We start from the raw sequence: 72,089 nt of genomic DNA, 5'->3' as shown, positions 1-72,089 counted from the left end.
CATTCGGCATTTAAAAAAAAATGGAGACCTTTAGGAACAATCCCCGCCTTCACACAGTGCTCAAAGTATTTGTTTTTAATGTTCAAAGAGTGGTACCTTTTTAACCCCCGTTCCAGCTTTTCAAGCATAACCATGACATTGTTTCTAGTTGTAATGTGGTTAACTTGAACAGTTCTTCACAAAGGGGGTCTACAGTCAGACTCAAGAGTTTGTTAACTTCGCCAACAGCACCGCGAACACCAGGGACAGACTTTAAACCAGGAACAACAGTTTGATTCGTCCTAACACAAACCTCCAGTCCCAGTAGCAAGCCCTTTTTCTTCTGGATTCAAATATTTAATTCTTACAGCCAAAGCAGTCAAGGATTTTTGCATCTCACTAACTGTAGTCACTAGAACATCCAACACATTCTCCCTGTGAGTCGAGGTAGAATGCAGGGTGATATCCAAGTCTTCATCTCCTGATAAACAAGCCTTACCCAACTGCAAAACACCAACTAAGAAAACCAAAAGGCAGCAGGAACAGTATTTTAGCATAGATGAAACCATAACATTTCAAAATGTCAAATTTAGACACCTTTTTATATTCAAACTGGTTGGCCAACATAAGCTTCATTACATTATTGTAGACATTAGTACCCAGGACCACAATCTCACCCCCCTTGTCAGCCTTCATAAACCTTAAATCCTTGTTGCATACCAAGTCATTAAGTGCCTTTCTCTCATTTGCACTTAGGTTGTAAAAAGAACGGTAATTACTACTGCCAGTTTGAGCCCTGATGTCTCTCTCACAAAAATTTTCAAACATTTTCAAAGTATACATTAATGTAGGATTGTACACAGATGGCTTAACCAAAATACTACCCAAAATACCTGGTTTTCTCCTGATTTTTGGTGTTTTTGTTCTACATTTTTCTTTGGTATACACTGCTGTAATTCCTGCTGCCTTTTGTTTTGTTTTTTTTTAAATAAATATTAGAAACATTAAGCCCAAGCTATGTGGATCATAGATTCATGGAATGTGAGGGGTCTTCAGAATAAAAATAAGAGAAACCTGCTGATGCATCTTATATTCAAATCAGATGCCAATATATGCTTTATACAAGAGACACATATGTTTAGGGATGACTGGAAGTGAACTACGAACAAGAAATGGGTAAAGAACATAAAAGCAGCCAAAGATAGCTCCAACTCTAAGAGTGTAGCTTTGATAATTAAAAATGCATTTCAACAACCAATCCTAGAATACAACTATGATATAAAGGGCAGATGGCATTACTTTACAGCCCCCAACCCATCAAGAGGGAAGCCAACACTATTTCTTAATGTGTACCGACCATGTACTAGACAACATGACTTTATTTTGACTTTATTCTGGAAATATATACCATACTAGTCAAATACCCCAAGCATGAGTACGTACTAGGAGGGATTGGAACCCAGTCATTGACCCGGGTATTGATTGAACCAGTAACCACCCCTCACAGAATATACAAGTGTCATTAGCCCTTCAGGAACTTATGACTGATTTAAACCTGTTAGACCCAATCTCATTCAGTGTAGGACAGGAGAAAAACAATATTTACACATATTACTCAAAATGCCATAACACATGGTCAAGGTTAGACATTTTCCTCATTTCGGAATCTTTAATAGATGGGGATATCAAATACTCCTCCAAACCCAGATATTTATCAGACCATGTGAAAATCACATTGAAAATGCACTCTATAAGTAGTAATCAGACGAAAAGTAAAAGGGGCTGGAACTGGTCATTAAACAACTTATTAGCTAAACCAGAAGTGGTTCAGGAGACATTGGACATCCTACTAGAGCTGGAAAGTAAACTGGACAGTACAAGTATTCCATACGATGTACAATGGGCTGCATGTAAGGCAAAGCTGCGAGGGGTACTTATTCAAAAGGTGGTATATTTTAAAAAAATAGCAAAAGAAAAGGAACAAAAGCTTGTGGTGGAATTGAATGAGCTCAAAAACAAGCACCAACTCATGCCTAGCACTGACACTGAGAAGGGAATAAATAATTTACAAAGACAACCTTTTGAACTCCACCAACATAATTACTCCTTATATGAGCTAAAATGTCTGACTAAATACTCCGAATGGGCACAACTTCCCTATAAAGCCCTGGCTAGGATAATCGCAAATAAACAGGAAACAGCTAGAATCTCACTTCTTCAATATCAAAATAAGATCTACAAATCAGACAAGCAAATAATAGAATTATTTCAAAATATCTGTTCAGAGCTCTACAGTCTAAAATCCCCACAACCCTCAAATGAAGAGTTAGATCATTTCTTTAAGAATATTGAGTTCCCCAAATTGAAAGAAGAACACACAGAATTTCTCACAGCAACTCTCAAACAGCAATAAATTACTATGGCAATAGGAAGACTAAAGTCTGGCAAGTCACTGGGACCAGATGGGTATACACCAGAATTTTATAAAACATTTAATCATAAGCTATCTTCCATCCATCTAAAATTGTATAACTATATTAAATTAAATGGCCTAGCTGATTACTACCTAAATACTTCTAAAACAATACACATTCCGAAGAGCAACCTTGACAGACCTGACCCATATAACTATAGGCCAATATCTCTAATGAATCTAGATATAAATATGTTATCCATGATCTTAGCTGAAAGGCTAAAAGGTGTATTGCCACATATAATATGCCTGAGCAGGCTGGCTTCATGACAGAGATGGGTGACAACACCTTAACAATAGACTCCATGATATGCCTTGCAAAAGATGATAGGAATGTGAGATATGGCTTAATTCTGGATGCTAGTAAAGCTTTTGACAGAGTCTGTTGGAAATTTTTATTCATGACCATGTCACACTTTAACATCCTCACAGTTTTTATTAACCTAATTAAAACACTATACAACAATATTACACTTATCTATACATCAACAAAGCACTATTACAGCCTATCAAGCTATCAAAAGGTACCGGACAAGGATGCCCCCTTTCTCCTTAACTTTTCAACCTCTATTTAGAGCCCTTATTTTTATATCTTTCCCAAGCGACTTTCCACTCTATCCCAAAGTTTCTGAACACTAAGATAGCACTATCTGCATATGCTCATGATTTAAACATCTATTTTGAATGCCCTACATTAGACCTAAAGAAAATAATTAGTACAATCGAAAAATATGCACAACTATCTATCTATAAAATCAATATAAAGAAGTCATTTATATTTCTCATAAATCCTAGACATCACAAGGAATACCTTTTCTCAGAATCTCCTTTCAAAATAGAATACTCCTTTAGATACCTAGTAATCCAGTATGGAAATTGCTATTTATCAATGTATCAAAACAATCAAATGAAGATATGGACAAGCGCTCTACAAGATCTGTATAGGTGTCAGCAGCTGAATCTATCACTAATATGCAAAGCCGCTATAATTAGGATGAACATCCTCCCTAGACTCTTATATTAGTTTAATGCTTCAAACCTGTCCATCCCAAATAGTTATCAAAAGTTAAGCTATCCTAAAGAAAATGATGGAATAAGCCTGCTGGACTTTCAACTTTATTACTATATCATATGTGCAACCAGAATCCTCTCTATCTCCACACAGAAGAAGCTTTAGCTGAGAATTGAACAGAACAACGTCTTACTGTGAGGCAACAATGCTACCGCAGCACCACCACCGCAGATACAGAGTGAGATATACAAAAGCCTAAAGGAAAATCAATACAGGAACTGAGGAATGAGTTAAAGCTGGGCTATAAATATACCATTATCCTGCGCCAGATTCGGGAACTCTTACTCACAATAATCACAGATTCCCCAAATACCAAAAAGACTGGTATGCTCTCAAATTCCTACAAGTTAATTAGAGCCCTTAAGTGCCAAAATCTGTCAAGTATTGGGACCAGCAAGGAACAATTTTAAGGGTAGATCAGAAACATAATGCAATAAATTCTACTATCAAGCTAACTCCATTTCAAAAAACTAATCTATATGCAAATAACGATCAACAACTCTTATTTCACCCCCATTACACTAAACAAATTTAACCCGAACGTTTTTTCAACATGCACATGTTGCTCCTTCCCATGAGCTGATTTAATACATATTTTGTGGTTCTGTGAACTTACACACAAGCTATGGTGCTCTTTAAGAGTGCGTCTAGAGAAAATGGGGCACCATAAATCAACATTATCCTGGGAACTGGCAATCCTTCACATTACTGACCTCAAACTATCTATGTTGAAATTTCATGTGTATATTACCATTTGTTTACTAATTAAATTATACATAACCAAAAACTGGTTGGATCGGACTAAGTTAACCTGGAAAGAATTTAAAAATTTAGCCCTCAAATACATAATGTCACACAAATTGTATACAGGTAACATTAACAAGCAAAGATATTATCAGAATTACTGGAAACTCTTATTTGATCTCATTTTGGGAGATTAAGTAAAGAATGAAGATCACAGTAAATTTCGTTTATCATTGTAGAGTCAGTACTACAGGGTAGTCTTCTTGAAGCACCATAAGAGTTGGATCTGCTAATCTGTGTCTGTTTTTATAAGATGCTAGCAGAAAAGGCCTTATATTGACCGGAATAAAGTTCCTTTGGTAGGAAGCAGTAGCACTGTAGTTGTATATATGTATATAGGTATGGATAAACATTTTTTCTTATTTCTTTTTCTTTTCTTTTTATTTGTCAAAATAATAAGGAAGATACTGACTCATGATACTCTGTAAATATACGGACATGTTTGCTTTCAACTAAACAATGTAAATTTTATTTCTGAATTAAAAATAAAAAGATATTTGAGGGAAAAAAATGAATAATTGGACTAAAGCAGGCCTCCAGGATTATTTATTCAAGTGGGAAATTAAAACATAAGCTTTAAACATTCAGTCTCTTTATCTAAACAATCAGATATTCAAAACAATTTTGAAGATTTTTTTCATGTTGAATAATCTAGAACAAACAAGATTTAAAATATTTTCTGTGTCCAAAATAAGCAACTATTTCCAACTCCTTAAATCATTCTGCAACATCCATTCTAGCAGCTTTCAGCTCTTCTGGTTAGTGATATGCTCCAAACATCTTCTTACAGACCCAACTAGGCTTCACCTCTCAAGGCAGGAATAAGGAATCTGAACCTGATAGAGCACCAGAAACAATTAATTCTTATTAGCTTCCTACTGTTTCCTGTTTCTCATGTGCTTCTTATTATAGGACCTCACCACCTGTTTTACACAGCCAGAGTATTTTCCCAGACATAGCACAGTGTCACTATATACACAGACAAACAAGCAAACACACACAGTGACACACACACACACACACACACACACACACACACACATGCACACATTCAGAAACTCACCTTGCTGCTATATGTGTGCAGCTGTGAGCATGCAGAAGTAATTATAAAATAAACTCTCAATTCTATTTAAAAACATGCATGTGGATTGGGTAGCCCAGTCAGTGTGCCCATCATAAATTGAGCATATACCAACAAAAAGAAATATGTTTGCTGAGGCATTGCTCAGCAGACAGACTTTTTGTTAGAATATACACTCCATCTGCAGGATATTTTATGAAGTACAGAAATAATCAAGGATGATATGCACAAATGTGCACAAGTGAGAGTATGGTTTACCAAAAGTATGAGAGATCATACTGTCACTAACCTTTCCTCTCAGCTACCCAAAGACATACAGAATTTGCCCTTCACCTCATACAATGTTTCCCTTTGTGGTAAATCAACCTCATAACCTATTTCTTTTACAGTGGAGAAGTCACTCTTCATGTAGTCACTTCATTCCTCGAAGATTTGATTAAAAACCACACCTTTTATGAAGAACAGACAACGGTTATACCACAAACAACTGGGCATTGCAAAAATCTGCATTAGGGAAAACAAAAAGACAAGAGACAGCAATGTACTGTGCAGCTATTCACACACACACACACACACACACACACACACACACACACACACACAATGCCATTAACTTAATTAGGATAGCCCAGACTACTAGACTACCAGAAGCCGGTGGAAGGGCAGAAAAGCCCTGTAAACAATGACAATATTTACAAAAGGTAAAACATTGTTTTTATCTTAAGTATTGTCATTGTATAAATTGCAATAATCCATACCTCTATGTGGGTAATATTGGGTTTACACACAGTTGGCTTTTTTTAATAATTTGGGCTTCACTCTCATAGATTCATAAATTCAAATGTTGTTACTAGGCTAACAATGCGTATGTGTGTGTGTGTGTGTGTGTGTGTGTGTGTGTGTGTGTGTGTGTGTGTGTGTGTGTGTGTGTGTGTGTGTGTGTGTGTGTGTGTGTGTGTGTGTGTGTGCGGGTGCTTTCTAAACCTAGCAAAGTTTTCCAGAAAGAATAAGGACATCTTATATCCAAACAGGACATTGCAGACCAGGCATTGGTAAGCTACCTCTGTCCATAAGGGACATGGGTGGCAGGCCTGGTGGAAATTTTCTATTCCCCATCCACTGGTCTAGGTTGTGCTTACATTGGATAATAAATTAACTCAGTGTCACATGGATGAGAAGCCTGTTCCATGGGAGGGGCAGTCTCTGGGGCATATAGCTGTCTCTCCAATGTGTTCTGTTTAAGTCACCGACAAATTCAAGTCCCTAGACCTTGCATTTCTGGTGCTGTTTGACTTAAGATTATGCATGAGATTCATAGATCACCCCTCAGCAATATAATGGAGACTGAGTACAGGGAAAAGCCTCTAAGGCACTCTGTGTAAGGCAGGTTTGTTATGCCTTGTATTCTTTTTGTAAGGAACCTCTGAGGTCACTCTAGTTGCTGCAGTGCCTGGTCAGGTTCATACCAAATGAAGCATTGTATTCTATGACTGGTCTGATAAGTGCGAAGTACAGTGGGATAATGACCTCTATGGACTCAGATGCCATGGTCTTACTTATAAGTTATACAGCAGAAAAGGATTTCCTCACTATTGTGGCCACATGGTGGTTGAAGGTAGGGTTACTGTCTACGTGCACACCTAGATCCCTGACAACTGGGCCAATACTTAAGGGCATATTATCAACCTAGTAATTAGCTGGAATAGCTAATTTCCCAAAGGGTACAATTTTCCATTTCTTAGCACTGAGTTTAAGAAGATCGTTTTGGCACCATTTGTTATTCAGAGATAGGCCTTCATGAAAAATCCTAGTGTCTGCAGGAGAGTTGATGATAACCCCCCCACCCCCCCAGCTTGCAATCATTTGAAACTTAGTCATCCATAAACCTTCATTGTTTGCATGTACTTCAGAGAAATAGATGCCAAAATGAGCAGGCCCAGTATAGAGTTCTGTGGACTCCACTACTGACTGGCCTCTTGTTGAAGGTGGCCTCACCTATTTTGACTTCCTGGGTCCTATCAGTGAGCCATCTGGCTATCCAGTGGGGGATAAAAGGGTTTATACCGAATTTAATGAGCTTGTCTATAATGCTTAAGTTGGGTATTGTATCAAAAGGCTTGGCCAAATTAAGGTAAGCTGTGTGCACAGTCTTGCCCTAATCCATTGCTTTGGTGACCCTCCCAAAGAAGTCCACCAGATTTAATAGGCATGACTTTCTTTTAACAAAGCCAAACTGTGATGGGCCCAATATTTGCAGGTTACCTATGTCCTCATTTATAATGTTCATGATGATTCTTTCTATGGCCTTACATATGAGGCTGGTCAGACTTATGGGCCTGTAGTTACCTGGTTTGGAGGTTGGACCTCCTTCATGCACATGAGTGACTGAAGCCATCTTCCTTTGCTTGAGCTCACAACCTAACTGTAGGATCCAGCTGAAAAGTGATTCAAGTTGACCAGAGAGGTCATGTTTCATGCTATTTAGTAAGCATCCTGGAATATTATCAGGGCCTATCAATGCAGGGTCTTTGGCATTGGAAAGTGCATTGATGACCTGTTCCCTAGTAATGATTGGGGGTATTGTGGTATGCAGTATTGCCTTTGGACTATCAGGTAAAGTGGGGGAAGAAACATGAGCTGAACCTGTCAGCCACAAGGTTGACAATGACCTCCAATTCAATGTGGGTGATGTCATATACAGTACGGTCTGCCCATTGTTGCATATTTCCCTTGAGGTCACGGCTATCTTTAAATTGGTTAAATGACCAGTTGATATTGTGATTCTACCAGGGTGGCTTGTCTTTTCAGTTTGTATTATTCTTAATACGAGAGGGCACAGCTCACTCTACACAGCCATGGCTGTACAGGGATTTAGCTTAGCATTTGCTATGATGTTTACTGGGTTTGGGGGTGCTTAGAATTTAGCCAAGGTGTCACTTAGTAGAGAGAGGTCAGCCATGGAATAGTTTCTAAAGGTTTTTGGTTTTGCTGACTCCCCAAATTTAATTTTTATTTCAAGCAATACTGCTTTATGGTCAGATGTGATGAGTGAGAACATTACACTGGGTATGGAACATCACTCCCCCATGTTCATGAGTACAAGGTCAAGGATTTTTGTACCCCTTTTAGGAGAATGAACCAGCCATTCCAGGATGTTGTATTAATGAAGTTTAGGAATCACTGGGCTTGTGCATTAGAAGTGGTGTAGGATTCTTAGACTATACAGGGGTACTTGAGATCTCCCAATAAGATCATATTGGATTGAATGGTGTACACTGTGATAGGAAGTATGGGTTTCCTGGGACATGAAGGGCAACCTATAGGCTGCAAGAATATCATATGAGACCCTATTTATGGTGAGCTACACATAAATGCGTTTCAGTGGGTCAAAGACTTTAACTCGTCTGGATGTGAGGTTAGTTTTAATATAGACTGTGACTCCTCCACCTTTAGTTCCCTCCTGTGCAGCAGATGGTCTAAAGGTGTGAAAGGCATTATAACCTTTCACTGCTAGGATACTGTCCTCAACTTTAAAACATATCTCTGCTACTACACAGATACCTACACTCTCCAGGGAGAGAAAGGCTTGCAGGGAGTGAGTGGAGTTTCTTGTTAAGAATTCTAGTACTCAGCATTACCACTTTCAGATATTCATTCATGGGTTAAGTTAAGTCAGGAGGATTATTATTTTGACATTACTAAAAAAGGCACTATGGTGGTAGAAAAGTTCCTTTCCAATATCCGAAAGCCTAGAGGGGATAAGTGCAGCCCATCCCTGGAAAAGCAGTATGGTCTTTCAATTAAATCATTCCAGACCATCAACTATTGTAACCCCTGGACTGGCACCAGAAGCTAAGCCAATTGTTAAAATCGATCATTTTCTGTTGGCAATATGGTATCATCCTTGGAGAAGGTAGTATGCTGCTCAATGCTAGGCTCATACCTACCTAAGACACATAATCAGCAAGCTTGATCATGTCTCACTTCATATAGTCAAGGGAAGTACATCTCCGGTCATTAGCACCCACAAGAACTATAATAGACTTGTATGGGTACCTGTGGTTCAATAAACTGAATACCTGTGTGACTTGACAGGTCCTAGCCCCTGAAAGTCATCTAACCACGACTCTCTCCTTAATCATTCTGGTGAGGGGGACATCAGTGTGCCTCAATATAGAATCAACAATGACCAAGGAATTTGGCTGTGTGCTGATTTGCCTTAAGGGCTTAGCAGTAGAGGCATTGCATACATTCTTACTATGTGTGGTTGTGGGTGGTATTTTAATGGAGTGTTTATGTGATGGCTGACTATGCTGTGCAGGAGGTTTTAGTGTTTTAGGAAGGTTAGCTGTAAGTGCTTCAGCATAACTAGTTTTATATGTAGGGTCTGAAGCATGATCAAGCCATACCAGCCATAAGAAAACCATGTGTTGCCATACCCAGTCATGCATTATTGCTAAAGTATATGATATAGTGCATTTCCAAAATGCACACACATCACAACATATAGAAACAATCTCAAACTTAAAATGCAATTTAAAATCCAAATTCAGTAGTCTGTAAATAATTACAGGTGTGTTTTATTCTAAGTTGTGCTAGTTTAATTACATGTGAACCTTCTGGCAAAAGTCCTGCATTGCATTACAGTATAATTTATCCAACAGTTGTCTATAGAAAGACATCTGCCTCTGTTTAATAACATCACTAGAACCCTAGCACCGCCTCTCTAATTAATTTCACATTATTAAAGAATGTATGGCATCATTAAGTTGTGACATTTATTTATTTGTTTATTTGCTATTTTGTTTGGATGGTTTGCTCGCATTTTAATCAGGGTAGAGAACTCATCCTCATGTACCTTCTTCATATTTAGCCCAGGACCACCATCTTGTTTAATGATGTGTTTGGAGTCACATGATAGGCGAAGAGAATCAAAAGCCTACAGCAACAGCTTAACCATTTTAAATTCTTTGTACTAACTGCCATTTTAATGGATAAATAATAACAGTTACTTAAATAGCCAGTGTTTTCATTCTCAGCAACGTTTTGTATAAAATTTATAACATAATCTTAATCAAGTTATTTATTAATAATAATTATTTAATTATTTATTTAGTTGTTTGCTCTACATTCTCTTACAATTATTCACCAGTGCAGCATTTCCTTTTAGATACATCTGAGAAAGGATGTTCTGTTCTTACATCTCCTTCCTTATCATGCTGACTAACCATCTTAGTGACTTTACTCAATATCCTCTTGACGACTCAGAGACTGTATTCCTGATTTTAGTAATCTAAATAATGGATTCAGAAGATGAAGTCTACATCTTGCTGACTTAGGCTAGAGAAACAATGCAGCCTGTTTCCTGCTGGCTAAAACTACCAACTCAAAGGCTGTCCTATAGATCCTCCTCCTCCTTCAAATAACAAAATTAGACTTTTATTGTCTTAAAATGTCGGCCTGGAAACTCCACTCCACAGCTTAGTAACTTCTATATCAGTTCAGAAACTGCATTGTATGTCCTGCTATGAATTGGTCTTTATAACCTACTAACTTGAGACAATTCAAAATCTACTTATTTTAAAAGAAATGACAAGGTTTTGCTTACATTGGTGTTACAAGACAAGTTTGTGGAGAAACCAGTACTCATGGGAAGTTTTGATTTGCACATAGTAATGAAAGGTAACTTACAAATTACTGTACATACTCTTAATGAAGTGCCTACAACTTGCACCCATTTATTCTGTGTCCATGATACTCCCACCTCTCCTTCAAAGTAACTTCTGCAGTGATTTTCCTTCTTAGTCCTTACTTTGTAAATGTAATGTTTCCTACAAAATCACTGAAATTATGTTTCCAAAATAAAGTTTCTATAGTAAATAAAGTTGAAGCTGAATATAACAGTGGTTAGAACTCTTAATAAACAAATATGAAAAATGACATTACTAACATTATAATAGAAAGAAGGAAAAACAGAGTAATACAGTATAACCATATGATGTCATATGCATGCCCTTAAAAGTCATGTGTTTGATTTCTTTCATGTTAATAGCCATGCTTCCTTTAGGGCTTTTAACTAAATAATTAATTTCTGATCACAGCATGGCTGCTGCTGTTGCAAGTACTAGGTCACACATCTTCAAAACCTTTAAGGCATTTGGAATGGATTCAAATAGTACACAGAATACTTCATCTGCATTGTATAGAAACGTAAATGACTCATACAAGTTTATGAAGACTTCATTATGTGTATTTTTTTATAATTATACAATACATTTCCTGTCATTTTAATCTTATTCTGTTTCCTCAGGATGTTATTTAGGCACTCAGACCACAGCCTGCACCCGTGAAGGAAATGAATTTTCAGGAACTACTGTTTTAAAAAAATACATAGCTGTCCATGTTTGAACTTGCATCACTTTCAACTGAATGCCTGGAAAACTAAAATACATATTTTATGTGATATGTTTTATAAAAAAAAACTAAGTTGCATTAATACATTGGTGTAACTTATTTCCATAGTCATTGATGGAGTCGAGGAAAAGAATGGAAAATGCAAATAACTGCATATCTGAAAGGAAAAGAACACATTATTTTTCTAAATACTAAAGGAGACATAATTAATATCAAATAGAAATATAATGTTACCATACCATGCATGCAGTCTACAACAAAGTAGACACAGAAAACCAGCAAACATGGCTCTTATTGATATTATTACAATTATTGTCTGTGAATACATTTTTGTAGTATAATTTATGTTTATATAAAAAAAAAAACTGGGAATTGAACTAAACCAAATGCTGCTTAATAAAATAAGGTAAACTGGATCAGAACTCACAGCAAAAAGTTAAATTGATTTGGTCTGTCTGTTTATTTGTTAGATATTTGAAGCTACTTGTCCTTCATGGGCCCTTCTCTACACAAGCCCAGACCACAAAAATCAAACATTAAGTGTAATACTCTTCAAATTTTATGGAAGCTAATCAATCAGAATGCCAGAGTGCCCTAAGGAAACCCCTATAGACATAAGGAACATATGGAAATACCACAAGGGGGATGAGCATTGGAAATGACTGAACTCAAGACTCTGTCATTATGAAACATTGGCCTCGAAACTAGAGCCACATTGATACCATAAGACTAACCATGTGCTGCTCTACTCTTCTAGTGACCTCTGGAAAGATAGACCACTTACCAACATGTGTTCCTTACACAGTGACAACTCAATTTATTTTACTGAAGACCTCAAAAGTAGGTAGACAGCTAGTGATTAACTTCCATTAACAGAATGCTCCAACATAAAATTTCAATCAATTTATATCAACTTAATAAAATTCCAATCATGTATATCAACTTACAGCTGAAAGGTATAGCCGATAAAGGGTAAATATGATTCATAACCTGGGGTGTTGCTTTTATTTTTCACTGCAGTACCATAAGCATTTAGTTCAAATCCCAAAGCACTGTTTATGTAGATAGACAATATGTTCGCTTTACTTTTGCTGCATTCTATGTATTGACTTAAGCAAATGTAGTCCCTGTTTATATTTGCACAGTGTATTTGTCAGCCAATGCAAATGAAGGCTCCTATAAGGAAATCCTCATGATTAAATAGATAAAGAAACTCAACCAGCTGCTCAGTATGCTCATCTAATCTGGAATTCACATTCAGAAAGAAACAATGATCCTTTTTTGTGGAATATAAACAAGATGACATCAAACAGAAGGAAACAAAATTGTATTGCTTTTTATATTGTATTGAATCCAACTTCGTGCAATGTGCCAAGTCAAAATGCAATGCATGAGGTAATACTTAGAAGGGCAATATAATAAACTACATACAAAATAAAATATGCATTTTCAGGCATGGATGGCATTGTGAGCATTTAAAAATATAGTAAAAAGCAAAAGGAAGTGAAATTCTAATAACCTTCATTGTATGACATTTAACACAGACATCGCCACAAAATGACCAGCAGTTATTTACAATTACTATTGGAGCACATTTCAGTATATCATTTAGTTTGTGGTAAACTATCTTACACAAAATGATGGCACATATACAGGATATCAGCAAATTGTTTATACATGAATAATTCTAATAAAAGGATATGACAACATTGTATATTTATCCAGCTAAGCACATTGTGTGTCATTTCAAAACAGAAAATGTGTATCAATAATTTGTGTCATTAGTAACAAAAACAAATAATCTACAGAAATACTGAAAACATAACAAAATGATCAGATAAAGGTACGTTTTGGTTGTAAAAAAACAACAAAAAAAAAACAGCCATGTCTGATAAAAGTTTATTGTAACCAACTCAGCAGTTTTGGTTGTGTTCAGGAGATTAAATTTTATGTTATTTAAATGAAAATTGTTTAGATAGTTTTAATACATAAATGGCATGATGGAACAAGAATCATAATAAAAAGACTGAACATGGAAATCTGAAAGGCTTCAAAGTAGATCTAAAACATGCAATGCAATAAGAAAACTGACAAAACTGTAGCTATAAATGGTAAAATGAAAGAGAAGGAAAGGCAAATGGTAAACACTAGGAGACACAAAAAGGAAAAAAATATATTCTTTAAATTGTACCTACTTAATAAAACACAGTGCAGAGCTGCACAGTGCAAGCATTTTACACAATGATTTATCATAACATAGCAAAAAGTGATTACCTCTGGTCAGCAGTGTTTAATCTGCTGATCAGCATTTTGTTAAGGTGACCTAACATGACATAGTGCTTAAAGAAATTGGTGAAAAAAGATAATCATTTATTAGAATCACATTTTTATTGGTATTCATATATCAGTTCCTTGTGCTCAGTTCTGCTTTACTTTGTGCCAAGATGTTTTTGATACTAGAATTATACATATCTAAGTGGGATAAGTACTTTTTTTCTTGCAAAATGTGAGTATTTTTTGAGGAAACAATTTTATTTTTACAGAGAAGAAACATCAAAGTAAAGTCATTAAATTGACATAAGTAAACATTTAGTGTATTTACAAAATATACTGAATATACTAACATCAAAGAAGTGTTAGTTTTATCACTCAGAGGCATTTTTCAGACACTAAACTTTAAAGTGTAAACATGTATTAATAATATACTTTTTCCTGCTATATGACTAGAACTGCCACTGTATCCCTGCTTTATAATCAAATTCTGTTACTGAAAAACAAATCTAAAAAATGAATTACAATAACCATATTCATGCATGCCATATGCAACCTAGGTCAATTTTTTTTGAAAGTTAGCAAAGTTTATATTAACTATTTTATATATAATTTACATATCATCTAGTACTAAGGACAGTTTCTGGAAAATTGCAGAATGTATGAGAATTTCAGTACACATAGCTACTCACCATATATATATATATATATATATATATATATATATATATATATATATATAAAATAACTATTTACAGGATAGGTCAAAACACCCTGCTACATCAAGATGTCTGTTACCAAGAGGTAATGCAGTAGGATGCTTATGACAAGTTTTGACATATGATTTTGCTGTAATAAAAGTTACTTCCGCATGGCAAAATACCTCACTGCTACAGTCCTGCTTTTGTTTTAAATCAGACAGGTGCAAATAACACTGTATATTAGAAAAAGACAAATGCTATCACTTATTAATCTAATAACATACTTCACTTAGTAATGATAGCCTGTTACACACCCAATCGTCACTTCGCTGAACTGAGGACAAATGCAGCTTTTATATGTACCATGTTAAAGAAGAGCCATACCAAACTGGACACTGACCTTGGGTTCAGCTGTATTAACACCGCATGAATCTTATCTGCAAGATTTTGCATTTGTATCATATTTTACTTATGGAAGGACCAAGACTGAACTCTCAAATGTCATTTGCCAGAAGTTCAACCTATCACAGATCAGAGCTCCTCTGTAGAAAATCATTGTTGTGTAGGCAGTGCTGTCCTTTTTGGAGGTTGACTAATATAATATAATATAATATAATATAATATAATATAATATAATATAATATAATATAATATAATATAATATAATTGTATGTGGTCAACGGTGATGCAGTTCATTGTGCTACAGGCAAGGCTATTAAGGCTTACTGGTCTAGATTTACCAGGATCAGTGTTGGGGCCATCCTTGTGAAGAGAGATTACCAGAGCTCTTCTCCAAGCCTTTTTCAAAATGTATTTTGAAAGCCTAAGTCTGAACAAGTTCAGGAGTGGTTCTGCAAGACAATGTTTCATATTGACAAGGAAATACACAGGCACATAATCAGTCTCAGTACAGCTAGTATTTTTTACCTTAAAGACAGCCTTTAAAACAAATATTATTTCATTATTTTATTATATTATTACATTTCTTGATGGAGATAATCTGACTGAGCAAAAATCCACTTTCAGCAGAGACCCAAGGAGAAAATTTCCACAGGAAAAAAGTCACAACATAGGCAAAAAGATAAAGAGGCATTAAAGTATCAATAACTAAAATAAAGATAAGAAGACTGACAATAAAAACAACAACTTCAGGTATAACAAAGTAATAATAACAGCAATAAGTACTAAAGAGAATAACATTAAAGTCTGTAGCAGTTTAAAAAGTATTTAATTCAAAGTGGTGCTACATGGGTAGAAGAAAAAAGAAAAGAGTATTATGGGCATAAGTGGAGAAACAAGACAGCAATATATATTGTTTATTTATTTAACATTTGATTATTGGAAAATCTGACTGGGACAGAGCCCATTTTCAGTGGAAGCCAGGGAAGGAAAGCTCCAGATGCATGTCTTTGGAATGTGGGACAAAACTGGAGCACCCAGAGGAAATCCACTCTAATGAAGAGAGGACATATAGACTCTGTACAGAAAACACCCCAGCTGGGAATCAAACCGGAGAACCTCTTGGTGTGAGGCAACAATGCTAACCACTGCACCTGTGTTGAAATATGTGTGTGATGGCCTGGAACATGGACATGATCAAGTGGAGATAAGAAATGATTTTAGTTTATTTAGGAAGGTATAATGTTGGGCTTCATTTCTAAGTTTTGGAGATATGGAGGTATTTTAGGAACCCAAGAAGCCTCAGTCTTAACCATTTTGGTTTTGTGAAGGGTAGCTCCTGACTGATTAGCTAAATAAACTATTTGAAAAGGCTTTGGAAGAATTCAAACCTGCACAATCAGGATACCTTGATCTGACCTAGTTCTTTAATACTATCCCACACTCAGATGTCACTGGACAAATTAGACAATCTAAATATAAATCCATATGCATCTTGCTGGATAGCAAACTTGTTTACATGCAGAACCTGTCAAATCAAGAATGGGGCATTATCTTGACTAAAATCCTCATTACAGGTAGAGTTCCACAGGACTCTGTACTGTGGCCATTCCTAATAGATATATATTTCTCCATCATCCAAACTGATCCCAAGGATCTCTGTCTGACAAAGATTGCAACTGACTGTAGCCTTGGACCTATCTCCAGGTCTGCTGAGGATTATTAGTTCCTACAAGTGGATATGCAAACACTGTGCCAGGACCATGGTCCTAAGGCTAAATGTTAAAAAGTGTAATACAGTTTAATTTGGAAAACATGAGAACCCTTCTACTTATCACAGAAGAGACTCCCCACCACATCAAAATTAATAAAGTTATTAGAGACCTGGATTCCTTTATAAACAATAAGAATTCCTTCAATCACATTAGAAAATCCTTCTATATAGCTTGTCTAATTGTCAAAGGTTTATCTTCCATATTCATGGGTGGTGTCATCTCTCTCTACTACTCCTCTGTCATTAGGCCAGTAATTTAATATAATGCCCTCCGAACATGTACTTTACTAAACATGATGCAATTTGAAAGACATCAAGGTTTCCTCAATAGGAAATTCAAGGGTCTGAGGTCTTCGTTCTATGCAGTATGCCTTAAATTCTTATATATGTTCTTGGCTTCATGCATACTCCTATTGGGTGACCTCTGCCTATCTTACAAGGGCTCAAGTGTCTCTGTCATGTGTGACCTTCTACACATTCATAAGACATATCACACCTTATATACCCATACTAGAGATCTAAATTTCTGCTGCAACATAAACATATTCTGCCTCTCAATATTAAACAAAGATGATATTTAACCTGCTGCAAATACAGCCTAGAAGAATGGGTGTGAACCTGCAAATATACCCCGAGGTTGACCCATCAAACTCTTATGGAAGGGTGTTAATATGTAATGGGTACTGCTTTGGCTAGGCTACATTTAATCCATTTAAGTGATTTGCCCCTCCAATCATGCCTTGCCATAACAAATGTGGGAACTCTGATGAGTCTTTTTCTTTTGACCATCTTGTCTCTGCAGTAGTTCAAATATCCTTTTACTTTTCTCACCTGATTTCCAAAGATTCTAGAGTCGAAGAAGTCTAAATTCCACCTGACAGACCTACATTTAGTATAATATAAACTTTGCCTTGTATTTGTCAAAATATATAACTCAGTTTGAGGGACACTAAGGATTTCTAACTAAAAATACAAAAGGCATCAAGTCTTTCAGGTGTTCAGACATACTAGCAGCCTTGGCTGTTATAGACCTCTCTGCAGTGATCCCTATCTAAATTTCCAAGTTATGAAAGACCCAACTCTCCATAACATCATATTCCTTTGCAGAGTCAATGATTGCTGAAATACAATATTAAAGGACTTAAACCTTCATCAGTAGGTAACTAAGGCACAATTACATGCTAGACATATCTCAGTGTATCATCCCTACTTCTGAAACAAACTTCCACTACGTGTCAAGCAGAGTAGCAATTTTGCCACCTTCAGGGTAGGCCAAGATAAATAGATGTGGCAGCTTTAAATTCTCTTCAGTTATATTTTAAGTTTCCCTCCTTGTGGCTGGAGGGAACTTTAAAATATGATTTATTGGCTAGACTTGTAATGGTCTGGAAACTGATTGCCAAGTACTTGTGTGTGTACCAATGCTCTTATGAGGCTTGGCAAAATAGACATAAATTATAACTAGTCTGAAAGGAAAATTTGCAGCAAATGACAAACTTGAATTAGCATTAAGGTATGGTGCGGAAATATGGTTTAATAAAAAAATCCAATAAAATCATTAAGGGCTATTTAAAGGAGCATGACCAAATACATAAATTAAAAGATTTTCAAAACCCAAACTGCCAATCAAATATTTATTCAGGCCATTTAAAATATTTTGCTGTTAACAGCATACTGGTTGTCATACATCTTAGCTTTTCCTACACAAAAGGAGCCAGATAAGGCCATGTAGCCATGTATCACACATAGTCAAACTTACAGCAAAATTACCATGGAGGGACAGAAGTCATACTTGTGTTAGCACAATAAACAGTGAGACTGTCATTAATGAACCTACACATGCTACAATCATAGCACCTTTCCTATCTGTAGCAGAAATGGCATAATTTTCCTCATTCTGTTCAACCATGTATTTCAAAATTCATCTCTTTTTTTAAACAAATCTAGGGGCTTCACTAACACATTTTACAACTCTTTACTTCCATTAAGTATTTCCAATTGTCTTTGTTACCATTTTTATAATCTATCACTGCTGTAGGTGATGTTCATACGTTCATAGGTTCATACTAGGCTATCTGCCCTAGGGCATTTATAAGCCTAGCCAGAATGTGTTTGGCTTTCACCACCCATTTTAAATTTATTTTGCTATGCCCTTTTTTGAGGTTAGTATAGGTTCATAGGTTCATATTAGGCTATCTGCCCTAGGGCATGTACATGTCTGTGTTCCTTTTGCCATCAGTTCCTGTTTGGTTAACCCACAGAACATCATGGGAACTGCTCTGTTGCAGTAATACAGCTTCAGATACCCTCTAACTAGAAATCTTTCCATCAGCAAGGAACATCTTTTTTCTTTTCTTTTCTGTGACTATCTGTTGTCAAATTATTTACACAGTTAACTATAATTTTTACTATGTCCATTATTTAAAACCTAGGGTACATATGCTATCAAAGCACACTCAAGAATTATCTGATACATTGTCATGATCTGTATGCAACTCAAGCTTCCCATCTTTCTTAAAAGCCAAAGTGTCAAGGAAGACTATGCTTTCCACATCTCTTGTACTAATATATATGCTTTACACGTCTCTTGTACTAATAAATTGCAAAAAACTGAGTATGGTATTTACATTTCACTAAGAAAGTTATCCAATTCATTAATGGAACCATTTCATACAACAAACAACCATTAGTAAACTTCATGTAAAACTTAACTTTTTGAAATCATTCCTTCTTGTATAAATCTTCCTTTTCTCAATAGACCATTACTAGATTATCAAAATTAAGGGCCAATGAAGCCCCAGTATCAACTCAATGAGTCTGATGAAAATATATATTCTTAAGAAAAGTTATTATTATTCAATATAAAATGTATGCATACACCTAAAAAAATTAATTTCAGTAACAGTATAAGTTGTCATCATTCATTCTTTCCTACATCATGAAAAGGTTTGCTGTCTCAAAATAATGTTTTATGTTAATTAAGCACATAGGGTAATTAAAAAAGAATTAGAAGACATTTTTAGAAAACTATAGTTAAAACAGTTAACAGATTTTGCAAAGAAAGAGTTAGACACTAGTATTTTTTAAATTGGAGCAGAAGATTAACTGCCAGTACCTTTCAGACTTCATATGGCACATACAAAATAGGGCAGTTCACACTTTGAATGCTATAATTTACTGTGGTGCTATTTACACAGGAGATGCAGCACTATCAGCAAAACTCGCCAGAAAGGAAAGCATAGATTTATTAATCTCATCCCTGTAATTTATAAAATCCCTTCATTTCTAGTCATTAAAATCCCTAAAACAGCAGGAATTTTCAGCCTTTAAGCACAAACAGCAGACAACTACTGCCATATTGTCAGCATTATTTCAGCTATGTATTCTCTACAGGATGTTCCTCCCCAGTACGCACGGTGCTCTGAATCATGGCTCCAAAGCCAAAAGCTGAAGCATTGCAAGCTATGGTGATGGGAGACCAATGATCATAATGCATATCAATGTTCTCACACAATGGAGGAAGGAGATTCTGCCATTAGGGATGACTCTAATTAGGGGTACAGATAACAGGCAAGAGGGGGCTGGAATTTACCGGAGAAAGCTGACCATGGAACCATGGTATTGGGTGCAAATAATTAGAGAGAGAAAGGTAATAGAATGGGAGGAGACCAATAATACATTTGGACTGCAAGCTGGAGATATCAGATTATAAACAAAGAGAAAGGAATGGGGATATTAAGTGAAAGCTCAACACTAGTAGAGTTTTAGTCGAATCTAGAACAGACGTTGCTGTTAAAAAAGGCATAATTAGGGTGTACAAAAATATTGCATGATAACTATAAGAATCAATCTAAAGAGGCTTAACATGATTGGAAAGAGAGATTGGATAAGCAATTGACAAAGAAAGAATGGCAGGATATGTGTATGGCCCCCAAATATGCAACAAGACTAAAAGATTTAGGATTTTTGCTTAGAAGTGTTTGTATAGGTATTTTATACCCCAAGTAGACTCAAAATACATTTTCTTCAGGTAGATTACAAATTATGGTGTGATGGGGAAGAAAGCGACAACTGGAAACATATTTTTGGAGTATAATGACTTGGCAGACTTTAAAAATTCCTCACAGACTACTCTCATATAAATATAGGGTAAGCAAAGTGACTAAGGAAATGATTTATTGAACTGTGATAGAGAATTGGAACTGCCTAGACATAGTAAGACCTTACTGAGTTTAATTCTGATCGCTGCCAGAAAAGCAATTACTAGAAAATGTAAATCAAAGTCTAAACACAATTAATCAGAGCTTCTCTGAATTTGGCATCTTTTGCCAGAGGTCCAGAGTGTGCTGTTTGAATGTAAGCCATCCAAAGCTAAGAACCATAACTTAGGCTTATTTTGAGTTTGACCTGCACTTTTTCATCAGTATTTTACTGCTTTACTGCATTAATGTGGGTCTTTTTGACTGATTTTTACTGTTTGTGCCTGCTTATTTCCTGTACTTGTTTTGCACTGAAATACTGCTTAGTAAGCATAGAATAAATCCAGACTTGTGGTATCTAGCCTATTTTTCATATAGCCTTGTCTGAGCTGAGGTTTGCTGCAGGAAGGATCATTGCATAGTAATTGGGGTGTAAATTAGGGGTAAAAATTCTACTCCGTGGCCCAATTCACCCACAACTCTAACCCTAAAAACTTATGGTCCACCATTAACAAGATCCGACACTCTGGAAGCCCCAATACCCCCAAACCCTATCCCAACAATACTCCACAAGAAACTGCCACCCTACTAAACTTTTATTTTACAGAATCTATTGAGAAATGAATTCAGACTGACCAAAGTACAAATCTACCACCCACCACTCCTAACAACACAAATACTTCTCTTTTTTCTCTAAATCCTGTCCTCACTGCCTATATTAAATCTCTTCTACTTAAACTAAAACCATGCTCCCCCTCTACTGATAACCCCCCTTTCTTAAACTCACAGCTCACTCAATATCTTACTCTGCCTCCATACTCATAAATAACTCAATGAAAGTGTGACACTGCCAGCCCAGCTAGTTGGGAATTTTGTTAATAATTCTATGTCATTTGTGAATATTACTATGATTTATACAGAACTGATGTTATGTACTCATCTTCAAGAATGTAACCACAGTGTACCCTACTGGGAAAGAACAGAAATGTATATAAGCTATATACCTGTGCAAATGTATGTCTTAATAATAGAAGCTGGAACATACAGAGTTAACTTGTAAAACTTCAAGAAAATAAGTTGAAAAGTAAAGTGTTTTACAATTGTGTTATCTTTCAGTTAGCAGACACAATGTCTACAGCTAGAGGTTTTCCTATTGCCTTGAAACAAACATAATTACTAGGTTTCAAATGTAAAAGTGTTTGTTGTATGACTTCAAGTTCTGTGCAAACATCTGAGAGATATGCATTTTTCACATAGAAATATTACATTTTGATAAGCATATGTTAGTCTGGGAACTGAAGGCAGGTGACAAAGAGTGATGTCATCCAGGCTAACCCAGCAGTAATATGTGACATTAATTTAAGAACTCTCTCAGAGAAGCTGGGCATTTTGTATCTTTTCTTGACCTAGAAACATCCATTCAGCACTTCTGCCTGTGTGTTGCTCTATAAGTAAGATTTAGGCATAATATTTATTTTACAGATAGCTAGGAATATAGTAAAGATTGGCTTTGATGTTTTTTTGTATTCATTTGAGACTGTCCTGAAATATTATTTTAAAATATTTCCTATGATTCTGAATTCTGTAGTTCCGGTGGTGATTGATTATTGTCTTGATCTTTTATTATTCATTGTTAAATATATTTAAACTGGGTCCCTATTAATTATCCAAACCTTTAAAGTTTGAATGTCATATGGTCGACACTATATGATCAAATTGAAAAAGTTTGAAGGTGAAAAGCAACGGCTCTGTACTACACAGAATGGGAACACTTACTTTTTCTGCACTGAAGTGCGATCTCTGAGTAGGTATATTTAAATGGAGTGTGCAGGGGTGCAGGGAGGCTTGCCTCCCTGCTCAGAGCATTGAGATTTTTTTTTTATTTTTTTGTTATATTTTTGATGTTTCTAACTTTGCTCATATGTTGTCGAACATATGAGGTTCGAAGTTTTGAAACTTCATATATATAATATAGACCCTTTAAACCTATATTTGTGGCAGATATTTAAGCTCTTAGCGTACTTGCATATGTATTTGGTGACACTATACAGGCCACTCCTAAATAGCCTTAGTCTTGGCCACTTACCATTTGGATAATACTAACATTATGTAGTAGGATTGGTCACCCTTTGTAAGGGCCTTTAAGTAGCTAATAAGTAAGGGTTGGTGGTAACTACCTTATAGTCTGGGCAGAAGGGGGCATAGATAGTAAACCTCTTCCAGCCTTCTCCAGGTGGGTCTGTGTGTTTGTATATAAATCACATCTCAAAGTGTGTGTGTGTGTGTGTGTGTGTGTGTGTGTGTGTGTGTGTGTGTGTGTGTGTGTGTGTGTGTGTGTGTGTGTGTATGTGAACTACTTGGGCAGGGACACAAAGCACTTTTTGGACAGAGAGGGTTCTTCTGGAGGTCTTGGCTAGACCCCTCAGCTGAGATCAAAACCATATAGCTGTGCCAGTGGAGAATATTATTGAGGATCTGGAGAAAGAGGCGAAAACTAGCCAGCCCCAGACTGACTGTGATCTCTGTGTGCTCTTAAGAGAAACCGTACTTTACTGTGTGTGTACTTGTCATCCTCCCAATGTGTACATCCCTCACTGGTGCTAGTGGTGAGGATTGAGGCTCCTTGATTACTGGGTCAGTGCAGGGGTGTCACATATTAATTGTTTCTTCCCTCTCCAAAAACTCAAGCTAGTTTTTCAAGTGACCCTTGAGAAAAGTTGCTTGAGAGGGTTGAACCTATCTGGGAATACCTTACCCATTCCCTGTCTTGACAGCCCATCTGTGTTGGCATTGCTAACACCACTGCAGTGCTGCACTGTCATATCATATGCTTGCAAACCTAGGCTCCAGCTTAGTAACTTGACATTTTACTGGATGGCTTGATGTAGCCATGTTAAAGGATTGTCGTCTGTAACTACAGTGAATGTCCTTCCATATAAATAAGGATGAAGTTTCAGCAGTGCCAACACTATGGCTAGGCATTCATTTTCTACAACTGCATAACATTCCTCCCTAGCTTGGAGCCTATAATTGAGATAAACCACTGGGTTCTCTTCTCCCTATGAAGAAACCTGGCTAAGTACAGCCCCCACCCCATGGTTGAAGCATCCACCTGCACAACAAATTTGTTGCTGTAATCTGGACTGGCTAACACAGGGGGTCCTCCCAAAGGCCCTTTTAGCTTCTGGAATGCCTGCTCACATGCTGTGGTCCACATTATCTTATCTGGCCTGTTCTTCCTTGTCAGGTCTGTGAGGGGAGCAGCTATGGTAATATAACTGGGGATAAACTTTCTGTAGTACCCTGCTCTCCCTAAAGATACTCTCACCTGTTTTTTTGTAACAGGGGCAGGCCATGCCTGAATGGGTTCCACTTTGGCAGGTTCTGGCCTGATCTTACCACTCCCCACTCTATGTCCCAGGTAGAAGAATTCTGCCATACCCACCTGTCATTTGCTGGGGTTAATGGTCAACCCTGCCCTCTGTAGTCTGCCCAGCACCTCCCCTGACATGCTGAAGGTGCTCTTGCTATGAATGGCTGTAGTTGGCAATATCATATAGGTAAGCAAGGGCAAAATCTCCTGCTCCTGCTAAGATACAATCTACCAACCTCTGGAAATTTGCTGGGGAATTTTTCATTCCAAAGGGCATCCTTGTGAGCTCATACAATCCAAAAGGAGCCACAAAGGCTGACCTCTCTCTAGCACTGGGAGTCAAGGGCACCTACGAGTAACCCTTGGCAAGATCAATTGTGGTGATATACTTAGCTGCTGTAGGGCTTCATCTGTCCTAGACATGGGGTAAGCATCTGACTTTGTGTGACTATTTAATTTCCTGTAGTTCACACAGAACCTGGTGCTGCCATTTGTTTCTTTGGTACCACCACCACTAGGGAGGCTCAAGGACTGCTGGACTCCTGAATTACCTCTAGTTCCAACATTTCCTGTATCTCTTCCCTCAGAGTCAATTTGACTCTCTCAGGCACTCTATAAGGGGCCTTCTTAATAGGCCTTTGGGGTCCTGTATCCACATGGTGCTGCACTAGGTGGGTTCACCTCTGTTTCCCAGTGAACATGTCCCCAAATTCATGTAACACTGCTTGAATTTCTCTAACCTGGGTGGGGATAGCTGCTGGGGCATTGCTATCCCTTCCACTGAGGTGTCAGTCCAAGCCTCACTGAGGAGATCAGTCACCAGATCCCCCTCAAACACCTCCTGCAATCCACTGTAAATACACAGCACAAGGCCCTCCCTATCATGATAAGGTTTCATCATGTTAGCATTGTAGAGTCTGTGCTCCTGCCTCCTGTCTAGCAGTTCTAGCATGTAGCTAATATCACTGATCTTCCTTACCACCTTGTAGGGTCCCTCCCAGTCTGCCTGCAGTTTGTTGTGTCTGACAGGAATGAGAACCATTACCTGCTGCCTTACAGCATACTCTTTAGCTCAAGCATTCCTGTCATACCAGTCCTGTTTCTGCTGTTGGGCTTCTGCCAGGTTCTCCTGGGCCAATCCCATGAGTTCCATGAGCCTTGTCCTCAGGTTTAGGACACATGCCACAATAGACTCCTTGTGGGATTCACACTCACCCTCCCACTCATGTCGAATCAAATCTAGAGGCCCCCTCACCCTATGCCTATACAACAACTCAAAGGTGAAAAACCTGTGGATTCCTAGAGCACCTCTCTGTAAGTAAACAACAGATGGGCAAATATTTTCCCAGTCCCTCTTAAACTGGTCTGCAAATGCCCATAGCATGGACTTGAGTGTACTGTTTAACCTCTTAACAAGACCATTACTGTGAGGATGGTAGTGGGTGATCTTTAGGTGCTTCACCCCACAGTACTTCCACAGAAAAGCCAGCAAGTCTGACATGAAATTGGCTCATCTGTCAGTCAGTATTTCTTTTGGGAAACCTACCCTGCTGAAGATCTCTAACAAAGCATTTGCCACCATTTCTGCCTCAATTGAGGATGGAGGCACTGCCTCAGGGTATCTTGCAGCATAATCTGCTACCACTATGATATATTTTTTCCTGTGGAACTTGGGGTACTCAGAGGCCCCACAATATCCATAGCTACCCTCTGAAAAGGCTCCTTAATCACAGACAAAGGCATCAAAGGAGCTTTTACCTTATCTCCTGCCTTGCCTACCTTTTGGCACTGCTCACAGGTCCTGCAGTACCCTGTTACATCTCTGGAAATCCCAGGCCAATAGATGTTCTGCATAATATATCTCTTTGTACATTTTATGCCCATATGAACTGAAAAGGGAATATCATGGGCTAAGTGCCAGATAGTAGGCTATGTGCACTACCAACTGCTGTATTCTCTCACCCTCTAACCCTCCCTCAGGGGTCCACTCTCTATACCGTAACCCTTTGTCGCAGTATATAGATTCCCCCTTCCCTTGAGAATAAGGTGCCTCACTAGCTACCTTCCTCAGGTCTTGTAATGTAGGGTCTGAGAGCTGAGCCTGTCTCAACTCACTCTTAGTAACCCTTCCCAGCTCCCATTCCACAGGATAAATAAATAATAAATTAATAATAAATAATAAAAGAACAAGGCAATACTCAATGAATACAGTAGCTACAGAGTTCAGAATCACAGGAAATATTTTAAAACAACATTGCAAGACAGTCTCAAATGAATAAAGAAAACATGAATGACTGTTGGGGCACTGACCCCTTTGAATGCGCTATTAGAACTATCGAATTAACAAAATCCTTCTGACCCCTACTCAATATGGCTTCAGGCCAAACCATAGCACATCCACCACCCTTCTCTCTTATACACATACTGTTGCAGCAGCCAGAGACAAAAACCTATTGGTGTCATGTCTTTTCCTTGACCTCTCAAAAGCTTTTGACACTGTCTCCCACTCTAAATTTCTAAATAAACTAGCAATTGCAACCGCTACTCCTCTGCTATTCTCTTTCCAATAGACTACAGTCAGTCAAACGGCATTCTATCTGCTCCACTTTCTTACCCATCCAGACTGGTGTCCCTCAAGGCTCTTTTCTGGGACCTCTTCTTTTTAACATCTTCACAAACAACCTCCACTCTTCCTGCACCACCGCCTCCCTGATACAATATGCAGATGACTCTACCCTTATCTCCTGCTCTGATGACGTCTCTCACCTCCTCTCAGTCACTCAGAACCCTTTTTATAAAGGTGAACAGTGGCTATATAATAACCAGCTCATCCTAAACACTAACAATACCAAACTCCTACTTTCCCTCCCTAAAAATTCCTCTCATCATAAAACAACCTCTTCCATCTCATCACATGACAACTCCCTTATCAAAGCAGATTCACACTCTAAACTTCTGGGTATTATAATTGATGGCCAATTAAAATTTGACCTCCATGTTCAACACTGTATCAAAAAGACAAATAAAAAACTAAGTTTTCTCTACAGAGACTGGAACAACCTCCCACCAAAAATTCAAAACATCAACTGTTCAACCCATTTCAGAACTGAACTAAAAAAAACTCCTTCTTAATTATAGTTCCTGCTCATGCCAAGATCCTATGTAATACCCCCACCCTCACCGCTCTTTACCACTCATTAGTCTACCTTCTGAGACTTTACTCTAACTAACTTAGGCACTAACATGCATTTATCACCTATCTAGCTCTGACTGATTTAATTCTAGAATTTATTAGCACAGACCTAATTTCTGTATATCACTCAGGTGATTACTACTGTGTTTATTTATAGATCTTGTGTTTCATATCAACAGCTGTTACTGTAAATATTTTCAATTATATAACTATGTAATTCCTCTTGCTTTTGATGTTATTTGTTCTTGATTATTAATGCATGTTATATTCCTTGCAGTATTCTTCTACTTTGAATGTGTACTCGTCAATGTTCTGTATATATAATTATTTTTTCTACTGGAGATTTTTTTCCTCAGGTCTCCACTGAATGTAGCCCTCTGGCTCAGCTGGACTAACCTGCTTAACAAATAACAAATATGTTTCCTATTGGCACTAGTATAAAACTGTTTAATTTAAATTGTATATAAGCCTCGTGTTTGCTCGTAGCTGTGCAACAGGGGTTAGAGGTGCCTTTTATGGACACAAACACCTAGAAACTTTCTTTCCCTAGATACCAGTCAGTGAAACCCTCCCAGGATTCCTGCTGCTCTGCGGGCAATGCAGCTGCACATGTCTACACGGCAGGCAACTCAGCTGAGCACTGAGCAGCATCACCCCACTTTCAGTCCCTGATCTTCTGTACAATAAGTCCCCTTGTTTATCCCAGAGCAATAGCTGATCTAATTTGCCCTCTCAGAAATTAGTACTTAAAAATTACCTGCTACTATGGACAGTCAGTTTCCCAACATTTCTCCAGCCAGCCTGATTAACATGGGCGTCCTGAGGCAATGTAGCAATTGCCTCATGTATACTGACAACCACTTGCTATAGGAGCAACTGGTTGTCAGTATACATGAGGCAATATAGTAATTGCCTCATGTATACTGGCAACCACTTGCTCCTAAAGCAAACAAATACAGTATGTGAGAGATGTAAATATACCATGAAACTAGAATCAATCATAGGTTAATAGGTATTTACTAGGCTAATGACCACAAGGACATTTTTAAGCTTAGCCATGCATTCCAAATCTTTGACAAGTTCTGATACCCTTGATAAGTGTAAGCATGGACCTGGGAGATGAACCATGTACAGGTTACCTTTGTCCATTAGAGACATAGGTGCAAAAACAGGGATATATTTCCAGTTTCCCATCCAATTGTCCATGCTGCACTTGAATTGGGTTAGGAAGGAACTCTGCTTCACATGGATGAGGAGCCTATTATATAGATGGGGTAGTCTCTGGGATGCATACATACATATCTCTCCAGCAGAAACTATTTATATCACAGGCAAGGTTTAAGTCTTTAGAATGGGTAATTCTGGTGTTTGCTTTGTGGATATGGAGGAGGTCCATCAGAGTGGGGTTTGGCAATGCCCTGTATGCCAGGCATAGATCTCCCCTCAAAAGCCTGTAGGAGACAGAATACAGGGATAGGGCCTTGAGGTGATCTGCATAGGACATTTTTCTTATGCCCTGTATTCTTTTCGTGAGGAACCTCTGTGGACATTCCAATTATTGGATATCATCAACTTGGTGATATCCAACAATTGGATTGTTGGATATTCCTTCTTAGATACATACCAAATGGTGCATTGTACTCAATGATAGGTCTGATGCATGCCAAATACAGTGCAACAATGACCTCCTTGGATTTAGATGTGATACATTTGTTTATAAGTTGGGAAACATAGAATGATTTCCTCGCCACTGTAGACACATGATGGTCCAAGACTAGATTACTATCTATGTGTGTCCCTAAGTCCCTGACTACTGGGTCAGCTCTCCTCACAAATCAATAAACAAGACATCAACCAGGATGCCAGCACACAGACACAGACACACACACACACACACACACACACACACACACACACACACACACACACACACACACACACACCTCTCCACTCTCACAAGATAAGGTCAAGATACATAAATCCACATAAGCGGAGGTACTCACTAAGAGCCAAGCCTATCATAAGACCAGAGACCTCCGAAGCACAAACATCCTACACATACTGGTGTGCAAACAGAATCCACCACTACACATGACAACATACATATCAGTTTCTCAACAATTAGGCCCATAAGTCAAAATACCTCAAAACCTAATTTTCTAGTCATAGGCAACTCAATAGAGACACACAGATGCCCCCCTCACTAGCTTGGACAAGAAGTTCACAGTCAGCTGCCTGTCAGGTGTCAGGAGCCATCAAATCATGCATACACTCAAGTCACTTAGCAACAATTACCGATATGACTCTGTCGTTGTACATGTTGGAGTGAATGACCTGAGATGTACCTCTCTGGACTATATGAAGAGAGATATGAATGAACTCTGAAATAATGTGTCCCAGGCAGGCATCTTCCTAGCACTAAACAGCATTCGACCTTCACCTAGGATGATGCCAGAATACAGACAGAAATGATTGATTTCAATAATTGGCTTAGCTTCTGGTGTCACTCCAGGGGGATCCAGTATCCAACAGCCTATAAAGATGTAGTCGACAGACCATGCTTCTTTGCCACAGATGGCCTTCACCTTTCTCTTCAAGGCTTTTGGATACTGGAAAAGATGCTTGCTTCCCCCATAGTGCCTTTTTTATGCAATGTCAAAAGAACAAAACATCTGACATAAAAAAGTCCACTAGAAAAAAACTTGGGGTCATGCTGCTTAATGCTAGGAGCCTAAACGGTAAACACCACTCCCTGGAAGCATTCCTCACCTTGGAAGGTGCTGATGACTGTGCAGTCACTGAGACTTGGTTCAAGGCCATAGAGAGCACCCTGGCCATACAAGGCTATAATGCCTTTCACATGCTCAGACCTGAAAAACATGAAAGAACCAAAGGTGGAGCTATATCCATCTTCATTAAATCCAAATACACCTTGAGACTGTTAAAACAGTATGACTCTCTTGAGCCACTCCAGGTCCGAATAACTATAGGAAAAATATTCTACCACATCACCGTTAGCTACAGGTCCCCTACTATGAAGCAGGAGAAGCACACCACTCACCTGGACTTGCTAGAGTCAGTCAGTATACAGCCAAACATGTTAGTCATTGGAGATTTCAACTATCCTTCCAGCAATTGGGTGACTAACACAAGCACAAACACAATTCTTCTGAGGTTCCCGGATTTTGTTAATTCAAATGCCATAAAACAGTGGGTCTGAAACCCCACAAGGGACTCAAATGTCCTAGACCTAGTGTTTACCAACATGGGTGGGGAGGGGGCATCACTGCACTACCCCATGTGTGTTGCCCTCCCTGGTAAGGTCAGACTATAAATCAGTCTTGTCTGAAGGAAAGATCAGATGTGACACACCCACAGGAGAAAGAAAAAAATGAAAACTTTCTCCAAAGCAAACTATAGCCTACTAAGCAATGGTATAAAAAGTTTCAAAGCCACTGCTAACACAGCTGACTATGATTTCTATACAGAGGAGTACACAAATGCCCTATAGAGCCACTTAAACAAATGTATTGTCTCAGATGTTCCTGACATGACTAAAACCAGGATCTCCCAAACAAACAAGCCATCCTGGTGGACTGTAAGTATAAATAAGTTGTATAAGAAAAGAAAGTAACTGATATCTAAGACCAATGGGGATTTGGCAATAACTTCACCCCCTTTCAATTTATCTTGCTGTTTTAAAAATAGTGACTCTCCACTAAAACCTATATTTTTAGACAGGTAAAACATAAGTTACCTACTTTCACATCTAACTCCTCTAGTGCACACTGCAGTGTTTAGGATAAACCATTTTTTTTACCCTTAAGCATCCCTGTGACTAGCACTTGCTTTAAAACCAGCTGGAAAGCACTAGGAAGTATTAAACTGATACAAGCACTCTCCTTGTTAATAAGGAGAAATTAATCGTAGGCACTAAACAGCCTATAATTGCAAAGTACCTTGCTAAGGTAAGGAAAAACAGCTCTTGTACTTTACAAAAAAGAAAAAAAAAAGCACCAAACCAGGCATGTCCAAGGGTCAGTTTCCAGTGATTTCTCCTGTCTACCTGGTGAATCTGGGCATACTGGGGCAATGCAGCAATTGCCTCATGAACACAGACAACGCTTTCCTCCTACCACCCAACACTACATCCTGCGAGAGATGCACTTACATAGCCAAACTGGAAGCAAATCTCTCTCCACCCAAGATTGTGCTATACAGTCAAGAGGAGAAGGTTAACACCCGCACTACACCTCAAGCAGCACATAGCCCTTCTAAACCCACACCACCAACACCCACACATAGCAACACTAAACCAACATATGTGGAGGCCCTTAACAGTAACCTGCCCAAGCAACAAGGACCTCCAAAGCTGAAACGCAAACAAACACCAATCACAACCAAAGTGTCACATAGCACAACACCAGTGTGCCACCCAACAGCAGGCCCTAAGGCAAGACAACGTACCCAACACTTTAGTCATAGGTGACTCTTTAGTCAGGCACACTGATGTCCCACTCACCAGGCTGAACAAGGAGAAAATTACAGTCAACTGCCTGTCAGGTACCAGGATCTGCCACATAATGCATGCACTCAAGTCACTCCACAACAAGTACAAATATGACTCTGTCATTGTCCTTGTTGGAGTGAATGACTTGAGACGTACCTCCCTGGAATACATGAAAAGAGATATGGAAGAGCTCTCGGATCATGTGGCCCAGGCAGGTATGATCCTAGCCCTGAGTAGCATCCTGCCTTCGTCCAGGATGATGCCGTGCTCTCCTCCAAAAAAGGAAGCTTATCTGTTGGTCCCTTACCATAAACAAACTTTACAACAAAAGGAAGTAACTGTTGCAGAAAAGAGGAAAATCCCAGGATGCAAAAAACTTCCTTACCAGCTTCAGTAAGAAGCTGAGATCCCTCATAAAATCCTCCAAAGTTAGTTACAAAAATAGAATTGCCAAATATTCCAAAGGCATTCTATAGCTATGTCAAGAATATAAATGGCAATGCTCAGATCTGCTCTGAGCTACAACAGAATGGCATTAAATATACTGATCCCAAGGATATTGACAATATTCTGGCAGATTGATTCAGTGCAAATTTCACCACCCTCTCACCCACTAAAGGTTCCATCTCAATACTGAAAGATTGCCAAATTCTGGTAATAACGGCTACACAGGTAAAAATCGCACTCTCCAAAGCTAAGAATACAGCATCCATGGGACCAGATGACATGCCAGGCTGTGTACTACATGAATAAACTGGGACTTCACCTAAGTGTCATGTTTAATCATGGCCTTAACTTATACTTTGTGCCCACCGAGTGGCGCAAAGCTACAGTTATCCCACTCCACAAGGGGGGATTCACCATGGATCCCAGGAACTACCACCCCATCAGTCTGACAAGCCTGATCTGCAAGGCCATGGAATGTATTATCATGGAACTTATAAACAGACATTGGCAAACTTCAAACACTGAAACCCACGCAGTTTGGGTTTGTGAATGGCCTATCTTGTCTCCTGAATCTGACTGACTTCTTTAAATCAGTCTCCAGAGCCATGGACAAGGGTAAGGTGGTCCAAACAGCCTGTCTGGACCTCGTCAAGGCCTTAAACACCACAGCCCACTCTGGAATCATAGATAAACTTACTAAGCTGGGCATTAATCCCTACATCACTTAATGGGTTGCTAACTGGCTTACTGACAGAACCCACACTGTAAAAGTAGTCAATTCCAAATCCAGCTCCAGACAAGTGACAAGTGGAGTACCTCAGGGTTCAGTCCTGGGACCGCTCTTGTTTGGCATCTACTTCTCTGAAGTAAAGGTCAACACTAAGGGACTCTGACTAACAAAGTTTGCAGATGACTGCAAACTGGGGGCCATTATTGAATCCCCAAATAATGTGGATTTTCTACAAAAGGGCCTTACAGAAACAGATGCTTGGTGCCAGAGCCATGGGCTCAAGCTCAATGCCAAGAAATGTATAGTTATCCCCTTTGGGAAAAAACATATACTCATGAATTACTGTGCTGGGCCTTCTACTGTTTGAAATCTATTTCTTTGAGGTCCAGGTGAAAGTAGATGGCCTGCGGCTTACCAAGTTTGCTGATAACTGCAAACTAGGCACAATCATTGAGTCCCCCAGGGATGTAAACATATTACAGAAGGAGCTGGTGCAGACAAATCATCATCATTCTCTTTCGGCTTTTCCCGTTAGGGGTCGCCACAGCGGATCATCTCTTTCCATTTCTTCCTATCCTCTGCATCTTGCTCTGTCACACCAACCGCCTGCATGTCCTCTCTCACCACGTCCATAAACCTTATCTTAGGCCTTCCTCTATTCCTCTTACCTGGCAGCTCCATCCTTAGCATCTTTTTCCCAATATACCCATCATCCCTCCTCAGCACATGTCTAAACCAACGCAATCTCGTCTCTCTTGCTTTGTCTCCAAACTGTCCAACATGAGCTGACCCTCTAATATACCGATTCCTAATCCTATCCATCCTAGTCACACCGATTGCAAATCTTAACATCTTTAACTCTGCCACATCCAGCTCTGACTCCTGCGTGTTGGTCAATGCCACTGTCTCCAACCCATATAACATAGCTGGTCTCACTACACTCTTGTAGACCTTCCCTTTCACTCTTACGGATACCCGTCTGTCACAAATCACTCCTGACACTCTTCTCCACCCATTCCACCCTGCCTGTACTCTCTTCTTCACCTCTCTTCCACATTCACCATTACTCTGAACTGTTGATCCCAAGTACTTAAACTCGTCCACCTTTACCAACTCTACTCCCTGCATCCTCACCATTCCTCTACCCTCCCTCTCATTTACACACATATATTCTGTCTTAGCCCTGCTGACCCTCATTCCTCTGCTCTCTAGAGCATATCTCCACCTCTCCAGAGTCTCCTCAACCTGATTCCTACTCTCACTACAGATCACAATGTCATCTGCAAACATCATAGTCCACGGGCCTCCTGTCTGATCTCATCTGTCAACCTGTCCATCACCACTGCAAATAAGAAAGGACTCAGAGCTGATCCTTGATGTAATCCCACCTCCACCTTAAACGGATCTGTCACTCCCACTGCAGTCCTCACCACTGTTACACTACCCTCATTACATATCCTGTACCACTCTTACGTACTTCTCTGCCACTCCTGACTTCCTCATACAATACCACAACTCTTCTCTAGGCACCCTGTCATATGCTTTCTCCAAGTCTACAAAGACGCAATGCAACTCCTTCTGACCTTCTCTGTATTTCTCCATCAACACTCTCAGAGCAAACATTGCATCTGTAGTGCTCTTTCCTGGCATGAAACCATACTGCTGATCACTAATCATCACCTCCTTCTTAACCTTGCTTCCACTACTCTTTCCCATAACTTCAAGCTGTGACTAATCAGTTTTATCCCTCTGTAGTTACTGCAGCTCTGCACATCACCCTTATTCTTAAAGATAGGTACCAAAACACTTTTTCTCCACTCCTCAGGCATCCTCTGACTTTCCAAAATTTCATTAAACAATCTAGTTAGAAATTCCACTGCCATTTCTCCTAAGCACCTCCATGCTTCCATTGGTATGTCATCTGGGCCAACAGCCTTTCCATTCTTCATCCTCTTCATAGCTGCCCTTACTTCCTCCTTGCTAATCTGTTTCACTTCCTGATTCACTATCCCCACATCATCCAACCTTCTCTCTCTCTCATTCTCTTCATTCATCAGCCTCTCAAAATACTCTTTCCATCTACTCAACACACTCTCCTCTCTTGTGAGTACCTTTCCCTCACTATCCTTTATCACCCTTACATGCTGCACATCTTTCCCAGCTCTGTCCCTCTGTCTAGCTAATCGGTACAGGTCCTTTTCTCCCTCTTTAGTGTCCAATCTCTCGTACAACTCTCCATATGCCCTATCCTTAGCTTTTGCCACCTCTCTCTTTGCCATGCCTCATCTCCTTATACTCATGTCTACTTTCTTCATCTCTTTGACAATCCCACTTCTTCTTCGCCAGCCTCTTCCTCTGTATACTCTCCTGTACTTCCTCATTCCACCACCAGGTCTCCTTGTCCTCCTTCCTCTGTCCAGATGTCACACCAAGCACCTTTCTAGCAGTCACCCTTACTAGTTCTGCTGTAGTTACCCAGCTATTCGTAACTCTCCACTGCCTCCCAGTGCCTGTCTTAACTCTTCCCTAAACTCCACTTCACAATCACCCTTTTTAACTTCCACCATTTAATCCTTGGCACAGCTTTCACATTCCTCCTCCTCTTCTTGATCACCAACGTCATTCTACATACCACTAATCTATGCTGCTTAACTACACTTTCACCTGCCACCACTTTACAGTCTCCAATCTCCTTAAGACTGGCCCTCCTACATAGTATATAATCAACTTGTGAGCATCTTCCTCCACTCTTGTACGTCACCCTATGCTCCACCCTCTTCTTAAAATACGTATTCACCACAGCCATGTCCATCCTTTTCGCAAAATCCACAATCATCTGACCTTCTGCATTCCTCTCCTTAACACCATACCTACCCATCACTTCCTCATCCCTCTGTTCACTTCACCAACATGCCCATTAAAGTCCGCTCCAATCACTAGTCTCTCACCCTTGGGTACACTCACCACAACTTCATCCAACTCACTCCAAAATTTCTCTTTCTCTCCGACCGCACACCCAACTTGAGGAGCATATGCACTAACAACATTCATCATTACACCATCAATTTCGAGCTTCATAAACATCACTCGGTCAGACACTCTCTTCACGCCTAAAACACTCTTGGCATATTGTTCCTTTAGTATAACCCCTACCCCATTTCTCCTGCCATCCACACCATGATAAAACAATTTGAACCCGTTTCCTAAACACCTGGCCTTACTTCCCTTCCATCTGGTCTCTTGCACACACAATATATCAACCTTCCTTCTCTCCATCATATCAGCTAGCTCTCTTCCTATACCAGTCATACTGCCAACATTCAAAGTTCCTACCCTCACTGCTACACTCCTAACCTTCCTCCTATCTTCCTGCCTTTGGGCACGCCTTCGCCCTCCTCTTCTCCTTCGGCTGGTGCAGACAAATGATTGTTGTCAAAGTCACAGACTAAAACTAAACAGAAAAAAATGCCTCATTATCCTCTTTAGCAAATTAGTAGCCCCTGCTAATTATGATATAGATTGCACCCCTATAAGCTCAAACCCAGTAGTGTGAGACTTGGGATCACAGATTGATAGCATTCTAAACTTTGATCACCATGTATCCTTCTACATTGCACATCTTATAAATAAGGGCATCACATCCAGGACTAAGGAGGTTATAACTCCACTGTACTGAAATCTTATCAGACTACTAATTGAGGACAATGCTCCCTTCTGCATGTATGTTACCAGTCACCTGCAGCAACTGAGGAGACCACAGAGGTTTCTAACCAAGATAATGCAGGGTCCCCAAAACATGACTTACATGAAAAGACTGAAAGCCCTGTCACCGTACCCTGGATCATTGATGCTGCTGAGAGGTGACTTGTCCCTGACCTACACAGCAGTCTCTAACTCTACCCTAATGGAAATGCCACATATCCACAAGTCAATGGGACAAAAGTCACTCACTCTACTGATCTCAACCTTGCCGGTGACATTAACAAAAAATGTTGGAGATAAAGATATATCTCCCACAGATTGTCACTCCTCTGGAATAAGCTCCCACTTCACATGAAGCAGAGCTCCTCAATGACCCTATTTAAGTGCAACCTTGATAATTGGATGGGTTATAGTAAATTCACCCCAGGGGTGGCACCTATGTCCCTCCTGGACAGGGGTGATTGATGTTGATAATAGGATTGCTCTGCTGACAAAGACCATCTAGCTATGGTCATTTAGGGTACACAGGTTTTTACATGGCTAGTCTTGAAAGGCCCTAGGACCATTAGCCTAGTAACTTCCTATGAAACCATGAACCTATAAACCAACCTTACTAGAAGTAGTGAATATAGTAATGGAGATAAAGCAGCTGGAAGTGGGATCTTTAGAAAAAGTAGGGAGCATAGTGCACAGGAAAAAATGGAAATTGTGAAAAGAATATGCGAAGTATAACATTTTGGAGAAGAAATTAAGTTTAAGGGAATAAATGAACTGAATGAGCTATGTAATGTTGAAATGACAATGGCTGTATATATTGTAAATGATGTATAATGTTTACAACTGAAAATATGTCATAATGATTTGTTTTCATTTATATAAATGTATGATTACTTATATTATAAGTGATAATTTAATAAAGGTGTTTCTTGTTTAAAAAAAATTCTTCCATGTCAGCACTTTCTTTCAACTATTGGAAGCATTCTGTACTTGCTGCATACACTGCTGAGGCATAATGCGCATTGAACAATCTATACAGAAAAGTCCAAATGGAGAGATGATAAGTCAGCAAGCAAGAGGTAGTACTGCTAAAACTGAATTCATCATCAAGTCTTGATAAGTACTTTCACAAGGTGGAGCCTGTTTTCACAAAATCTCACCAAGATGACACTGATATATAGACTGTATTTATACAGCATATATCATGGACAGAAGTAGGTTAAACATTAAAAAAGATAGCTGGGTGCACAAGACCCAGGATAAAAAAGTACCCAATCTTGTTAGGCACACTGGTGCCAGGACTGGAAAAGATGACAGTGTAGAATCCCCAAAATATGGAAACATTCCTACTATGGGGGCAGGCCAGACCCAGGAGGAGGATGACCCCCCCCCCGTTGTAGAAGGAAGTAGTAGTCCACAAAAATCACAAAATCTAATAGGCCAAACAAGAGATATAAAGGTTTTAAAGTGGACTATTGAGGATAAGAAATAAATTATGCATTGTTACTATTATGCAAAAAGCCCAGAATTTCCAGACACACGATATACAAAAGGATTAAGACATAAATTAGAGGAAAAAATACTTCCACAAGAAAAACTGTCAGAAGACTCAAATAAAAAATTGTATTCATTAAAACAACAGATTTGTGAAAAACAGTATATAGATCAAGAAACTTTGATCTGTTTGGAAAAAGAAGCATCTGAGGAAGTGCGAACATATAAACAACAAAACCGAGACATTTTTGAAAAGTTAAAAAAAGAAATATGGACATGGGAAAGAAAGAGAGATTTGATACGGTGCAATATATATGCAAAGGAGAAAGTCACATTAATCAATATAAAGAAGGCATACCCAAAGATATTCAAAGAGAAATACAGGTATAGGCATCCAGATATGGAAAAGTTTACAAAAGAAAAAAAATAATATCTGAAAGTGGGAAGTAGAAAAGAAGATTAGTAAAGTAGAAGTTAAGAAAATACAAGTTGAAGTTATGGAGTGCCTGCAAAGTGAAGGATTTGGTGTAGAAGGTCTAACACAGGTTACATCACAGCATGATAGAGTGAGTCCCCAAAATATGGAGAAGCAGGAAGATCTTGAGACATCCGAAGAAGAAATATGGAAGGGGAAAGAAAAAGACATAGTGCAATATTTATGGAAAGCAGAAAGCGAAACTAACCGACACAAAAAGAGCAGCACCAAAGATATTTGGAGAGAAATATAGGCAAAGGAATCCAGAAATGGCAAACTTTACAATGCAGAAAATAAGAAGACAAAGAGGAAAAGTAGAAAAGGATATTAGTAATGGAAAGTTAAAGAAATAGAAACAAATTGTGGCGTACCTACAAACTGAAGGATTCAGTGTAGAAAATCTAATTCATAAAGCACCACAACAGGATAGAGCAATGGGGGGTCTATATTAGGAAAGCGAAAAGACGTATACGCGAATATGTAAACGTTGAACCATATAGCGCGAAGTGGACTTAGAGCGAACCTTGAAAACCGTGAAAATGGAAATATTGAATTTCCATGGTTGGTCCGTCTGTGGATTAGCTGCATAAGGTAAGTGTTGGATAGTTATGGAGTTTAGGATAGGGTGCGGGTTAAGGTAAGTGCTTGGATAAGTAATGTATGTTAGATTTAGTGTAGGGTTAGAGGTAGGGTTTTGTTAAATGTATGTATGTAGGTTATTTATTTTGTTTGTGTATATTTTCATAGGGAAGTGTGGTAGTTAGGGTTAGGGGGAGGTTAAGGATAGTGCATAAATAGTTTTGTATGTGGGGTTTAGTAGTGTTGGAGGTAGGGTTTTGTTAAATGTATGTATGTGGATTATTTGATTTGTTTGGGTGTATGTCTTTAGGGACATGTGCGGTAATTACGGACCTTAGGGTTAGGGAGGGGTTAAGGATAGTGCATAGTTAGCTGTGTATGTGGGGTTTAGTGTAAGGTTAGAAGTAGGGTTTTGTGCTTTACTTTAGGTTAGAAGTTGGGTTTGGTTAGTGTATGTATGTGGTTTATTTATTTTATTTGGGTAGGTAGTATATAGCTAGTGGTGGGGTTGACCGACTATGACAGTTCGATTTTTTTTTTTTTTTAGCTGTTTAGTGCATTCGGGATTTGCGCGGTTTGCGGTATAGGGGTTGATGTTTTGGTATTTGCGCATAGGGTTTTTCGCTTTTGTAATAAAGACCTGAGCAATTGATATCCAAATTAAGGGGAAACTAGTGGAACAGAAAGCAGTTGTTCAGGTGCCATATGAAGATATTTGGAGCCTTCGACAGGAAACCAGTACAAACGTTCAACATTCACTAGCAAGGGAAGTAACAGGAAACTGTGGAAACTCTGACAAAGTCAATGTTGAGGAGGGATAGGCCACTGAGTTTCCATACAACAGAGCAACGGATGGCACAAGATGAAAATGAAGAAAATGTGCAACAGGAAGATGGTATAGAATTTTCTACAGAATGCCTGCAGGAAATGGAAAACAAAAAATCTGCCCTCGGTTTAGAAGAAAATAAATGAAGAGAAGAATGCTTGGTTTAATAGACCTACATAGAGATATTAAGATCAATCAAGGAAATAGACTGCAGAAGGTCAATAAAACCCAAAAAGTCAGAAGTTTGATAAAACAAATGAACACAGTAATTAGGAGTGTCTACAGAGATCCATGAGATATATTACTGTGCAGCTAAATTAATAATTGATAAAGTTCTACTAACTCAAGGTTCCCTTAATTTGACCTGTTAATAACAGCCTGCATTTAAATTGGATCCTGTGTTCTGAGAGACAGCCTTTCAAGACTATCTGCAAATATACAGAGCTGAGTATATTTTTCTTTATTATAGAGTTTAATTGTTGCTTAGGTATCTGTTGTCTCACTGTTCTAAGAGACTGATCTGCAAATATACAGAACTGAGTATATTTTTTTGGCTTAATCGTTGTACTATATTAGTGGTTGCTCAGATCTCTGCTGAAACTGTCTTCCCTACCCCCACCCCCATTTTCTGCCTTGTCTTCAGCTGATATAACTGTTTTTTATAGCTTGTGTGTTACCTAACTCAAGGTTCCCTTAATTTGACCTGTTAATAACAGCCTGAATTTAAATTGGAACCTGTGCTCTGAGAGACAGCATTACAAGACTATCTGCAAATATACAGAGCTGAGTATATTTTTCTTTATTATAGAGTTTAATTGTTGCTTAGATATCTGTTGTCTCACTGTTCTGAGAGACTGATCTGCAAATATACAGAGCTGAGTATATTTTTGGCTTAATAGGTGTACTATATTAGTGGTTGCTCAGATCTCTGCTGAAAATGTCTTTCCTCCCCCCACCCCCATTTTCTGCCTTGTCTTCAGCTGATATAACTGTTTTTTATAGCTTGTGTGTTACCTAACTCAAGGTTCCCTTAATTTGACCTGTTAATAACAGCCTGCATTTAAATTGGAACCTGTGTCCTGAGAGACAGACTTACAAGACTATCTGCAAATATACAGAGCTGAGTATATTTTGCTTTATTATAGAGTTTAATTGTTGCTTAAGTATCTGTTGTCTCACTGTTCTGAGAGACTGATCTGCAAATATACAGAACTGAGCATATTTTTTGGCTTAATAGTTGTACTATATTAGTGGTTGCTCAGATCTCTACTGAAACTGTCTTTCCCACCCCCCCTCCCTGTTTCTGGTGGCTTTTGCAGTGCCTGCCCCACTGTAGATTTGCTCTAGGACACTCCCCCAGTCCCATCTCTTTACCGCATTCTACCTAATAAACCCTTTCAGCACTTGCTTTTAGTCATTTTTAATTTAATTGCATTTTTCAAACTGTGTGTGGTCTAATATTGCTACATACTCAAGCGTGCATGTGAATTGTTTTTACTACTGTTTTTGCTACTTTTCTGTAAAAAAAAAAACTGTAAGCCTGTTTCCTACCTTTCCTGTAACTAGTGTTCCAGATACAGATTTGCTATATCCAGGACTGTTTGTAAGCTTCTGAGCCCCTCAAGCCTTTCTGTGTTGAAGGGAAGCCTTCTAGCTTATCAGTGGGAGTGGTAAGCATTAGGTAACCTGTCTACCACATAAGGAGTGGTTCTGGCCCAGAATTTGTAGTTATTGGCCGTTTGGGCAATCTTCCATCTCTCTCAACTTTCTGATTTGAAAGCCTGCATTTGCACTTGTTTCTGTCCTGTAACTCGTCTAGTGCAGATACAGATTCTTAGTTTTAGCACTTAAATTTGCTTATTCATGCTGAAAACAGTTTTTGTACTTACTTTTCTCACTGGCGTTGAGAAAAACAGCTCTTGTACTCACTTTCCTCACTTATCTAGAGGAAAATAGTTTTTATTCAGGCATGTCCAAGGGTCAGCTCCCAGTGTTCTCCCCTATCTATCTGATGAATCTGGGCATCTTGAGGCAATGTAGAAATTGCCTCATGTACACAGACAACCCTCTCCTCCTACCACCCAACACTACAACCTGTGAGAGATGCACTTATCTAGCCAAACTGGAGGTAAAGCTCTCTCCAACCAAGACTGAACCTGACAGTCATGAGGAGAAGGTAAACATTTGCACCACACCATACTCATCACATAGTCTCACTACGTCTACACCACCAAAATCCACACATAGAAACTCAAAAACATTCGCGGAAGCTCTCAATAATAATCTGCCTAAGCAACAGAGACCTCCAAAGCAAAAACACAAGCAACCTCCATCCCCAAACACAACCCAAATGACACATAGCCCACAGACTCAGTGTGCCAATCAAACACAGCCAATAAGGCAAAACAACGTACCCAGCACACTAATCATAGGTGACTCTATAGTCAGGCACACTGATGTCCCACTCACCAGGCTAAACAAGGAGAAGGTTACTGTCTGCTGCCTGTCGGGTGCCAGGATCCGCCACATAACCCACGCACTCAGGTCACTCCACAACAAGTACAAATATGACTCTGTCATTGTCCATGTTGGTGTGAATGACTTGAGACATACCTCCCTGGACTACATGAAAAGAGACATGGAAGAGCTCTCTGATCTTGTAGCCCAGGCAGGTATGACCCTAGCCCTGAGTAGCATTCTGCCATCGCTCAGAATGATACGGCAGTACAAGGACAAAATGATTGACTTCAACAATTGGCTAAGCTTCTGGTGTCATTCTAAAGGGATCCAGTGTCTGTCTGCTTGGGATGACATGGTCAACAGACCACGATGCTTTGCCACAGATGGCCTGCACCTGTCGCCCCTGGGATTCCGGATACTGGCTAAGGCTCTTGCTGCCCCTATAGTGCCTTTTTTAGGCAGGGTTCAAGTAACAAATTCACCACCATAACAGGATCAAGCAAGCAAAAACTGAGGCTAATGCTACTCAATGCTAGAAGTCTAAATTTCAAAATGCACTTACTCGAGGCACTCCTTAAAATGGAGAACATCGATATCTGTGCAGTGACTGAGACCTGGTTCAAGGCTCCAGAGAGCACCCCTGCACTACCAGGCTATAACTCATACCACACTTTTCGGCCATGTAACCTGGACCGAAAATTCCAAAGGTGGGGGTGTGTCCATATTCATTAAGGATAGCCACACCTCCAGGCTAGTTGCTCAGCATAATGCATCAGAGGTTATCCAAGTGCAACTAACTCTTGGCAAAACTGCAATACAAATTGTAGCTTGCTACAGATTCCCCCACCATGCCCCAGGATTCCCACTTCTCTTTTCTTGATGTACTGGAAAATATTAGGGTTCAACCAAACACTCTAATAATGGCCGTCTTCAACTACCCCACCATTAACTGGGAAAACTACTCATGTACCAACTCCTTAGCGCAATGCTTTCTGGAAGTCATAAACTCCAATGCCCTAGATCAACTTATCCACCCCCACTAGGGGCGATAATATCTTAGACCTAGTCATTACCAACATGAGTGACCAGTGTTCCACACCTGAAGTCAACTCCTCGTTGGTCTGATCCGACCATAAGCTAATCACCCTTGATATCCACATCCCGCCCCCACCCCCCCATTAAGGAAACCACAGTAAAACAATTCTCCAAAGCCAACTTCATGCTTCTTAAGACAGAAGTAGTGAACTTCATGACACCCATGCAGATGGACAATACAGTTACAACTGCTGAATCCTACTCAAATGCACCCTATAAGCACTTACATGAGTGCATGGATCATGCTATCCCAAACAGAACCAAGACGTTTCCTCCAAAAAAAGGAAGCCAATCTGGTGGTCCCCCGCCATTAACAAACTGTACAACAGAAGGAAGAAACTGTTGCAAAAGAGAGTAAAATCCCATGAGTGGAGGAGCTCCCTGGTCAGCCTCAGTAAGAAGCTGAGATCCCTTATAAGATCCTCCAAAGCTAGCTATGAAAATAAAATCACCACTAATTCCAAGGACAACCACAAAGCATTCTATAGCTATGTCAAGAATCTCAGTGGCAACATCCAGATCTGCTCTGAGTTACAGCACAAAGGCACGAAAATTACAGAACCAACTGATATTGCCAACATCCTGGCAGATAGGTTCAGTGCTAACTTTATCCCCCCCCACCCCCTAAAGGGCCCATATCTATACAGGAAGAATGCAGAGTCCCTGTAATCACAACTACGCAGGTGAAAGCTGCACTCTCTAAAGCCAAAAATACAGCATCCATGGGACAGGACAACATCCCAGGCTGCGTTTTACACGAACTTCAGAATGAACTGGCTCCCCACTTAAGCACCATGTTCAATAATAGCCTGGCATCAGGCTTTGTGCCCACTGAATGGCACACAGCAACAGATATCCCACTCCACAAAGGGGGAGCCACCACTGATCCTGGGAACTATAGACCTATTAGCCTGACGAGCCTGGTCTGCAAGGCCATGGAACGTATCATCATGGATCTCATAAACAAAGACATTGGTAACCTCCAAACTCTGGATCCCACCCAGTTCGGGTTTGTGAAAGGCAGATCATGCCTCCTGAACCTGATCGACTTCTTTGAGGCAGTCACCAAAGCCGTAGATGAGGGTAAGGTGGTTCACACAGCCTATCTTGACCTCACCAAGGCTTTCAACACCATCCCCCATTCTGGAATTATAGCTAAACTCAATAAACTAGGCATAAATCCCTACGTCACAAGATGGGTTGTCAAATGGCTCACTGACAGAACCCACACTGTAAAAGTTGCAGACTCCAAATCTGACTTCAAACCAGTGACAAGTGGAGTACCACATGGTTCTGTCCTGGGACCGCTCCTGTTTGGTATCTACTTCTCTGAAGTACAGGCTAACACAGAAGGTCTCTGGCTAATGAAGTTCGCAGATGACTGCAAACTAGGAGCCATAGTCAAGTCCCCAAATGATGTGAACATCCTACAGAAGGGCCTCTCTGAGACAGATGCCTGGTGTCAGTGCCATGGCCTCAAGCTCAATGCCAAAAAGTGCAGTGTCACCCCCTTTGGTAAAAACTCTGTACCCATGAACTACCACATAGGCAGCTTTACTCCATAGCATATCGCCTACTCTGAGGTGATCTCTGCCTAGCATATAAAGCTGTGTCAGACCCAGAGCTGTTGGACATGTTACACCTAAAGAAATCTCAATCCCTCCAAGCTACATACTCTAGGGAACTAAACCTTGTCACCACAATAAACAGGACATGCTGGAGGGATAGATTCCTATCCCAGAGACTTCCCATACTCTGGAACAGACACCAACCTGGCTAACAATGTATAAGATACACCCTACGCTGATTGACTACATTACAGGGACCATGAAACAGTGCAGACCACTTTGCAATTAAACCATGATAAAGGACAAATTATTAACCCAAAGATAAAATTCAAAGGGGGATATTCCAGGGTGACTCTCTGTCACTACTGCTATCCTGCCTTGTCCTTAACCCATTAAGATGTTTACTTAACAGCTTAGGCCATGGCTATAACTTGGCTCCTAGAAAACAACAAAGTGTAAAGACTTTTCATCTTCTCTTTGTCAGTGATTTAAAACTGTATAGCTCATCAGATGAGGAACTGAAAGCACAACTGCAAGTTGTCAAACCTTTTTCAGATGATATAAGAATGTCATTTGGTCTTGATAAATGTGAAAAAGCAACCTTTACAACATAAAAACTGTAGCACCAAAAAAACATTGGTTTGGGACAAGAATGTGATATATAAGAACTTGAGCATGAAGGAGTGTATAAATATTTGGGAATTGATGAATGATCCACAATAAAGCATATACAAATGCAAATGAAACTTAGTAAGGAATACTTTAGAAGATTTAAATTAATCCCTAAAACAGTGTTGACATCTAGGAACAAAATCCAAGCTATAAACCAATTTGCTCTTCCTGTCCTACCTTACAGTTTTGGAGTGATTGACTGGCCCCAAAAAGTGTTGGATAGATTAGACAGGAAAACAAGAAGGATACGTCATGTTCATCAAATAATTTATAAAAGTCTGTGCATACCAAGATTATATATTCCCCATTCTGAGGGAGGATGAGCTTCCTTGAAACTGATTAAATGTATAGATCTGCAATCATGGGATGGCACACATATCTACTGATCTTACAAGACCTGAATGTAGTGAAAGTTTTGAAACACGAGGAGAATAAATCTAAGATGACTTCTCTGCTTAGTCTAGCATATAGGCATCGAACAGAAATGGAAAACAAACCAGTAGTAGACAAAAATCAGGCAGTAACTGATTGTGCCAAAAAAAAAAAAGGAATTTAAGGTGAAGGACCAGATGAGAAGGCATGAAATGTGGATAATGCATAAATATATTTGCAAGTACAGAACACTTCTGGAAGAACCTCATGTTGATCAGGATCAAATGCAGGAATGGTTAAGGAGAGGAAAATTCAAACCAAGAAATGAAAGGTTAATATTGGCAGCCCAAGATAGTGCCCTAAGTACATGTTGCTTTACAAAGCCCATTGAACATGTGGGAGAAATAGACAGATCTAGGTTTTGTAAAGCAGAATTGGAAACAGTTGCACACCTCATTGCTGGCTGTGACAAGCTAATGGCAGAAGGACTGTATACTGAAAGGCACATAATAATGTGGCAAGACTGTTGCACTGGGGATTGTTCAAATATTATGGCACTGAAGTGGCTGAAAAACACTGAAAACGAGCCACAAAGCATCATAGAAATTGATGAAGTTTATATCACATGGGATCACCCATTACCAACAGTTCAAACAACAGATGCTAGAAAACCAGATATAGTGGTCCAAGAAAAGAAGACAAAACTAGTATTGATCATTGAAATCACCACACCCAGTGACTACAGTGTGTTGCGTACAAAGAGATACAAAGTCATAAAATATCAGGATCTGCAGGTAGAAATGAGGGCAGTATGGAATAAAGATACCCAGACAGATCTTATAGTAGTAGGAACAATGGGTCTTATAAAACAGAATCTGCAATCATATTTAGATATGTTACAAATTCATGTAACCCCATACAAATTGCAGAAGGAGTCATTACTGGCCACACTGCGGGGGCTTGTGAACAGCACTTCTGACTGACATAAAAGATTGAAGCAATACTAATTTCAAGAACTTTAATTGTACTCTGACTTAGGAATAGCATCCATTCCTGTCATGGTATTAGAAACCCAAAAGACTTGGAGAAATTTAAAAAAAAGATAATACCGTACTTTGAATAAGGACAAGTCTCTTGGAGAAATTGACTTGGTCCCAAAATGCATTTTGGTCCTTCAAACTGGTTCATAGGTAGGTACTAGGCTATTGGCCCTAGGGCCTATATAAGCCTAACCAAAAAGGTACCATGGATTTTGCCACCCAAGAAAATTATTTTCCTGTGCCCCTGTCGAGCAGAGCCCCAGAGGTGATCCCCAGGGTGAATTTCTTATTTTCCATCCAATCATATAGGTTCTTAAGTAGGAAAATAAACAGCCTTTGTAGGTCTTGAACCCAGGACCTTGTACACTATAGTCACACTAGTCAACCACTAAACCATCACAGCAGTACAGGTAATGCTTCCTTGATGGTCATGGCCTCTTCAACTGATGGACGAATTTGTCAGAGTGTCTATATCATGACCCAAGTCTTCCATTTTATTTTTCCCTAATTCACATATGGACTTTTTAAGTTCACTTTGCTAGAATTAACACTTTCAGCAAATTCTTCAGTTATTCACATTAAACTTTCTCAATTACCAATAAACTTTCCAGATAGATTACCATTTTGGATTCCATCATAGCATTCTTTGTAATTTACTGGAATGCATATCAACAAATATCTACAGAGTTTATTGGGAGCCTATCTCCCATTTAAAATCTACCATGCAACTCCAACACCTCCTCAGTTAAAATGAGCTCCCGACTGCACTCTGACTAACTTGTTTAATTTGTTCCCAAGTCATTGCGAGTACTTGCAGCCAGTTTTTCTAACAAAGGTTATCCAACTAACTTTACAAGAATAGTAACCCACTTTTTCTTCTGTGTGTGTGTTTTATTTTGGTTTATAACTCAGCGCAGCAGAAATCTGACCCAGCATTTCCATCTTTCTCTAATAGAAGTCTTTGGATTATCATTATCTTTAACAATTTATTAAAATAAACTTGAAAACAATTTTATTGATATTAATATTAATAATATGGCATCTCATGTGCCGAATTCAATAGAAAGCGGTTTACATTCCCCATAAAAGTTGCTACAAATGGATGTTTTTCTTTATCACATTTCAGTAAGAATGAAAGCAAGATGAACTATTTATTAGTCTACATGTACTTTGTACATCTATAGGAAAAGCCCATTATTTTTATAATCATCTTCAACTTACCTCTTACCTGGACATTCTCATATGACATTTCACCTCTTTAAGATTGCATTCAGAAGAGACTTAGATCTCACACTACATTGTTGCCATGCTTTTACAACTTCTGGCTTGAAGCCTGACTGCTAAAAAAACTGAAGAAAGAAATTGTTGCATGGACTACATTATATATGGGTGATCCATTATTTATTATAGCAGTCTGGAATAATACCTTAGCTCTTCCAATCACAGACCCTTCAAGAAAGATAAATTTTACATTCAGTTAGGTTTTTGTTTATTCATACAAGGCAGTTGAACAAGGAGTGGGAAGTTCGCATAATGGTTAACATCTTTACCTTACAGATGCAAGGTTCAGGGTTTGATGTTTCAGGTTAATTAGCTAGGCTCAAAATGGCCCACAAGGCCCAGTTAGCCTAGTACTAATCTATAAACCTAACACTGGTCACTCGTATATAACATTTTCATTTAGCCGACACCTTTAAAGGAAAATATAAGACAACTCATTTGCTCTAGCAATTTCTGTTGCACAGCTATTTTTTTAACAATACACAGATTCAATTTGCAGTCTTTTATATAAAACTGGTGCAAGAAAATGGATATACTCCATTTTAGAATTTTTCTCAAAGTGTAAATAGTAAAGTTCAACTGTGATCTTATCTGACAAAATCACTAAACCAAAATATTTGATTAAAACATTTGCAGATTCTGTTTTATTACCAGAAGAGAAAAACAGTTCTGTTATAGTTGCTTTTACAAGAGACCTTTACAAAAACTACCAAATATACTACTTATAGTTAAGGATTCACTTTCAGCATTTTCCAAATGTATGAATTTTCAGAATTGAAGACGTGAACGATAAAGGACTGAACAATCACAAAATAATAAATTATACAAAATACAAGAAATTATATTACATGTGCTTAACAACAGGAGACAATACATTTATCTATTATGCCCTTTTATGTGCATTTTACAAATTACCTCCTCCACAGCCCTACTGCTTTATTTTTATCTGCTGTTTTATTTTTGATTTTTCTGCCAATTTCTACACTTTAAATAATTTTCAAGTGCTCTGCTATTGTACCATTTGCTGATTGCTGAGAACTGCACTTCTGAGAAACTTTGCTGGCAGTGCTACTGTGTAATTTACTACTTTGTATTTGTTGTTGATCCTTAACAGTTGTATTACCGCACTTTTCCCCCACTAAAGGGATTCCACATAGTTTCCTGTGTTTTAAGTACCCCCATACATTTGGCATGTGCACGAGGTTCTTGCCGCATTCTCACAAATCTCAACAACTCTTGGCATCCTTGCCTGTGCTTCTGAAGTGATTTCCTTGCATCATATGCTATCCAGGAAAAGCAAAGTACTTGTATTTAAAAAAAAATATTCTTCCTGCCATCCACTGTATAAACGCTTATGTTAGTTGCAGTTCTATTTTTCATCAGAAACAAAATGCCCATCAGGTCCTTCCCCCTTCCCTGTAGTCTACCTCTCCCCTGAGATGTTCCCCAATCTGGCTCATACATTTTATTTTAAATATCAGTCAGGAAACCTTCAATGCTTTTCAGTTTTCCTATATCAGGTCTGTATATTTGCATTTACAAAGACGAACAGCCCACAACCAGTGATACCATAACATAAATCTATTTATCAAGTAAGCTTATTCAAGAAATATTTACCCCACCTGATATAGGTGCTGTCCATATTTTGCTTTACAAAAAAGTAAATCTCAAAAATAACTCCTTTAGAGGTACCATAGCTCTGAGACCCTCAGACCCACAAAGATTTTAAAGACTTTAGAGATTTTCACAGCACAGACTTGAACTCTTCATTATACAACACTTAACATATCCCTATCCTTGCTTCCAGGCTGTTGATATTTAACTAAAAATGAATGACAGAACAGGAAAAAGAACCAGAAAGTTGAAAGCTGACTATATTGCTCTTAGAAATGCACTTGTAATCTATAAGGTTTCAAACAGACTGAGACTTTGGCAGAGTTAAAAACCTGCATTGCCTTATCCTGTAACACTCAAGTCACTGCTAGTCTTGATAAGCAGCAAATATTTTGGCTGGGATACAAAGAAAAATAACTTAAAAAATTACATTGGCAAGGATGCAAGCAACTAACAAGCTACATGATCGTTGGCTACATACAAAAATATGAAGTGCCAGAAGGACTGAAAGAGTCGTGGATGACTGAAGAACATTGAACTTGTCTATAAAAAGGGATCAGTGTGAAACATATAAGACTTTAGGATGCTCATGCTCATAAGTTTCTGTGCCTTTGCACTGTCCTTACATGAATGAACTAGCATTGGAAAGAGAATGTTTTGCCTAATGTTTAATGTATACAACTAATAATACACAAAAGGACAGAAAGTACTGGGAAGTATAAAACTGCATTTTTTTCAGAGTACTTTGAGGACCAACCTGACAGTTGATAAGATATTACTAACATTGTTCTTCACTGGTCCAATCCTAAAGGTAGTGACATATTACTAACATTGTCCTTCACTGGTCCAATCCTATAGGTAGTGAGATATTACTAACATTGTCCTTCACCGGTCCAATACTATAGGTAGTGAGATATTACTAACATTGTCCTTCACCGGTCCAATCCTATAGGTAGTGAGATATTACTAACATTGTCCTTCACCGGTGCAATTCCATAGGTAGTGAGATATTACTAACATTGTCCTTCACTGGTGCAATCCTATAGGTAGTGAGATATTACTAACATTGTCCTTCACAGGTCCAATCCTATAGGTAGTGAGATATTGCTAACATTGTCCTTCACTGGTCCATTCCTATAGGTAGTGAGATATTACTTGTCCTTCACCGGTCCAATTCTATAGGTAGTGAGATATTACTAACATTGTTCACCGGTCCAATCCTATAGGTAGTGAGATATTACTAAAATTGTCCTTCACCGGTCCAATCCTATAGGTAGTGAGATATTACTAACATTGTCCTTCACTGGTCCAATCCTATAGGTAGTGAGATATTAATAACATTGTCCTTCACTGGTCCAATCCAATAGGTAGTGAGATATTGCTAACATTGTCCTTCACTGGTCCAATCCTATAGTTAGTGAGATATTACTAACATTGTCCTTCACTGGTCCAATCCTATAGGGAGTGAGATATTATTAACATTGTCCTTCAACTGTCCAATCCTATAGGTAGTGAGATATTACTAACATTATCTTTCACTGGTCCAATCCTATAGGTAGTGAGATATTACTAACATTGTCCTTCACCGGTCCAATCATATAGGTAGTGAGATATTACTAACATTGTCCTTCACTGGTCCAGTCCTATAGGTAATGAGATATTAATAACATTGTCCATCACCAGTCCAATCCTATAGGTAGTGAGATATTACTAACATTGTCCTTCAATGGTCCAGTCCTATAGGTAGTGAGATATTACTAACATTGTCCTTCACCGGTCCAATCCTATAGGTAGTGAGATATTAATAACATTGTCCTTCACTGGTCCAATCCAATAGGTAGTGAGATATTGCTAACATTGTCCTTCACTGGTCCAATCCTATAGTTAGTGAGATATTACTAACATTGTCCTTCACTGGTCCAATCCTATAGGGAGTGAGATATTATTAACATTGTCACTCACCGGTCCAATCCTATAGGTAGTGAGATATTACAAAAATTTTTCTTCACCGATCCAATCCTATAGGTAGTGAGATATTACTAACATTGTCCTTCACTGGTCCAATCCTATAGGTAGTGACATATTACTAACATTGTCCTTAACTGGTCGAATCCTATAGGTAGTGAGATATTGCTAACATTGTCCTTCACCGGTCCTATCCTATAGGTCGTGAGATATTACTAACATTGTCCTTCACCGGTCCAATCCCATAGGTAGTGAGATATTACTAACATTGTCCTTCACTGTTCCGGTCATATAGGTAGTGAGATAATACTAGCATTGTCTTTCACTGGTCCAATCCTATCGGAAGTGAGATATTACTAACATTGTCCTTCACTGGTCCAATCCTATAGGTAGTGAGATATTACTAACACTGCCCTTCACCGGTCCAATCCTATAGGTAGTGAGATATTACTAACATTGTCCTTCACTGGTTCAATCCTATAGGTAGTGAGATATTACTAACATTGTCCTTCACCAGTCCAATCCTATATGTAGTGAGATATTACTAATATTGTCTTTCACTGGTGCAATCCTATATGTAGTGAGATATTACTAACATTGTCCTTCACCGGTCCAATCCTATAGGTAGTGAGATATTACTAACATTGTCCTTCACTGGTCCAATCCTATAGGTAGTGAGATATTACTAACATTGTCCTTCACTGGTCCAATCCTATAGGTAGTGAGATATTACTAATATTGTCCTTCACCGGTCCAATCCTATAGGTAGTGAGATATTACTAACATTGTCCTTCACTGGTCTAATTCTATAGGTAGTGAGATAATACTAACATTGTCCTTCACCGGTCCACTCCTATATTTAGTGAGATTATATTAACATTGTCCTTCACTGGTCCATTCCTATAGGTAGTGAGATATTACTAACATTGTTCTTCACTGGTCCAATCCTATACGTAGTGAGATATTACTAACATTGTCCTTCTCCAGTCCAGTCCTATAGGTAGTGAGATATTGCTAACATTGTCCTTCACTGGTCCAATCCTATAGGTAGTGAGATATTGCTAACATTGTCCTTCACTGGTCCAATCCTATAGGTAGTGAGACATTACTAACATTGTCCTTCACTGGTCCAATCCTATAGGCAGTGAGATATTACTAACATTGTCCTTCACCAGTCCAATCCTATAGGTAGTGAGATATTACTAACATTGTCCTTCACCGGTCCAATCCTATAGGTAGTGAGATATTACTAACATTGTCCTTCACTGGTCCAATCCTATAGGTAATAAGATATTACTAACATTGTCCTTCACTGGTCCAATCCTATAGGTAGTGAGATATTACTAACATTGTCCTTCACTTGTCCAATCCTGTAGGTAGTGAGATATTACTAACATTGTCCTTCACCGGTCCATTCCTCTAGGTAGTGAGACATTACTAACATTGTCCTTCACTGGTCCAATCCTATAGGTAGTGAGATATTACTAACATTGTCCTTCACTGGTCCAATCCTATAGGTAGTGAGATATTACTAACATTGTCCTTCACTGGTCCAATCCTATAGATAGTGAGATATTACTGACATTGTCCTTCACTGGTCCAATCCTATAGGTAGTGAGATATTACTAATATTGTCCTTCACCGGTCCAATCCTATAGGTAGTGAGATATTACTAACATTGTCCTTCACTGGTCTAATTCTATAGGTAGTGAGTTATACTAACATTGTCCTTCACCGGTCCACTCCTATATTTAGTGAGATTATATTAACATTGTCCTTCACTGGTCCATTCCTATAGGTAGTTAGATATTACTAACATTGTTCTTCACCGATCCAATCCTATACGTAGTGAGATATTACTAACATTGTCCTTCTCCAGTCCAATCGTATAGGTAGTGAGATATTGCTAACATTGTCCTTCACTGGTCCAATCCTATAGGTAGTGAGAAATTACTAACATTGTCCTTCACTGGTCCAGTCCTATAGGTAGTGAGATATTACTAACATTGTCCTTCACCAGTCCAATCCTATAGGTAGTGAGATATTACTAACATTGTCCTTCTCCGGTCCAGTCCTATAGGTAGTGAGATATTACTAACATTGTCCTTCACTGGTCCAATCCTATAGGTAATAAGATATTACTAACATTGTCCTTCACTGGTCCAATCCTATAGGTAGTGAGATATTACTAACATTGTCCTTCACTTGTCCAATCCTGTAGGTAGTGAGATATTAGTAACATTGTCCTTCACCGGTCCATTCCTATAGGTAGTGAGACATTACTAACATTGTCCTTCACCGGTCCAATCCTATAGGTAGTGAGATATTACTAACATTGTCCTTCACCGGTTCAATGCTATAGGTAGTGAGATATTACTAACATTGTCCTTCACTGGTCCAATCCTATAGGTAGTGAGATATTACTAACATTGTCCTTCTCCGGTCCAATCCCATAGGTAGTGAGATATTACTAACATTGTCCTTCACTGGTCCAATCCTATAGGTAGTGAGATATTACTAACATTGTCCTTCACTGGTCCAATCCTATAGGTAGTGAGATATTACTAACATTTTCCTTCACCGGTCCAATCCTATAGGTAGTGAGATATTACTAACATTGTCCTTCACCGGTTCAATCCTATAGGTAGTGAGATATTACTAACATTGTCCTTAACCGGTCCAATCCTATAGGTAATGAGATATTACTAACATTGTCCTTCACCAGTCCAATCCTATAGGTAGTGAGATATTGCTAACATTGTCCTTCACTGGTCCAATCCTTTAGGTCATCAAATATTACTAACATTGTCCTTCACTGGTCCAGTCCTATAGGTAGTGAGATATTACTAACATTGTCCTTCACCGGTCCATTCCTACAGGTAGTGAGATATTACTAACATTGTCCTTCACTGGTCCAATCCTATAGGTAGTGAGATATTACTAACATTGTCCTTCACTGGTCCAGTCCTATAGGTAGTGAGATATTACTAACATTTCCCTTCTCCTGTATCTGTCTCCAGTATAGTGTGTAGGCTTTCATTGTTGCCAGCTCACTTTTGAGTAGCAGGATGTTGATCTGACAAAAAATGGGTGGTCTATCCATGCAACCTCCTTCAGGGGTACATTCCAGAGTATCAGCGCTGCCCATCTCCTGCTTAACAGGCTGGAACTTACTGTTGACCACTGTACTCCGGAAGTGGTTACTTGTGCCTACCCCCATACTTGCTCAGTGCTGATTCTTAAGACATCTCTTCTCTTCAGGTTGGAAACATTTGCAAACTATTCTGTTAGCTTACAAGAAGATTCACACTGCATATATACTATAAAACTCCCTATCACCTTTTGACCTTGCAGTCTAATAAGGAATGTAAAGCATTGTGCAGGGTGGGAATGAGTGTTTTTATGTTATGTTGCGGCGTTGCTTTCTTAACTTTCTTTCTCCCTTGCCCAGGATCCAATCATTCCTGGTGAATCAGTCACTGAAAATAATTTCAGCCATTTGTGATTTCAGAGACATGTAAGATCTTGTCAAAACCCTTACAATTACTATTACAGTAGACTTTTATATGATCCAGCATCATTCTGACTGCCTTAACTCTTTGGCAATGGCAGTATATTTTAATATGTCTTTGTGATGGATGCTATAGTTGGAGGGCTGAGATTTTCCTCTGTGAAGAATATTCTCATCCATGCCATTTAGGATGCCACCTACCAGGGTAGTCCTCTTTGTCAAGACCATACAAGACGTGCTGGAACTTTATAACTTCTTCTACCCCTTTGGCTTCTTAGAGGCAGACCATGTCCAAAGAAATAAAGAAAACAGCACCATGACTGATTGTCAAGGACTTCCAAGCATCAGCCTCAGTTTTCTCTGATGGTTGTGATAGTAAAGCTTCCAGCAACCACTGACCACAGGAATGGTTATCTGAAATCACCCCACCTTTGTAAACCACCATAAAGGATCATTATGTTCTCATTATGGTCAAAGATGACATTTTTTACAACATGTACATTTTTTTTATGAAAGACATGCCATCAGAACCACAGCTGTTTGAAAAAAATGGCAGAGACAGTCTCACTTTCTGATCAAAATGGGGCCAAAGAGATGGGTTTTCATTTTGAAAAAGACCAGAAAGTTTACCCCTGACTCATTCTGGCTAACAAAAGGACATGGGATGTTCATCTCATCTTGAGTTTCAGCTTCTTCACTGACCAAATCCAGTACATGTTCTGTATAGTGAGTCTCCATTGTCATGCCCCCAGTTTTACTGGATGATTTTATAAAACAAGGCATATGCATTTGTCTATTTATGCTTTGTTGACTGGGTTAACCCCACTTGGCCTATTGCCTCCTTCCAGAGAAGACAGAGGTGATATTCAAATTAACTAGGGGACATTTTGCCAGGGCACTGTGAGAATTTACTTCCTCTTTTCAATAACTGCCATGGTTACACTTACTTCTCTTGAGCTATCTCCATTTCCAACAGATTGGACCTCCTTTTATCATCTCTCTGGTCCATCAATATCAGAGGGTAGCACATGAGATTCCCTTGGGCTAATATGAATGGTAGCCCTTTCAGTATTCATTTTTATTCTAGAAAGATCTTCATACATTCCCTATTGGGTCATCTTTCATGCAGTAGATCATGTCATGACATTTTCTAATGACAGATGCTTTACTGACAGTGGTGAGCCTAGTACACCTCTTTTCCTACTTTGTCAGAGGTAGTTTACCAAGTATCAGGGGCTCCACATACATTAGATGGAGCTGAAGGCCCTGGAATGAAAATTGAGACCAGCCAGTATGGGGCTTATTATGTAAACAAGCACGGTTGAACATTTTCATAGCTTTCTGCAGAGAAGATATACACGTCTGGCAATTCGAGGTAAATATAAGCATTGCCCTTATAGTTGTTTAAATTATAGGAAAAGAGAAAGTCATCATTTATTCCTTAATCTGCATCTCCAGTTATTTTATGTTGCTTACTATGGAGGATTCCTAATTTTTTTCAGAGTCTTCCAGGAGTGGAACAACTTGCAGACCATGTTTTCTCCATTTGAGAGAATTTGGCATTACTCTTGTGTAGCTCTGGCTTCAGTTGGATTTAAGTGTTTATTTCCTAAGCACTATATATTGACTAAAGTGAAGTTCTAAAATAAAATAATTGAAATACAGAATGTACTGCAAATTAAGTATGATTATTTAAGGGTAAATATGTAGACATAATCTTCACAACTAATATTACAACACAAAACTGAACAACAACTTTAACAAAATTTCTAGAGGGCTTTTCAAAAACAACAGCTTCAGAGCTATTAAAATTAAAGTCACACAGTTACATCAAGCAAGGGTTACAAATAATAGCAGGCAACATATTACCTAAATTAATGGAAGGAAGCCTGGTTTTCCAAATCACATAGTCTAACATCACACACAGTCACAATACACCCCACTACAGAAACATCAGCAAAACATATGAATCCAAAAAAGTTCCATATATTTAAAAAAAAAAATGTAAGTTTAAACCATTACAAAATCAAGCTTGTCTCCCAAGATTCATCCAACAGCTAGAAATGATGGCTGCAGACATTCCAAGCTTGACCCTCATTGTAAGTGATAATCAGCGGATCCAAGGCAGCACATTTATTGTGCGGAATTACCAAAGACACCTGCGAAAGGTGGAGATCAGAATGAAAATAACAGTAAATTAACAAACTCTGGCATCCCTACAGTGACGGACAATATACCACATATTATGAAAAAAATCAGACCCCCAACAAAAAGTAGCGCAACAATATATAACTAAGCAGCAGGGCAGGGAAGCTGATGGGCTCAAAGGCAAATTGATGTGTTAGCAAAATATATGACTGCAGACTAAAGTGAATTATCTCAGCAGAAAACTATGGCAAAACAAGACCAAAGAAACATGAAAACAAAATCACAGAGGGCTCAAAGTGCAAGAGTAAAAATGATGTGTAGAACTGATTGTGTTTTTCTTATGCTGTCATCTCCCACCATCTTGGATGCAGTTCAGCAGCTTAGGTGTGGGCTTGATAGTGGACGAATTTTAACTCTCATGGTAAGCAAAACTCCTGTACACCTTCCCACCATTCCTTCTAATTACATTATTAATTCAAACAATTGAAATAAGTAAAATTGAAGCTTTTTCTTTTTGCCCCCTAGTTTCTTAGAATGATACAACTAAAGCTTCTTAGGAGGTTTAAAATACAGGAAAACATTCCAGTATAAGCCAATGAAGTCCCTGTAATCCTGGTTACAGCAATCTCTACTCCAGTGTGTGGAGTTATTCGGAAAATAAGTAGGCATTCTACATCTGTGTGGAAATGTGTCCTAGACTATCTTAGTCAGTTAGCCAGCAAGTCAAACTGACCTATTACAGGCACCCATATGATTGAGTCTCAGTATCTCCGCTGTGTCATTGGTTATCTCTGGCATTCTATTCTGATAGCAGGCATGTGGCTCAACACTGATTGGACATAGGATCATAGGATCATAGGAAGTTACTAGACTATTGGCCCTGTGGCCCTTACAAGCCTAGCCAAGAATTTATCCCATGTTCCGACAAGTCAGCACCTGATGCCCCTGTCCGGCAGGAACACAGGTGAAATCCCAGTGGTGTATTTTCTTTTCCCCATCCAGTTATCTGGGTTGTGCTTAAAAAATGTTAATGAGGTACTCTGCTTGACGTGGAGTGGGAGTCTATTCCATAGAAGAGGGAATCTGTGGGACACATATCTGTCCCGCCAATAAGTCCTGTTGATGTCACAGACAAATCTGAGGTCACAGACAGACAATTCTTAAAAAAAGCTCCGCATTTCTGTCATCATCTCAAGCATCAATCTTCCATGGAAATGAATTTCATGATCAATATGCCTGCTTCTATATATGTTATATATGCTCTGTTTCAGCCTGCCAGTTTAGCACTGCTAGAAGAAAATCTGTACTTGGTGGAAATCTTTTCTTCTCTGAGGATCTCCAAGTTTTATACAAGGATTAACTATCCCTTTGGGCTTACCCAAATGTTTTTTCCCAAACAACATTTACATAGTAATCCACAAACTATTCCATGTAACTTCATATTTATTATGCATTATCATTATTGATGTAATTAGACATAGAAGAGTGATGAAAATATACTTTTTTTGTGCAAAATCTTTTATTTCTTATTTATGAAAATATATACAGTGGGCATAACAATGATAATTGACAGGTACCAGTATAACCAGTAAATACATTGCTGATTAATAAAATAGTGAAAACTATTAACATATGCCAAAAGTCCATCCTTAATTATATATACCGGCTTCAAATTAGAATGTGTTCAAAAAGGGATTTCCAAAATTCTGTAAAGTGGGTGTGGGATTTCTGAGTGTAGGTTAAATATTTGTGAGCTAGTAGGTGTTTAGTAGCTAATTGTTTGAAATCCTCCCAGGTGAGTGATGCTCTATCCTTCCAATGTAATGTAATGTAGTATTTAAGTGGCAAAACAAGTATTATTAGTATATGTGTTTGTAGTTTAGTTAGACCAGCGGGGGTGATGTTTAGGAGAGCTAGTTTCTAAGATAAGGTTTCTTTTTCATAACCTATTTTTTCTAGTTGGATTCTGAGTACCATAGCTTATAGGAGCACTTGCAGCTCCAGAAGATGTGGAGTAGATCAGGCTTGTGACGAAAATATACTTTTTAAGCATGCAGATTGTGAAACATTTATGAACAATAGCATAAATATAAGTGTGATTATCTCTTCCCAAACTTCAATGTGTTACTCATACTGAATAAAATGGGCAACTTCCAAACTGTACTTCTAACTTGGATGATTCTTTTTATTGTTATCTGGAAAATAAAAATTGGTGTGCATCAGAGAGAGCAGGGCAATCCTAATGCTTTCTTTATTGCTAATGGAACAATTAAAATGTATAAGTTAAAAGAAATATGAAATTATTAATAATATTCACATCAGTGTGACCCAGTCACAAAAATACAAATTTTAAAGTATACCTACAAACTGGATAATAGCACTTGCATTTGCTCGGTTCTCGTCTGTTAAGATGTGCACCCAAGGTTATATTAACATCCTGTTGAAGTGAGAGCACCAATAGAAAAGGCCATTCTATTATACAATAAACTTGTTAAGAAAGTACTGACATTTGAACTTTATTAATATACTGCACAATTGTTTTCCTTCCACTTCCCCAAAACTTGATGTTTGATTTGCAAGTCTAAACTAACCATGTATATATTTTTTTGCCCTTGCTCTTGTAGCCTAGGTTCAGGCCGAAGAATCATCTTTGACAACCGATGAATAAGATATTAAAAAATGCCCTCTCATTCTCAAATGAAGATTCATTGTAGATCATACAGAAGTCTGCAAAAAATATGTTAGACTATAGTCAACAGACATAATTTTTAACAATGAATTTCCAGATTTTTCACAATTATTGCAGTTTATGACATGTAATAAATGTATGAAATAAGAATAATTCTATGAAGGATTAGCTAGATAATTTGCTTTACTAGTATAGATCTCATAAAAATGTATATGAGTACAAACATTCCAGGACATGCAAATAATGAAAAATGGAAGCAGCAGAGACCATTATTCAGAAAACTGTGAAATGGACACTTGTTATTACTAGCTGCATTGCATTATGCAGCAAGAATTTAGGTCAGAAATTTAACACTAGACTGATTACAGCTTCAGTAGTGCAACAGGTAAGTACATTAACCTTTGTGCAGAAGGCAGTGGGCTCTATTCCCACACCAGGTACTTAGATCAGTTTTTCCAGTACTGACACTCTAGTGCAGCACGGGGGGTGCTGTCTTCATGAGTGTGCCATCCTTCTGATAAAACATTAAATCAAGACCCCATTTGTTTGAGTTGATCATAGCTCAAGTGGATGCAAAAGATCCAATGGCTTTTATCAAAAAGAGTAGGGATCTTTAACTTTTATACAAAAATTACAAAAAATGCATTTTCACATATTTACAAGTATACAAAGGAAATATGCACAATAAGTATAGTGTATTACAAAGCATAAACAATAAATAACATTTGTGAGTTTTTAAAAATACACTCCAGCTTATAAAAAATCATAAATTAAAAAAGAACAATGCTAGATTATTCACCTCCCACTCCTTTGCCCATAACCAGAATGTTAGTCTGTGTAAAACTTTAGTCAAACAACACATATTATTATATAATGATTCTTGGCATCTTGTTAACCACAAGAACCAAACAGGAGAGGACAATTACTCTGTTTTCTCAAAAATGTGCATCCCATCGAATCATCATATTTTCCAAACTTTACAATAACCATTGATACATTTTTATTTCCTAAATGGGAATCCCTTGTATAACATACTCCCCAAATTTTGAACTTTAGTATATTTTAAGAAAACATGCGTATCATCTTCTTCTGTTTTACATCCTTGCCTATGACATTTTTTTTCTGTAAAAGTTTTATACCTTAAATTTTATTTAAATGGTAATTTTACTAAGGGTAGCCACTAAAAAAACCCACACATTTCCCCATACCTAATTCTGCTCTAACATCATCTATTTTTCTCCATTTTTATTCACATATGCATTGTCATAATGGAAACGTTTCATAATGCATGTATACTACAATTTTCTATCTGAAACCAAGCCATGTTAACTTATTTTCCACTGAAGCATCCTATTATGAAATTTCTTAACTCCTACTTCCCCAATGAGTTTCATCCTCTTTCCTTTTTCAAAACTATCCTAAAAATATTGATATCTTTTAAAAGAAAAAAATGCATAACGAAATGTTTGTAGCAATGTCTAATACTTTGTGACATACAATACATATGTACTGATGTTAAAAGAATTCCTGAATGAACTAAACGAACTAAATGTAACCTGCTTTGGTTACCTCACCATAAGCAAGGTTTCTTCTGACTGAATTTAACTGGCATCCCCCAGAACAATGAAAAGCAATGTATAACATTTATTTTTTTCCTTTACATAGGCGAAATAAACATATACTGCCATGGTGGTGCTGCAGTAGCATTGCTGCCACACAGTAAGATGTTGTTCTGTTCAAGTCTCAGCTAGAGCATCTTCTGTGTGGAGACATGCGTGAATGGGCGTACCTTCGGTGTAGGTTGTGCATCAGGGCTGGCAACTCGGCACGTAAAAATCTACTGCCAATCATTAGCGGACCAAAGTTCCGCTGTGGTGACCCCTAAAAAAAAGCCGAAAGACACAACAACAACAACATAGGCAAAATAAACATTCCAACTATGTAACCTGCTAGCCCCATAAGTGTTCTATTTATTAAATAAACTTTCTTTCTGAATGTCATTTTTAAAATTTTCCAAAAGCTACCTATGACCTTCATTTTTGGTATTACACCTACCCATTGTCTTTGAACACTTTCTTGTCCACTAAAAATAAGGCCTAAAGATTTTATTTTTAATATAGTAAATCCATCCTGTAACCCTTTACATACTTCCTTGTTTATTTGTAATCCTGCTTTCCCTAAAGTCCTTTCTATTCCCTCATATAAGTTTGCCAATAACTGTTTTTTTCAGTAAAACTGTCATCGAATCATCTGAATAAACTAAATTCATGGAATTTCCACCCCCTTAACTCTCACTGTCCACCTAAATGTAATACCCATATGTTCATTTACTGTATTCATCACCAAGAAAAACAGAACTCCACTTAGTGGCCATCCCATTCTAACTCCCTTCTGCATTTTGATGTCAATAACTTGCCAACCATTCAGTAATAATGATACAGCTGACTTACTGCATACTGTATGCATCAATCTCTGCATCTTGATACCAAAACCATAATGTCATAATATTTCTTATAATGTCCTGCGCTCTGAGATATCAAAGGCCATTGCTATATCACATAAAAGTCCCCCATCTCTTCATTACTGTATTCAAAACACTACATGTTGAATTAACAATAAAATCCCTTTATTTGTTTCCCCAGCAAACCATACATTTCTGTCATTATATATCTAGCAATATCTTTTCTTACTATAACCTGGAGACCTTTCATCAACATTTTATAATCTGTATCATATAGATCAAGAGGTCTCCAATATTTTATATCCTGTTTATTATCCTTTTTCCACAATGGCATATGTAATATGAACTCATTATAAACAGCTAAAGTGAGCCATACATTCAAGACATCCAAAAATATATTTTTGCATATTACCCATGGAAATATAATAACCATAAGTGAGTCCAACTTCTTCAGGAGTGATATCTTTACGTACCATACCTCTCAACCTCTTAGAGCAAGAAATCTGGACAAAGCCTTAAATAATGAGGGGACAATGACCCAAAAATAGGGCCAATTTTTAAATATTTCACTTACAGACTTAGAAGTTTGATATAATTACAGGTCTTGCATTAGCATGAGTTTTCAGAAGGGTATGAAGTCTGGAATTCAAATGTATGTCATTATTTTCTGACTTCAGTCCTCAATGATTTGCCAATAATTTGTTAGAAAACCAAAATTTTATGAGGGTCAGACTGAAAATATTAGGCAAAAATCTGGATATTCTGTGAAAATGGGCACAGTTGAGAGATGTTATCTACCTGTCCTAATAACATTTTTAAGCTCATTTAACTAAAAGTTCTTGTCAGTAAAGATGCTGACATGTACATCTTTATTCTTTTGTAAATGTCAATAGCTAACTCTTCACTTTCTTTGCATTCATATAATATTTCCATATATTTTGCTGCTACAGTCATAATATTTTGCTTATCTTTTCCATCTTTCCTTGTGTAATTTACAAGCTACAAATAGTATTCTCACACTTCTTAACCCACCTACCTAAAAAAAGTAGTAGCACTTCTATTTTTCTTTATAAAATATGTCAATCAATAAATTAACATCTTTACTCTGGTTATTTTTTTTCATTAATTTCATTTTCCTTCCTTAGACAATCTCAACTCTATGATTCTGCAGAAATTTCATAGTTCTAAAATATGACATTAAAATACTTCTTGCTCAAATATTGTTCCTTCTCATATAAAATAATGTGTGTGTGTGTGTGTGTGTGTGTGTGTGTGTGTGTGTGTGTGTCAGGTAGTATATATATATATATATATATATATATATATATATATATATATATATTTATTTATATTTGTTTTTAAATTTTATTAACCAATCAGTAGGTGAAACTTAAAAAATATTTCATAGCTAAATACTCTTCCTATAATGATTTCAATCTGCTGAGACAATTTTTCTCCTCTATCCATTCTGTAATATGTATATCCTTCCTCCTGATCTAACTGTATATCTGCAAAGCTCCATAGCAATTCTAGCATATTTGATTATCTCGCATTTTGTTTGTCTAATATTACAGTTAAGGTCACCTGCTACTACATTTGGTAAGGTGAATGGTATATATGCCCTCAAATCCTCTAGTAGGCTGCATCTCTCATCATATTTTGGACTGGCATGCAGTGCAATTATTCTAATCATTGCGTGTCTAACCATTGTATCCCCCACTAACTCACTATCTGTCCATAGTATTCAAAATGTTTTAACTGTGACTGCATGCTGTTTATAAAGGAAATAAATACCTGGACAAGTATCAGTTCTAACTGTCTATAGAATGCCATCTCCCCACAGTTTACCAAATTGCTTTCTTTACCAATTAGAGCATAACCTATTGTCCAGGAGAATTATGAAATATTTTTTAAGAACTATAACATAATAATGCTTCAAGAACTATAACATTATAATTCTTCTACATTCACCCTTAATCCTGTTAAAATTTATAGATAAAATAGAACAGATAATAATAACTTTTTATTTTACTCTTTCTACCCATGTGTTTGAGCTTTATTTTTCATTTGTGGATTCTGCTACCTATAGTACCACTTTTTTTCTTCCACTACTTTATCCATATCCTCATAGCTAACATTTTCCTATTCTCCAGTTTCTGTAGGGTCCTGTCTATTGTCATTGCCCTTGTAAAGCAACACTTAATGACCGACAGACACTTTTTCTATCTACATACTTGCACATTAATTCTGCTTTGTTCTTCCACCCAAGAAGAAAATCTACAGGCAATTTCCTTATGCGGTTCTAGTCAATCCCTTCTGAATAGTCTTCTTGCATTACAAGAGAAAGTTCCTTTTGCCCCAACAGTAAGACAATGGGTCCTTTATTATAGATTCATGGATTCATAAACTGTTACTAGGCAAACAACCGGGGGGGGGGGGGGTCCTTTCCAATCCTAGCCAAGTTTTCTCAAAAGAATAATGATTTCCTACATCCAAACACAACAACGAGAGACAGGCATTTATAAGCTACCTCTGTCCATAAGGGACATTGGTGCCAGACTCAGTGTAAATTTCCTATTCCCCATCTACTAGTTTACATTGCTCTTAAACTTGGTAATAGAGGAACATGGGTGGGAAGCCTGTTCCATAAAAGGGGCAGTCTCTAGGACACATATCTGTCTCTCCAGCATGCTCTAAGTCAGATAAAATTCTGGTCCCTAGACACTGTATTTCTGGTACTCTTTGACTTACAAATATGTAGGAGATTCATAAGTCCCAACCAGGCATAAATCACCCAATCAACAATCTATAGAAGACTGAATAGAGGGAAAGGGCTTTAAAGCACTCTGCATAGGCAGATTTGTTATGTCTTGTATTCTTTTTGTAAGGAACCTCTGAATAACTCTAGTTGCTGCATACTCCTGGTCAGATTATATTTTATTTAACATTTGTTTACCAGGAAAGTCAAACTTGGAACAAAACCAATTTTTAGTGGAGGCCCAGGGAGAAACACTACAGACGCATGTCTTTGTAACGTGGGAGGAAAACTGAATTTCTGGAGGAAACCCACACAAATGCAAGGAGGCCATGCAGACTCCACACAGAAGGCACGCCAGCTGAAAAGTGAACTAGAGAACCTCTTGCTGTGAGGCGACAATGCTGCTGCTGCAACACTGCACCATCCATATACATAGCGAAGGGAGCATTGTATTCTAGAACTGGTCTGATAAGGGTGGAGTACAGTGGGACGATGTCCTCTTCGGACATCAATGACATGCTTTTTTTATTTGTTGCACAACAAACAAGCATTTCCTCATGACTGTGGCCACATGGTAGTCGAAGGTAAGGCTACTGTCTAAGTGTGTACCCAGATCGCTGACCACTGGGTTGACTCTTAAGTTTGCGTTATCAACATGGTAATTAGCCAGGATGATTGACATTCCCAAAGGGTACAATTATGCATTTCTTAGTATTGAGTTTAAGACCTTGGCTTTGGAACCATTTGTCAGTCAGAGAGAGACCGTCTTGAAGAATGCTAGTGTCTGCAAGGGAGTCAATCATAACCCCCTGTTTGCAATTATCTGCAGACTTAGTCAGCCATAAACCTTCAATATTTGCTTCCATTTCAGAAAAATAAATGCCAAAAAGGAGTGTCCAGTATTGAGCCCTCAGGGACTCTGCAAATGACTGGCCACTTGGTAGAGGTGACCTCACCTATTTTGACCTCCTGGGACCTATCCATGAGCCATTTGGCTATCCAGACAGTAATAAAGGGTTTATACCTAAATTAGTGAGCTTGTCTATAAGGCCTGAGTAGGGTATTGTATCAAAACCCTTTGCCAGGTTGAGGTATGGTGTGCACAGTCTTACCTTCATCCAATGCCTTGGTAACCCTCTTAGAAAAGTCGACCAGATTTAAAAGGTATGACCTTCCTTTAGTAAAGCTGAATTGTGATGGCTCCAGCACTTACAGGTTACCTACGTCCTCATGTATCATGTCTATGATGATTCTTTTCATGGCCTTACATATGAAGCTGGTAGTTATCCAATTCAGAGGTTGGATCTCCTTTGTGCAGTGGAATGACTGTAACCATCCTTCATTCCTTGGGCACAAAAAACCTGACTGAAGGGTCCAGATGAAAAGTGATTCAAGTGGACTAGAGAGGTTATGTTGCATGCTATTTACTAAACATCCTGGTATGTTATTGGGGCTCATTGATGCAGTGTGTTTGGCTATGGAAAGTGCATTGATGACCTGTTCCCTAGTAATGGTTGGGGGGACTGTGTTATGTGGTATTTCCTTTGGACAACTGTAGGAAGTGGAAGGTGGGGGTAGAGAGAAATTTGTGCAAAATCTATCAGCCAAAATGTTGGCAATGGCCTCCAGTTTAGTGTGGGTGATTCCATTTACAATTAGTTCTGCACATTGTTGTGCATTTCCTCTGAGATTATAGACATAGCTGTAGAAAGCTTTCTGGTTGTCCTTTGCCTGGGAAGCTATTTTTTTCTTCAAATTTAGCCTTTTAAGTATTAATTAACCCTCTTAACTGCCTGTGTAGTTTGGTCAGGGGGCATTTAGTATGTATGGCTTTGTTCCTCCTATGTCTGGCCAAGATTTTTTTCTTTTGTTGTATAACTGATTGATGCTGTGATTCCACCACGGTGGTTGTCTTTTGAATTTGTCTTATTCTTAATAGGAGTAGGCATAGTTTGCTCTATACAGCTATCAAATGTGGCTGTACAGAAATAGCTCAGTATATGCCATGCTGTTCACTGGGTTTGGGGGTGCTTGGAATTTAGCCAGGATGTTGCTTATTAGAGAGAGGCTAGCCTTGGAATAGTTTGTAAAGGTTTTTGGTTTTGCTGGATGCCCAGATTTCATTTTTATTTCAACTAATTCTTCCTTATGGTCAGATCTGATGAGTGAAGATATCACATTTATTAAAAAACATCACCCCCCATGTTCATGAGTACAAGGTCAAGAATGTTTTTACCCATGATAGGAGAATGGACCAGCTGTTCCAGGATGTTGGCATTAACAAAGAATTAATGTTTAGGAATCACTATGTCTGTACATTAGAAGTGGTGTAGGATTCCCAGTCTGTAGGAGGGTAGTTAAGATCCCCATGAATATCATATTGGGTTGAATGGTGAGGGAATCTAGTACATTGAGATAGGTAGTATGGGTTTCCTTGGACATGAAGGAAGACCTATAGGTTTCCAGGATATGGTACAACCTCCTATTTATGATGAGTTGCACATGTATGAGTTCCAGTGGGTCATACACTTTAATTAGTGTAGATGTGAGATTTTTAATATAGAATGAAACTCCTCCACCTTTAGTTGTCTCCTGTGCAGTAGCTGGTCGAAAGGTGTGAAAGGCATTATAACCTTGCACTGCTGGGGTAATCTCAGTGACTTTAAACCATGTCTCCATTACTACACAGATATCTACACTCTCCAGGGAGAGGAAGAATTGCAGGAAGTGCAGTTTTTTGTTAAGATTTCTAACATTGAGCAGTACCACCTTCAGACATGCATTCATAGGTTCAGTTAAGGTGGTAGGTTTCTCAGTTTGGCATTGCTTAAAAAGGCACTATGGAGTGGAAAAAGTATTTGCCAATATCCAAAAGCCTAGAGGGGATAAGTGCAGATCATCCCTGGCAAAGCTGCATGGTCTGTCAGCCATGTCCTCCCAGGCAGTCAAATATTATACCCCCCTGGACTGACACCAGAAGCTAGGCCAAATGTTAGAATCAATCATTTTCTGCTGCTCAGTGCTAGACTCATATCTGACTGAGACACATAATCAGTGAGCTCGATCAAGTCTCGCTTCATATAGTCAAGGGAGGTATATCTCGGATCTTTAACACCCACGTGGGTTATGACTGAGTCATACTGGTACCTGTGGATCAATAACCTGAGTGCCTGTGTGATTCAATGGATACTAGCCCCAGAAAGTCACCTAACCATGACTCTTTCCTTCCTCAGTCTGGTGAGGGGGACATCAGTGTATCAAACTATGGAATCACCAATGACCAGGAAATTTGGATGTGTGCTGGTTTGCCTTAAAGGGTTAGTAGTGGAGGCATTGGATACAATGCCACTATTTGTAGCTGCAGGTGATGTTTTAACTGAGTGTTTCATCATGGCTGAGGATGCTTTCTTTGATTGTACTGTGCAGGCAGTCTTAGTGTTTTAGGAAGGTCACCGCTAAGTGCCTAAACATAAGTAGTTTATTGTGTAGGGTCTTTATCCTGTGCAGTAGGCATGGTGCAAGTGTCAATGACAACCTCTATAGGATTAGCTTTGGTTGTATGAGAGAGTTTTTTCCACCAGTGTTAAAATGTATTTACACCTCTCACCAACTCAGTTTTATTAAGAATAAATGGGTTGTCAGTGTACATCAGGTAATTGCTAAAATGCCTCAGAATACCCATCTCAACCAGACTGACCACAGAGAGAGTGAGGGTGTGCATATCCATGGCTACTGATCTACTAGGGAGCAGTCAAACATCTGTCTAGACAATAATGCCACAACAGTGTAGATCACAAACCTTCCTAATGTAAAATAACTGGTTTGGAGTCCAAGTGTTTAAACTAGAACAAAGACACTTAGAATAGCAAGCACAATAAGCCTTCACCAGCAATTCCCGTCTGAGAAACACCCTACCAAACACCCTAATACTGGGTGATTTCAACTACCCAAACATTAACTGGGAGAACTACTCAAGTACTAACACCCTTACCCAACATTTCCTAGAATTTATAAACTCAAATGCCCTGGAACAACTGGTCAACGCTCCCACCAGAGGTGACAACATATTGGACCTGGTCATCACCAGCATGGATGACCGGTGTTCCACACCAGAGGTCAACCCCTCACTGGTTAGATCTGACCATAAACAAATCACTTTGGATATTCACATTCTGCCTCCACCCCCGGACAAGGAAACCACCATGAAAAACTTTTCAAAAGCAAACTTCACGTTACTTAAGATGGAGGTGGAGGTGGAACATTTCAAAGCCCCCATACTAAAGGATAACACCGTCCAAGCTGCAAAGTTCTTTACTAATGCATTCTACTGGCACCTACAAGAATGCATGGATCATGCCATCCCAAGCAAAACCAAGACTCACTCCTCCAAGAAAAGGAAACCAGTCTGGTGGACTCCTGCCATAAACAAGCTATACAATAGAAGGAGGAAACTAGTACAGAAAAGAGTAAAATCCCAAGAAGGGAAGACATCCTTGATCAGTATCAGCATGAAACTATGATCCCTCATAAAATCATCCAAGGCAAGCTTTGAAAGAAAAATTGCCAAGGACTCCAAAGATAACCACAAGGCATTCTTTAGCCATGTCAATAATCTAAGTGGCAATGCTCAGATCTGCTTGGAGTTCGTGCAGAATGGCACAAAATACACTGAACCAACCGATATTCCCAACATCCTGGCAGACAGGTTCACCCCCTCTCACCCCCAAAAGGGCCCATAACCATACCAGAAGAATGTAGAGCCCCTGAAATCACAGACACTCAGGTTAAAATAGCCCTCTCCAAAGCCAAAAACACAGCATCAATGGGACCAGACTGTGTCCCAGGCTGCATTCTACATGAGCTCAAAGACAAACTAACCCCTCACCTAAATACACTGCTCAAAATCAGCCTCTCCAGGCTACATACCCATAGAGTGTGCACAGCAATGGTTATTCTGCTCCACAAAGGTGGATCCACAACAGACCCCGGGAACTATCACCCTATAAGCCTGACTAGCATGGTCTGCAAGGCTATGGAGCACATCATCAGGGAACTCATTAACAGAGACATTGAGAGCCTCCAAACATTGGACCCTACCTAGTTCGGCTTTGTTAAGGGAAGATCATGCTCCTAAACATGGTGAACTTCTTTGAGACAGTTACCAAGGCTATAGACAAGAGAAAGGTGGTACACACAGCCTACCTAGACCTTGCAAAGGCCTTTGACACCATTCCCCATTCTGGTATTATAGACAAGCTCACCAGTCTGAACATAAACCCCTATGTCACAAGATGGGTTGCCAATTGGCTCATGGACAGAACTCACATGTTGAGAGTTGTGGGAGCTAGGTCTGACTCTAAACCGGTTACAAGTGGCATTCCCCAGGGCTCAGTCCTAGGACCCCTCCTATTCAGCATATACTTCTCAGAGGTACAGACAAGCACAGGAAGACTATGGCTGACCAAGTTCGCAGACGACTGCAAACTAGGGGCTATAATTGACTCACCAGCTGACACAGACATCCTCCAAAAGGGTCTCACTGAGACAGATACCTGGTATCAAAATCATGGCTTCAAGCTAAATGCCAAAAAGTGCATAGTTATTCCCTTTGGAAATAACAAAGTACCTACAAACTACCACATCAGTGTAATCCCCTAAATACAGAAAATGTAATAAGGGATCTAGGGACTCAAGTAGATAGTAATCTCTCCTTTGATAATCACATTGTCAAAATGGTTAGAAAATCTTTCTATGTGGCCCACCTAATCACAAAAGTGTTTGCATCCAGATCAAAAGAGGTCATTGTGCCCCTCTACTCATCACTCATCAGACCCATCATAGAGTACAATGCCCCATTTGGGATGTAACGTACAAGACACCTGCAACAGCTGGAAAGACCGCAGAAGTACCTCACCAAAAGGACCACTGGCCTCAAACAGATGCCCTATGCGGCTCGACTGAA

This window comes from Protopterus annectens, chromosome 2.part1 (genome assembly GCF_019279795.1).
Source record: "Protopterus annectens isolate FY-2018-M chromosome 2.part1, PAN1.0, whole genome shotgun sequence".
Classification (NCBI taxonomy): Eukaryota; Metazoa; Chordata; order Ceratodontiformes; family Protopteridae; genus Protopterus; species Protopterus annectens.
The sequence above is the reverse complement of the archived record's forward strand: the minus strand, read 5'-3'. Positions refer to the sequence as shown.